Genomic DNA, 72,089 nt, shown 5'->3' on the forward strand with positions numbered 1-72,089 from the left:
AAATAATAACAATAGAAATAATCTTCTAAAGTTTACATATAAAAAAGGATTTAATGTCTAAAGCATCATCATCATTCGGTTCAAGATCTGATATAATAAAAGGCACCTTTTACTATCTTGATTTTTGGATATAATTTTTTTTAACGAGGATATTATCTAAATTCGGTCTTTCAAATAACGAAAATCGTTATAATTTATAAGGACGTAATTTCGAAAGGCAGATAAACATTTAAAACTGATACGCGAACATTTCATTATATGAAGTTTTTTTTTTGTTGATAAAGTTAGTAATGTTCTATTTTAGAAGCACGTATTTTTCATTTAGTGAAGACACGATTGAGTAACTATTGCGAAAAATATTGATAACAAAAATTGTGGGAACTAAATTCTTATTGTTTGTGTAGTTTTTTTTTGCTGATATATGTTCTTATTTCGAGTTTTTAAAAATACTTGCCAGATATCCATTTTTTATATGTTACGATGTAACAGGTACTCTTGCTTTTTTTATGTTCCTAATTTAATTTTTAAAAATAATTACCAGTCCTTTTTTTATATATGATATTTACATTTCAAATACATGGTAGTTTCATATTTATAACGTTTTTAAACGAAAAACATTCATTTAGTATTGACTGATTTTAATTCAGTTGTTTATTTTAATCTATCGCATTTACTATATAACTCACATGATGGAATGCTATGCGTGTGTGTGCGTGTATGGAGGTGGATCAGTATAGTACATAATAGTAGTAGCTTACGTAACAAAAATAGGGATACTGATAGGACTGATGATAGGGTTACTGTTTGTATGGAAATTTGTTGTTTGTGGCTTTAGAAGTATTAAAATTGATATGTACTATTAATAGCAATTAAAACTAATAATTCCATATTTAAAATATTTGATTCTTTATTAGACTTCTTTTTGAAAATTTTAGGGCTAAATAAGCTATTATAAATTGATTAATATAAATCGATTAATATAAATCGATATATGACTTAATTTATGACGACAAAACTATCACAACTATTTACTGCCAAGCTGCCGCATGTAAAACCGCAGTAAAAGGCTAGTAAATCTATAAAGGGACTACACGTCACATGTAAAAATTGTGGTAAGGAAAAGAGGCAGTTATTTTAGTCCGTGAGTTTTGCAACACACAGTTAATATATCTTCCACTTCTCTGAAAAATACGATCGAAAATAAAGCAATATGTTAAATGTTTATATGTTTATAATATAAGTTTGCATTGTACATTAAATTAATATATATAATAATATTTAACTTAAAAAAACGACTGCGCTTTATACCACACGACTGAAGTAAAACCTGTTTAGCTCTATCTAACTTATATCTCCCTCGCAACTTCCGTTCGCCTCGCCCAATCACACTTTTCGTAACGCTCTCGTCACGCATTCACCAGCTTACTCCCCAAGTCAAGCGTGCGTAAAGAAGTTTTACTACAAAACTTGTTCTAGTAATAAAAGTAACAGTCTTTAGTTGATAAAATGTATAAGGCTCATAAGGAAAAATAATATACGTGTTGTTCGAGACAGGATGGGAATATACCTATGGAATATACAAACACAACACCCAGATCAGAAACAAATATTTCTTTGTATACATACACAAATACATATTACATATGAGCTGGAAATGAACTTACAAACGAAAAAAAAAACTATCTTACCATAACACCAAAAAGGACATTAAAACAAAATTATAAATAATTGTGTTTGCTCGCAAACGAAAAAAAAACCGACTTCAATTACATCGACAAGTAATACAACGTAGATCGACGAAAAAATAGTCAAGCAACTACGCGTTATCAAAGATTACTCAAAAAGTAGTTATCAGATCTCGATAAAATTTATATGTGACCACATGATAAACATCAGCTTTCGATTAAATTAAAAATTATCAAAATTGGTACACCCACTAAAAAGTTATTACTGATTTTCGAGAGTTTCCCTCGATTTCTCTGGGATCCCATCATCAGATCCTGGTTTCCTTATCACGGTACCAAACTAGGGATATCTCCTTTCCAACAAAAAAAGAATTATCGAAATCGGTACATCCAGTAGAAAGTTATGCGGTATAATACAACGTAGGTCGACGAAAAAAGCGTCAAGTAAAAACGCATTATTAGATATAACTCGAAAAGCAGTTGTTAGATCTCAAATAAATTTAAATGGGACCAATTGGCACACACCACCTTTCGATTAAAACAAAATTTGTCGAAATCGGTCTACCCAGTCAAAATTTCTGATGTAACATACATAAAAAAAAAAAAAAAAAAAAAAAAATACAGTCGAATTGAGAACCTCCTCCTTTTTTGGAAGTCGGTTAAAAATATTGAATTAATGAATGCTATTTAAGTCCAAGGTCAACCTTGTTCATATTATGCCTAATTATAACATATGAATGCCATGAATATACCTATTTATCTAAAAGTTTCGACGCTCCAAAAACAAGTTGATATAAATTATTATTAAGGATAAAATCTCGAAAACCTTATGAAACTAGATTTGACTTGCAATTTTGCTCGTTTTTAATTTTTTATTTCCATAATTGTGTTTTACGTTTATCATTATTAATCATATATTCGGCTGTCTGAGGGACCTGAGGGGGCTTACTTCAACTGGTTAATTTGAACACGACGTTTTAATATACCACCTACGATTTGATTGGTTATAAAGCGTGAGACTCGCGCTACTTTCTCAACGCGAATAAACTATGATAGGCTAGTTGCCTAAATTGTTTTGTAAATAAATGTATGTTTTACATAAAATCTCAAATAGGCCATCAAATTAGTTTATTGATATCAATGAAAGGATTTAAAGTTATTTTGTCACCACAAAAAATTCCAATCCCACTATTCAGCAAATACCTCTACCTTCTCTATTTTTCATAATTTAAGTAGTACTAACGTTTAATAATATTGACTAAAGAAAATGTGTTTTTTTTTTGCACTGTTGATGGCGAAATACCTACGTGTAACCATCGTGTAACATGAAAAACATGATTGAATGACACTGACTTCTGAATATATTTTAAAACGTATTTCAAATGAGTACCCAAGTACCTACAGACTATACTTATTTTTGAAATAACGAAAATGTAAGTAACAGTCGCAATCCAAGCACAGTTATAATAAAACTGCGTTGACATTAATAAAATAATGTAAATGCCTGTTCAATATACATACGACCAACGTTTTTGGTTATATATACATATAATTATCACTGGCTACCACTAGGCTACCAATGTCAAGGTATTTCAAGGTTATAATGATGATATGTGTTACCGGTTCATATCACTGATTTTCAATAACAAATAGACAATATGATAAATGCTTTCACATTCACGCAAAATGAAAGCAAAATAAGATATAAAATATAATTTCTAAAACAAAGCAATAGTGCGTGTGCAGTGTACAAAATAAATCAATGAACACACTGGCTTACGTCATTCTCTCAGTTGGCAAGAATCTCAATTTATAAGCCAACAGAATTCAGAAGGTCTTGATGTATCGTACAGTCATGTTGTGGTAACTGCATTTTCTTATTGGATTCATAATAAGTTGTCAATTTTCGTGTGTTAAACTGTGAATTGAGGTACGTTTGTGCTACGAAAATATTTAGTTGATTTTATTTCAAAAAATAATACATTGAAGTATGATAACGTGTTAATATTGATGGCAATATCTCCTATGTGCTGTGTTTTGTTGTATAAATGCAAAGTGAATTATAGAGTATCGAATATTTTTATTTCTTCGCTTATTGTGTGTATTTTTGTAACTTGACCTCACTTATTTTGTGATATAGTTAAGATTCGAACAAAACCTGTAATAGATTTATAACGTAACATTTTGACATAATATGAAATGTAGACTACTTTTCTAAACTGTGTGACCTACATTCTAGATACTGCTAATAATTTTTACATTTCTGACTCCACCCATGCATGATTTAGATCACCTACATACAATAAAATACTTTTATTATAAAGTATCACTTATGTAAAAAAAAAATCTATTATTATTAAAATATTTTGCAAATTAGTTAAAATATTAACTTTACCTACTTTTATTTTATTAGTGGATTTTAAGTGTAAAGAACGTTGCTTTATTTTATCTAAAATTTGAAAGATAATAATATTTTCACACTGATAACAAAGTAGCGATTGTTGTCAATGCACCTTCATACTTTACTTCTAATTAATTACTTGAATTATAACTTTTAATTATTTTTAATATTACTATCTGCTTACTTTTACACCTTACACACGTATTTAAAAAAAATGTTCGTTTTTTAAATTCTAAATTTTTTTTAAACACAATTTGGTGATACAAAACTAAAATTCAAGGAGGTTATTTGTTTTTTATCTTGCTAAGATACATGTTATTAAATTAGCATCTAATTTAGGACCATATAGAGATACGAAAGCATATCATGGTCAAATAAGTAAAAAAAAAGAAGCAGTAGTAAGTACTGCTCATTATTGCATATCTTTAAAATCGACAAATTTGAGAAAATAAAAACAGAGAAGACATGGCAAATTGGCTATAAATAATTGACTTACTGTAAAACTCATTCGAGTTGAGTCATTGACACAATGCAAACATACACACAAGGGTATATTATGTGTTTAATAACTAATTTCATTATATTTATAAAAAAATATTAGGGCAAATAAGTTGTATATTTAGGTTATAATATTGATTCTGATATCACCGTTAAATGGGAGGATACAAAATACTTAATCAACATCACATATTATTTACACATACTTAAGTTTTAATCAATACATAGCTAATAAAATTGCTTATTTTTTATTTGAATATGAAGAATAAATGAAGAAAAAATTAAAAAAAAAAAAAAATGTTTTCTTAGTTTTATAATCTAACATTATAAAATCTAAACATTAAATCTTTTAAGTAATTAAATTACAAATTAAATTTCTTAGAACTGCATATAATGTTTTATGTGCAAAACACTATTATACATTCTTCATCTTCAATTTAATTAATTTTTTTTATTAAAACATTCCAACAACAAATAAAACGACTATTATATACACTTACAATGATTATGAAGTTAAATGAATAAGGATATTATTGAACACGATTATTTTTTTTTACTTTAATACTCATTCAATAAAAAAAAAAATTATGAAAAACATAAATCAATTAAGTTTCCTCTTAAAATAAAAACAAAGTAAAAACTGTTAGTAAAGCAGTTATATCTGTAGTAATATTATAAAAATGAATAAATTGTTAGTTTTTTTTTGTTAATTTGGTTGAATGTGCTAATGTTAAGAACTAATGGTTCGAATTGAAAAATTGTTTTTGTGTTGGATAGTCCACTTACTGAGTATCTCATATTACTAAATATCTTAGTATATTTTTTTTACCTCAAATTAAGGAGGGTAAAACCACGGAGCGTAGATAATTTTGTAAATCTACTTTTTTTTATAGAACCTTTTTGCTAAAAAAATAATGCAATCAAATTGAGTATCCCATCCTTTTTTGGAAGTTGGTTAAAAAGTATCATAAAATTTACTTAAGACCAAGAAAGACATTGAATTTTTTATTTAATAAACTATTTTCCTATATTTATAAAACATATATTTTATCTTTTATTTTTATAAAATTATTTACTGTATAGAATCTTGCTAAATATTATTAAACAAAGCAAATGTCTACAAAATGTTGTCCATCAATTAGCATTTGCCAGTCTTATGATGTCACTACAATCAAAGACTACAATAGTGAAGAATTTATCTGCTTCCCACAAGAGTCAGTAATAATTATGTGTTCTGTGGTGTGACTGTGTTTTTGTTACATATGTTTTATGATTAATTGGAAGATTTTTTTTATTTTTTATTTTAGGTAGGTAAATAAATAATGTTGTGGATAAATATATCATTTGATTTTTTTTATTAATTATAGTTTTTTAAATAGGTAGTTATGTGTATTAATACAACGAATAAATGTTTTTTTTTTTTAATTATTTATACGTCTTTTTAAGATTAGGTATCTTATTACATATATAATAAGCTGTGTAATTGCTAAGAAGGATAATATCACTATTAAATATGGTTTTTAGCCTCCATAATTATGAAAAAATTTGCCACAGTGTTACAGTATTAACACAACTAAACAATATATTTATATTGCAAAGTATATCAAATTCACATATTATAACATATATACGTTAAACTATGCAATTAGTTATGTATAAAATTCCTAGGCTAAGTACTGAGATATGTAGACTATATTTACCTTATTTGTTTATTTATGTATTCATTTTAATAAAAACAGTACGTACACATACATTGGAAGACTGTACTTGTATAATTTAATTTAATTATATAAACACAGCATTAAAGTGATATTGCCATTATTAAATTAATATTCTTGTCGACAGTCAATTTCACAAAATGTCATAGCAAAAAGTGAAAAGTGTAGTGTGCTAGCGTACTAGGAGTACGATATGGGGCAAAATGGGGGCGCCGATTTTGGTGCGCTCTTACACGGAGCCGGGCGTCAGTTACTAAATCAAGGGGGGCAGGCTTTGTTAAATTACGGTGCTCAGGCTATAGGTAATATTATAAATGAAGTATTTCAAAAGAAGGAAGTCGAACATAAGAGAGTGCTGCCGAGTATCAAGAACTATAAAGTGGTGAGTAATAAATTTTTTATTTATTCGCGTTAAAAAAATCGTCATTGCTATCACTTATCTTAGCCACGCCCCTTAAATAATTAAGTGTATAAATTAGGAAGCTTGTCAAAATTACAAGCTCTGCTTACTTCAATTGGTCAATTTGAACACGTCTTGCCATTTTCTTATAGCGAATTATACCCGTATTTTTTAAAAGAGAGTAATGTAAGTATATAAAGTTAATATACGCAAAAAATAAATGAGTGTTTCTGACTCAAGTATGACCTCAGTTAATTATATTCGATGAGCAAAATATCAAATAAGTACGCCTACGTGGTTTATTGACTTCCTTTATAATGAGAATAATATTCAATAAGTTATTTGAACAGGAACATAGGATTACCTAATTAATATAATTATAATAGTCGTCGTAATAAAGAGATAAAACGTACAGGTTAATTTTTAAATGGTACCTATATCTAAGGAAACTTTTTAACCCCCTACCTGCCCTCGGAAATATGTGGTGAGGTTTTAGAATATTGATTTTCTGTCAAAGTAAATTGAAATTTCTGGATATTATCTTTAAATACATATATAATCTGAATAAATTTTGGATAGTTAAGCATCTGGATACAAATTAATAGATAAGCATCGGGGTTGCAAAGTGCTAATTAGTTGCTTTTTTTTTAGTTAACAAATCCCCCGTTCCAAGAAAATTAAATGCGCGCTCATCAAAAATTAATGGTCGAACCCTGAGATTATAGTGTTGTTTGTGATAAATACAAATATCCTTCATTATACAAAATTTATGGTATATAAAAATTATTATCATTAAAAAAAAAGTAAAAACTCATAACAAAAATAAATATAAAAAGGTGGTCTTATCGCTGAAGAACCTCTTCATAGACATATTGTGTATGTGTGTGTACCTTTTAGGATGCTTTTATATTACCGTTGATTTCACTAAACATGCACAAAGATGGATACATAAAATTTTCCAGGTTAACTCTAATTAACACTAACACTGACTGCCAGACAAACTCGTGTCAAAATCAGTGTTATTCTAGTTCCTCGTGTATGATTAACTACGTTATATATATATATATATATATATATATATATATATATATATATAGACGTGGACACTGACCAAGGGACTGGTCCACAAGTTTAAAGTCGCACAACGTGCAATGGAACGGGCTATGCTTGGGGTCTCTCTCAAAGACAGGATTAGAAATGAGACTATCCGCGAGAGAACGAAAGTAACCGACATAGCCCACAGAATTAGCAAGTTGAAGTGGCAGTGGGCTGGTCATCTGTGTCGCAGGACCGATGGCCGTTGGAGTAGACGGGTCCTAGAGTGGCGACCGCGTCTTGGCAAACGCAGTGTGGGACGTCCTCCGGCCCGTTGGACCGACGATCTACGTAAAATTGCCGGTGTAGGCTGGATGAGGATTGCGGAAGACCGGGATGTGTGGCGCGAACTTGGGGAGGCCTATGTCCAGCAGTGGACTGCGATAGGCTGAAGTGATATATATATATATACAGGGTTACAGGAAAAGTCGACCTAGATCCGTTAAGGGCGTGTAGTACACATCATTTCTGAATGATTTCACTATGGAACCCCCCATCCTAAACTTAACCGTTTTCAAGAAATTCGAGTTTTAATTTTTTTTATGAAAATGCCCAATTTTTCGGCTATTGAACTGAATATTTTGAATTTTTTTGACTCTTATGATTATTTTTTTGGTTTTTTACATGAAGAATGAGATGCTTAATGACCTTAATGGCTAAAATTGCACGTAAGTTAACTAAATAGGTCGTTGTAAACGATCGAAACTTAGGAAAATAAGTACAAATTATAAAAAAATATTTTTCTTTTCTGGATATCTCAAAAAATTATTATGGCACTTGCTCTGCAGATGTGCTTAAAAACATCTAAATTTTATCAGCTATCCAACGAGGTATAACACTCTAGGGTATTTATTAACCTCAAAGGTGAAACTTAGTTTCTAAGGCTACAATGGCAGTCAGAATAAATAGCGCTTATTTAATTAATTTGACTTATGTTCAGCATCATCATCATTACAAGATCGTCGGTGATTGTAGTAAGCTAAATGAAACAATAAATCAGTTCAAAATAACATTTATTCACCTAATGTTTTTGAAGTTCATGTTCCACGTGTCCACCTCTATTTCGCACACATTTTCTCATTTTTTCACGTAGTCCACTTTTCACTACACCAATGGTTAATGTTCTTCTTATGTCGTCTTATGAGAACTTCCACTGACGATATGGGGTTGGGCTCACTGTAAACGAGGCTCTTCATGTGCCCCCATACATAAAAATCTATGGGGGTCAGGTCGGGACATCTGGCTGGCCAGGGTAAAGGCACACCTCGTCCAATCCACTTGTTAGGATAGTTAGATGTCCAACCATTCCCTAACGCTTCTTCTGAAATGCCAGGGCAGCCATCATGTTGAAACCACATGTCCCGCAGTAATTTTAATGGGAGATCATCTAGAAGGTCACCTAAGTCACCTCTTAAGAAATTTTCATAAGTATCACCATTCAGATCTTGTTTTTGCACATTATTTTTCTCACTCTCACCTGCATAAATCTTAAGTTGTCTCGCTCACACGCACCGGATTAACTTGAAGGACAATAGCCGACCCGTTAGACCTACTACCTGAACCTTTTCAACTATGTTTTTTTCTATGAGTTTAAATACAACCCTTGGTTGTTATACCTCATTGGATAGCTGATAAAATGTAGATGTTCCTAAGCACATCTGCAGAGCAAGTGCCATAATAATTTTTTGAGATATCCAGAAAAGAAAAATATTTTTTTATAATTTGTACTTATTTTCTTAAGTTTCGATCGTCTACAACGACCTATTTAGTTAACTTACGTGCAATTTTAGTCATTAAGGTCATTAAGCATCTCATTCTTCATGTAAAAAACCAAAAAAATAATCATTAGAGTCAAAAAAATTTTAAATATTCAATTCAATAGCCGAAAAATTGGGCATTTTCATAAAAAAAATTAAAACTCGAATATCTCGAATACGGTTAAGTTTAGGATGGGGGGTTCCATAGTGAAATCATTCAGAAATGGTGTGTACTATACGCCCTTAACGGCTGTAGGTCGACTTTTCCTGTAACCCTGTATATATATATATATATATCTTTTTCTTTTTTGAAATTCAATTTAGCCTCCGAGTTTAAAAATTGACTACTACGCGTCATAACAACAAATATTTAGTTATATTTAAATAAATATTAAATAAGGCTAATGAGTTTGTTTTGAAGTGTTCATCTCAAAGATTCGTAGTTTTTCGTTAATAGTTTTGTTAGAATATGACTTACCGAGCGGTAACAACACGTAAACGCGGACATAACCGTGAGGTCATCAGTTAGTAGTTATTTTTTTTACCACAAGTATGACAAGGTCCCTTCGACGGTAAGCAATTACTAGAGCCTATAGACGCCTGCTACAGAGCATTAACACTTATCAGAAGCATAACAAGCACGTTTTCTTGTTCTCGTAGTGAGTAAGGCACTTTGTTAGAAGTTTGGCTACCTTACACGTCACAAGAACTCATCACAACTTGCGAGCTACACCTAGTTGTCTTCGTAGGTAATATACTCTAGAAGCAATATTAAAAATCAGAAATGATTTGCTATAAGTGTCGTACAGCTTAAATTTAGAGAACGCTTCGATAAATTTGCCATTTTTGTTTTATTTTCTGGTATTGTAGTTTCACATAAAAGAAAAATTAAGAAACTTTTGAATTTGATTCGCAACAAAACATTTCGCAAGAAAGAATTAAGTATATGGAGTCAGCTTATATAAAATAATTATTTCCATTATATGGAAATGGGTTACGCAGGATAATTTTATCAGCTTCGGTAACAGAGGAAATCATAGGAATGACGCATCGTCCTTCATGTTCATGTTACCACTACATAACATGTTAAGGAAATGTACCAAGATCAAAGCGACCGTATGTCTATGTACCAATATAGGTCATGACGTCATGGATCGTTTATTAATCGTAAGTTGTAATGTTTTAAAAATAACTAATTTCATAAAAAGTGTATTGTGTGTTTGACGTACTAGTCTTGAGGATTTGAAAGCGATTTGATAAATTCTTTGACGATGAGGCTATCAGTAAGATATCTATATAAAGTCTGTAAAATGTCAAAGTATGACTCAGCGGAACTTGGCTGTGATAAAAAGTATTTTTTTTTTGAGGTAGGGCATAGCAAGGAAAATAATAATAATAATAATAATAAACATTTATTCATACTCACACACATACATCGATATACAGACAAGACAAAAAATAAAAACGGCACATTACAATTCTATTAAAATATAACTAAACTGGTCATCAAAAAAATCGGCCCACCTGCGTTTTTACCGATAATCACGTTTTTTTTAAACAAATCACAACAAAACTTTTTAGTACTGAATAATGTTTTATTGAACTTGTTTATTTACAACAATTTAATCACAATTAAAACATCAAAATGTTTTTTTTTTTTTAAGATTTTGATTTAAAAATCAGAATCTTTAATTTTACACGATTTTTTGATTAATTTTTAATACGCTCTAGTTTTTTAGTCTTAAATGGTATGCATACAATTGTTGCAATTTAATATTGCGTATTCCCTCCTCTTGCTCGAATGGCGGCCTGCATCCGCCGTTTTAATGACCTTATCAAGATTTTAATGGTCTCTTGTCCTTGTGGGTCTCCCCACCGTGCCTCGGAGAGCACGTTAAGCCGTCGGTCCCGGTTGTTATCATGTACACCTGATAGCGATCGTTACTCATAGTAGGGAATATATCCGCCAACCCGCATTGGAGCAGCGTGGTGGATTAAGCTCTGATCCTTCTCCTACACGGGGAAAGAGGCCTATGCCCAACAGTGGGATTTTACAGGCTGAAGCGAATGGTCTCTTGAGGGATTCGGTTCCATTCTTCCCTAATGGCGGTTTCCAGGTCTCCTAATGTTGTAGGGACTGGATTACGGGCTCTAACCTTTTGTTTTAGGGTGTCCCACATATGCTCTATAGGATTGAGATCGGGGCTTCTTGCTGGCCAGGACATTACCCGAATGCCAACCTCTTGAAGGTAATCGGTGATGATGCGCGCTACGTGTGGTCGTGCATTATCATGCATTAATTCAAAGTTTTCTCCAATATAGCCGGCATAAGGCATCACATGGTCTTCTAAGATCTCTGTGATATAGCGTGCAGCAGTTAAAGCACCTCTTCGTATGAAAACCAGCTCCGTCCGTCCAGTCAAAGATATTCCACCCCAAAACATTACAGAGCCCCCACCATAACTGACAGTTTCCCTTATGCAACACTGGGTATAACGTTCACCTGGCCGTCGCATGACATTACGGCGTCCATCAGAACCGTGTAAAGTCATTCGACTCTCATCACTAAAAAGAACTGACTCCCATTGGCCTATGGTCCAGTTGATATGATTACGTGCGAATTGAAGTCTGGCTTGTCGATGAGCTGTGGTCAATTGTGGTCCTGTTGCTGGCTTATGTGGTCTTAAATTCTGCTCACGAAGTCTCCTTCTTACAGTACTGTCACTTATAGCCACCCCCCGATCTTCGCGTAAGCGTCGCTGGAGATCAACACCAGATAGGTGTCGATTCCGTAGAGCTGATAACACTATAAAGCGGTCATCTCTTTGAGTTGTCACTCTATGTCTTCCAGATCCAGACCTTCTTCGATACTGCCCAGTCTCCAGAAACCTTTGGTAAACTCGCCGAACTGCAGAACGGCTCAGATTTAACCTCCTGGCCACGATACGTTGACTTATGCCTTGTTGCAGCAAAGCCACAACTTGGGCCGCCTCAGCTTCTGTAGTGTTCATTATTTTTAGTCAAAATGAATCAAAATACAGCCACAGTAAATAAACTTAACGTTATTAACAAGTAATCCCTACAAAGGGCTCTTCCGGACTCAAAGAACGATTCGAATTTGTTACGATGTAAAACCATCAAATCAGTACTCAACAGTGTTTCTGTATAAGAAATGGTTAAGTACCTTCAAGTTCAATAAGATTTACGACAAATAAGATGCCAAACATCGTAACCGACCCTCAAAATAAAAAACAAACGTGTGAAACAGCTTATCTGTGAAACAATCGATAAATATTAAACAAAAAGTGGGTGGGTCGATTTTTTTGATGACCTGTGTATATAGATATTATAACAAATAATTAAATTGGAAACAATGAACATAAAAGTATAACAACCGAAATAAAACACAATAATATTAAAAATAATAATAATAGTTAACTACCCACATAAAATCAACAATAATAATTAAAAGACAAAAAAAAATGAAATAAGCAAAATGTATATAAAAAAAATCTTGCACAAATTTAAAGCCGCTCGACTAGGGAAGTATCTCGACCTTTATACCGAAGACCACAGCTAAATAGTACTGTTTTCAAGTGTTTTAGTGTTGTGTTCCTGTGAATAAGGTAGCCAGAGCTCCTTGGTCGGGGATAGGGTCGCCAATGCGCTTGCAAAACTCCTGGTGATGTAGGCGATCATAGACTACGGTATCTGGTTAGCATCAGATGGACTATACACTTCTTTATTATCTTTATAGTATTAAAAAAAATTACCGTCTAGTGTGACGAATAAAATGAGGTTACACTGTACTATAGCATCAATTTCGCTAAAGACTATTAAGATGAGATAATCTGTAACACGGCCTTGGTTGCACAATGCTAGTAATTGGTCAAATGGGAGCTCTGAAAATGGCCATGTAATTTATACAGCAGTTATCTTCGTCTTCAGTGTCTCTGAACGAGTTTTAAAGAATTACTTATTTTAGTTATATTATTTTAGTGTTTTATGTTTATTATATATAAAAGTTGTATTTATGTTGTTTTATTAGTTTCGTTGTACTGTGTGGCTACGGTACTAAAGAATTTAGCCACCCCCTCTCTTCCCGTGGGTGTCGTAAGAGGCGACTAAGGGATAACACAGTTCCACTACCACATTGGAACTTAAAAAGCCGACCGGTGGCGGGATAACCATCCAACTGCTAGCTTTGAAATACACAGGCCGAAGACGGGCAGCAGCGTCTTCGGTGCGACAAAGCCAGCACTGCGTTCACCAATCCGCCTGCCCAGCGTGGTGGCTATGGGCAAAACACATGAGTTCACGTTATTTTACACGTAAACTTGTGGAGGCCTATGTTCAGCAGTGGACTGTATAGGCTGTAATGATAGTAAAAGAAGTCGTTGTTTATCAATAAATAAATAAACTGTGATCAATTTGTAAATATTTTGACTGCTTAGTGCAGTAGTAGCGTGGTGCAGTAAATGGTAGCGGTTTTGACTTCCGCTCATGACAAATATTTGTATAAGACATGCAGATGTTTCTCGTGGTCTGAGCGTTAGTGTTGGTATTGTTTTTGTATCCTCGACAAAAATTCTCATCAAACAGTGGCAGTTGATATAAGCAGAAATACTAAAGAAATTACTAATACAGAACATTTGGTACCTAGTTAATCAAATTGTCTTTTATCTTTGTTACTCTAATACCGTGCAAATATCGTTTGACATAACGCCAGATTTTACAATAATATTGGTTTTCAGCACTTGAAACTACGTATTAATACTCATTTCTTGTGTTATTTTTAGTCTTTTAATACGACGCGTTGGTACAGTAGCCACAGTAACTGGCTAATACATGCCTGTTATCGAGTTTCTTGCTGATTCTTCTCTGTAGAATCCACACGAATCGGTGGTAGCTTCACATTAGCTATAATTAGTTTATTAGATACTTTTTTAAACTATTCTGCTATTTTGCTTATCATCAAGTACTAAAAATAATGACTGGGCTATTTCCCTCCAAAGATTGGCGATCATTATTTCGTTTATAATAGTAACCAGGAGTGACTGCTGGTACGGCTTTCCGAGACACGATAGGGTGCTCTACAAGGACAAGCACCCAAACTAGAAACAAAGACTGGTACACATACAAATTTTCGTTCTTGACGTCAGCGCAACTTCTATCGTTAGACCTAAACGTCATAGGTATACGGTAATCCCGTTGTAATACTATAATAATGTGCCTTGGAGAGCATTTAAAGCCAGTCTCGGTTGTTATCAAAATCGTAGACACCTGATAGTGATTGTTATTCATTTGGAAAATTATCGGCCAACACCAACTGTTACTTTTAACATCACAGATGTGATAAACAAACTTGCATTGCTCCTGGAGTTGCAGGCGTCCATAGCTGTACGCTTTTTTTCCAACTTCGTAAAATGAAAAAGCTTGTTGCTGATCTATCCCCGACCATCCCCCGGAGCTCTTGCTGCCTAACTCGCCACAGGAACACAACACTACTTGGAAGCAGTGTATTATATATAACTGTGATCTTTTGTAAGGTCTAAACCTTAGTACCTAAGTACTTCCCTTGTCAGGCAGTTCCGAATTTTGAGCAACATATTTCCTGCTGTGTCCTACCTCAGTAAATAAACACCAACCAATCACTCTTATTTGCAAAAGAGGCCTTTGTCCAGCTGTGGTTACGTTTACAAACGAATTCATTTCGCATTAACTGCATTAATATTATTTCGTTAGCAAAAGTAACATGACTAAATATACAAATACAAAAAACGATGGGTTGATGTACTCATCGTAATGTTTACGCTGTCGTTGCTAAATATATCTTAAATAACGTCTGCCAAGCGATATATACCTCTGTTCTGACCATATGTTTGAGTTAACAAACCACTGTCGGTAACCCTGACTCGATTCCATTATAAAGGTACATGAGTTTATAATTTTAAAGTTAATATTTTATAAATTTATAAGCTTTCGCGGTCGCTTAGGTTGCGAGACTTATCGCAGTCAAAGTCAAATATCGAAATGTCAAACTGACAGATAATTCCCACATAATGAAGAGTTTTATTAACTCAACTTATTCGACGAATGATATTTTTCTTGAAAAATGATAATACTAGCGACCGCTGTACGTCCATATTTTTTTACTCGATAAGTAATCAAATAACATAACTATCATATGCTATATGCATATCATCATGCTGCATTTATGGTATAAGTATTATTCCGATCGGTTCAGTTCAGTAGTTTTCGCAGTATAACCGAACGAAAAACCGGCTCTCCATGTATTAGTATATAGATGTTGTGGAGAGTTTGCTTGTTTGAAATAATATTTGGAGTTCAAATTGATTGTTTATTTTTTTGTGAGAAAACGTTTAACTATGCTCTTTCTTGGAGATGTATAATGTTTAGATATGTATCTTACTGCAATATTATATATGCAAAAGTTTGTATACACGGATATTTGTTACTCCAATAGTAAGAACGACTGAACGAAGTCTAGTCAACTGGTAATAGATGTTGAGAAACTTCGAGACACAGAAACGAAACTATAGCCAAGTGTTGACAAATTTCGTAATCCTCTTCAAATAGGTAACAAATGAAAATTTTAAATTAATTCTTTAACTGTCTGTGATCATAAGAAACAAAAGCTATCCGAATAAATCGTTACTTTCAAACGTTTTGTTCTAAGACTAGATAAGAGTACCAAGAAAATTTGAGATACAATTTTCATATAATACTAGCGGCCGCCAGCGACTTCGTACACGTGGAGTTAGTTATTTGCGCATCATTTTTAATTATATTAGAAAATATATAGTTTCTATAGTTTCAGAGGAGTATAGTAAATAATATTGTGACACGAGATCACGATCTATATAAATATAAAAGAATGTTGCTAAGCGCATAACTCGAGAACGGCTCAACCAATTCGGCTAATTTATTTTTTGTATGTTCCTTATGGCCCACGGAAGGTTTTAATACTAAAAAAAAATTTAAATTAAAATAATTTTTATTATTAACTTTTGACAGAACGGAGTCTGTCCGGACAGCTAGAATATATATATTCGTAGATATTATTTATTTCACCCCAATGAAGTCATCAAAACACTCAAGTAATGAATCTATACAAAATAAAACACAGGAGGTTGTTAACTGTCTAGACAACAGACCCCTCTGTTAAAACTACGACTAGACTCGAATAAGTCTAGAGGGGAAGTGATGTTTATATTACAAATCGATAAACAGCTCAAAAGACATGAACGATGAGCTTATCTTTGTCTAAGAAACCTGTCAATTGATAGACTTAGTTAATATATTGTTTAAATACGCCTTCATTCACAGTACTCACAGTATTCACAGTACATTGAGAGGAAAAATATACATACACGTTGTTGGAGCGCCTATCGGTTTTTAGAAGCAAACTCAATCTTGTAATTTGTATGCGCTTGATAATTTTTATTTCACCGTCATTTTTTATTTTATATTTTATATTACTATGTTCGAGACGGTTCATTATTAAAAAAGACTTCATCCATACCGGCAGCAATTATTTTAACTCTCTCTTCTACTAATCCTTCATGTGGTCGAACTTCGAACCGGATATTATTTCAAGAAGAATCAGTTATTATATTAGAGGATTTATATTTTAAAAGAAGAAAGATTTGCAATCGTGTAATGTGGATGAAGAGGATTTATTTAATGGTGTTAATATTGAACTTGATTTAAATTTACTAGTCATAATATCTCAACCCAACACTCAGGTAACATAATTAGCTTAATTTTATAAGGTGAGTTATTATAATTATTATCTGAGAATATTATAGTGTTAATTGTATTATTTATTGTAAACCTGTAGCATTTTAAGATTTGTTAGCAATAAAGTTAAAACGTACCTATTATTTTTATATATTTATTAGGTACAGTAAGAATTAACGCTTACATTATTTTAACTATTATTATATTGTTTAACAAGTTATTCTATTCAAGTTAACGTGCCTAGTTTTAAGGTACAGTAAGTTTAGTGCTTACATTATTTTAGGTTAGCTTGATTTATAGAACAATATTTATTATTATTAAATAATTAAATAGTAATGCACAGGTATTTGTAACAATAATATAATAATTATATACTTTACGTTGGGTACTGCTAGTAAAATTATTTGGTTACCCACATTTATATTTTACGCTGCGTTAAGTTGTTGAATTGATTGATTGGTATTGTTAAAATTGTATTCCCTTTATAACAAGATACTTGTTTCTTATTGTTACTAAATTCTCAAAATAATTACAAATAAAGGTTGATTATTTTTGTTACTTTCGTATTAAATTGTAGATTAGTGAAAGTGGGTATTTATTAGTTTTTTTTTTCGTTGAATATAAATTTGTTATCAGTTTACTTGAGTAATTTTGATTGTTTTAGCGTAGATTTTGTACCGAATTAATTATAATTTATACTAGTCACAGTTACTTTAGATTCTGCAATTTTAATTTTCTATTAATCATCTTGCATTAAATTTCTGTTAATCATCATTATTGTTTTGAAATTTGTTTAACCTGATTATTGTACAAATTCCAGGTTGACTGCACTCGACTCCCAGAATGTCAGAGGAACGAGAACTAATAAAAAAGCGAGGGAGCTTTAAAGGCCGATTAACTGCTTTCATTAATTATTTCGAAGCTCTCAATATTAAAACATTGAACGAGTTTGATGCTACTGAGATAAAATTACGACTGGGTAAGATCGAATCTTTGTACGAACAATATGATGAGGTACAGACGCGTTTAGAATGCATCGTCGAAGATGCTCGCGCACAGTTCTCTGAGCGATCCGAGTTTGAGTCACAATATTATAAATATTTAGCAATGGCTCAGAATCTGTTAGCTAAGTTTAATAACGACAATAATTCGATTAGTAGTAATAGAAGTACTCGTGCTAGTAATCATAAATTTGTTAAACTACCCACTATACAATTGCCCAAATTTAACGGTTCTTATGAAACTTGGTTGGAGTTTCACGACACCTTCACTAGCCTCATTCATTCTAACGATGAAATTGATGACGTTAATAAATTTCATTATTTACGCGCTTCCCTGGAGGGATCTGCTGCTGTGGTAATTCAATCCATCGAATTCTCAGCGAGTAACTACTCGGTGGCTTGGCAGTTATTGTGCGATAGGTTTGACAATAAACGGTTGTTAATTCAAAATCACATCTCCGCTTTGTTTAATGTTGAACCGATTGTAAAGGAATCATCGTTAACTTTGAAACGTCTCATTGATCAATTAAATAAAAACTTGCGAGCGTTAGAATCGCTTGGTGAACCGGTGAAACACTGGGACACACTTTTAATTTACATTGTTACACGCAAGTTAGATCAAAAAACATTTCGTGAATGGGAGGAATTTAAGGGACGTGAAGATAAAGACTATTCTATAAAATTTAAGGATTTCATTAGGTTCATGCGTAACCGCGCTGATTTAATTGAAACAATAGAACTGTCGCGAAACAATGTATCTAATTCATTTGTAAAGGGTCCTAAGTTGAAGTCTATGGTGGCTCAAAGTCCAATCAATTCCGGCACAGATTTTGTTAGGAGAACTTGCCCTAAATGTAAAGGTGACCATAATCTAAATACTTGCCCACAGTTTCTTTCGTTGAGTAACAATGATCGTTTTAAATTATTGCCAGATTATAAGGTGTGTTATAACTGTTTTCATAAGGGTCATTTTGCTAACCGCTGTAAAAAATCGGGTTGTAAGTTATGCAAACGTAAGCATAATACGCTCATTCATGTTTCGAACTTTAAGAATATTTTGAATAATCGCAACGACAATAATTTTAGTAGCGTGACCGATAGACCGTCATCATCAACATCACCATGTACTATGAGCGACACAAATAATGTAGCCTTGTCAGCTCACATCACATCCTGCGGTGACCTTAAGCAGTGCGAAGTTCTGTTATCAACCGCTTTAGTAAATCTGTATGATCGTAATAATCGTGTGCATACCGTTCGCGCCGTTCTTGACAGTGGCAGTACTTCGAGTTTTATGACTGATAGGTTGCGTAAAAGATTAAATTTACCAACTACTCAGATAAATAGGTCAATCTTAGGCATAAATAACGTGAGCTCTCACGTAGGTAAAACATGTCGTGCCACCATGAAATCATTAGATAATAGTTTTTCTACTGATGTTTATTGTTTTGTTTTACCATCAATTACTACTCAAGTGCTAAGTTCTCAGTTAAACTTAACTAACTTAAACATTTCCTCTGAGATATGTTTAGCTGACCCTACGTTTTACAAGCCCTCTGATGTAGACATCCTAATAGGCGCTGACCTGTTCTGGGACTTGTTAGGGTCACACAAAATAAAATTAGGTGATGGAAAACCTGTGCTGTGTGAAACCAAGTTAGGTTGGATAGTCTCTGGTGCTATCAGTAACAAGCATGTTACATTATTTTCTAAAAATACATGTTGCAACTTAGCCCACATTAGTCCTTCATCTGTTGGTATTATGGATCAAATTAGAGCCGGTTCAGCACGTTCATTGATGCGGACATCACGGCGTTGCATGAAGTCACCAAAGCACTCTTGTCAGCATGTATGCCATTGAGAAAATGGATGTCAAATGAACCAAGCCTAGTATCAGATTCTGCTGAATCATCATGTAACTTAAATATTGGATCTAATGAGCCCAACAAGTTACTGGGCCTAAGCTGGTATGCCACTTCTGATGAGTTTTCATTTTCTATAGACTCATCAATGACTTCTCATGGTAATACGAAACGCGATTTACTTTCAATCATAGCTCGCATCTTTGATCCTTTAGGGCTGTTGTCCCCATGTGTCATTAGCATGAAAATGTTATTGCAACAAATGTGGTTAGACAAGTTATCATGGGATGACACATTACCGCCTAAAATTAGTATGCATTGGCAAAACATTGTCAAAGATTTGCATCTTTTAAATAATTTTCGCATTCCTCGTATTGTAGTCTGTGATTCATACAAAGAATTAGAGCTTCATATTTTTACAGATGCATCTGAGCGGGCATATGGGGCCTGCGTCTATGTTCGCTCCTTAAATGATAAAGGCAACTGCATGGTTCGTTTGTTAACGGCTAAAAGTCGAGTAGCACCGATAAAACCTATGACAATACCACGATTGGAATTGTGTGGAGCTTTGGTAGGAGCCCGTTTATATGACAAGGTCGTAGGCTCGCTTCGGGCAAAGATAAGTCGTGTCTTTTGCTGGACTGATTCGACCATAGTGCTGGGTTGGTTACAGATGTTGCCTTGTAAGCTTCAGCCATTTGTACGCAACCGCGTTGCTGATATTTTAGAAAAAACAGACACTTGTATCTGGAGACACGTTCCAACCTGCATGAATCCAGCTGATTTGATATCTCGTGGTATCGATATTAGTACTTTGCACCAACATGACTTGTGGTGGTCTGGTCCCGAATTTTTGATGGAGGGTTCGTCTCGTTGGCCTTCTCAAGTCAAACATTCTGAGCTTCTACCGGAAACTCGACCTGATGTGTCGTTAAGCGCTGTCGTTGACAACTGTACATTACATAATGAATTAATTCAGTTTAATCGTTTTTCTAACTATTCACGTCTTGTTCGTTCCGTAGCCTACGTAATGCGGTTTGTTAGGTGTTGCAAAAAACAATTACCAATTAATAAGTTTTTATCTGACGATGAATTGAAGGATGCATTAAATTTAATTATTTTGAAATGTCAAAAAGAATCTTTTCCAGAATATAGTTTATTGATTAAAGAACAAAGTTTACCTAAAAGTAGTCCTCTTTTAAAGTTTAATGTTTATTTAGACGAAAATAATTTAATGCGTGTTGGGGGACGTCTTGAGAATTCTAATTTTCTTTATAATAAAAAACACCATTGTTATTACAGTCCACTCATCATTTTACGAAAATATTATTTGATTATGAGCATAAAAGATTGATGCACGCTGGCCCTCAGTTATTGTTAGCTTCAATTAGGGAAAACTATTGGCCTATAGGAGGTCGCAATTTAGCGAAGGCTTGTTATCATAAATGTGTGCGCTGTCATCGAATGAAAGGTAGGGTTGTTACTCCTTTAATGGGTAACTTGCCACGGGAGCGCGTCCTTCCAGGTGGTCATCCCTTTGAGACAACCGGCGTAGATTACGCCGGCCCGATGACGTGCGCTAGTCGCCAAGGTCGCGGATGTAGGTTGGTGAAGGTGTATATAGCAATTTTTATTTGCTTCACCACCAAGGCTATACATTTAGAGCTTGTGGGTGATTTAACATGTAAAAGCTTCTTACTAGCCTTATATAGATTTATTTCGCGAAGAGGAAAACCGACTGATATTTTTTCTGATAACGGTACCTCATTTGTTGGTGCGTACAATGAGCTTTCGAAATTTTTAAAAACTAATAGCGATTACTTGGGTGAAAGCATGGCCAATGATGGAATAAAGTTCCATTTCATTCCCGCGTATACTCCTCATTTTGGTGGTCTCTGGGAGGCGGGTTTTAAGTCAACAAAGTATCATCTACAGCGAGTGTTGGGAAACTGTATTTTGACGTACGAGCAATTTAACACCATTTTAATTCAAATTGAAGCCATATTAAACTCTCGTCCACTGACATCGCTGTCTTCAGATCCTGCTGACTACATGCCGCTGACTCCAGGCCATTTTCTCATCGGTCGCCCTCTTACTTCCATATCCCAGCCAAAATATCAAGATCACTCCATAAATCATTTAACTCGTTTTCAAAGAATCGAGCAACTCCGCCAACATTTCTGGGCGAGATGGAGTAAAGAGTACGTTTCTGAATTGCAACAACGCACTAAATGGCATTTATGTAAGGACGATTTACAACTAAATTCCTTAGTGGTGATAAAGGAAGAAACTCTACCTCCACTGAAATGGAAATTGGGACGAATTGTTGCCGTCTATCCGGGGACCGATGGAGTCGTTCGTGTTGCTGACATACAAACATCAACGGGAATGGTGAGAAGAGCTTTTAACAGAATCTGCCCGTTACCAGTTATAAGTTCGAGTTGAAAGTTCCTTTCAACGCCCGGGGGCATGTTGGAGCGCCTATCGGTTTTTAGAAGCAAACTCAATCTTGTAATTTGTATGCGCTTGATAATTTTTATTTCACCGTCATTTTTTATTTTATATTTTATATTACTATGTTCGAGACGGTTCATTATTAAAAAAGACTTCATCCATACCGGCAGCAATTATTTTAACTCTCTCTTCTACTAATCCTTCACACGTTTTTGTTCGAAAATATGCTTTTTTTTATTTGGTTCTTCATAATACACTCACCGGCACGGAAACTTGGCCAAGTATAAAATTTGTGATAACTGTAATTTTTTTCAATTTACACTGCAAATTTTAGCCAATTTTGATCGTTGTTCATCCAATTAACGTCTTTAATCATTTTTAAACATAAATAATGTTTTTTTTTAAGTTTATAATGAAGTTTAAACGCAAAATCACATTTACACAAAATTAAACACTGCAGTTTTGAGCACTAGTAATTAAAAACTGTTTGAACTGTTTGATCTTTGGTGAGCTTTTTAATATCGAGTGTTTCCTCCTCTAGCCCTTATGACCGCCTGCATTCGGTCTGGCATGCTTTGGATGACATTTTTGATGTCCGCTTGCGACAAGTCGCGCCAGGCAATCAATGCAGCATCTTGAAGCTGGCTAAGAGTTTGTGGTGGGTTCAATGCTGTTTTAATTGTTCTTTTTAGCTTATCCCAAATATGCTCTATTGGGTTTAAGTCGGGACTGCGAGCTGGCCACTGCAATTTTTGAATACCAACCTCTTGAAGGTACTCATTTACGATATGAGCGACGTGGGGACGTGCATTATCATGCATTAAAATGAATTGGTCATATCCAATAAACCCTCCAAAGGGTAAAACATGTTCTTGGAGGATATCCTCGACGTATCGTGTTGCAGTTAGAGCGTTACTGACGATGACCAATTCTGTACGTGCATCAGAACTAACGCCACCCCATACCATTATAGAGCCTCCACCAAAACTCACTGTTGGAGTGGTAGTAATCGCCAGATATCGTTCACCTTTCCTTCTCCACACACGTTGTCGACCATCAGGTGCATTTAAAGCGATCCTGCACTCGTCCGTAAACAAAACCCTTGCCCATTGTTCATGAGACCAGTTAGCATGTTCGCGGGCAAATTGAATTCGAGCTGCTCTATGCTGTGGGAGAAGCTGTGGGCCACGGGCTGGTCTTCTTGCCCTTAAATTAACTTCCTCCATACGTCTTCTCACCGTACGCTCACTGACATTTACATTCCTGGAGATTTGAAGCCGCTGTTGGATCTCGACAGCAGTAAGGAAGCGATTTCTTAAAATCTCTAACACGATAAAGCGATCGTCATGAGCTGACGTGCAACGTACACCACCACTACCTGGTCTGCGTGTGCAGAGGCCAGTCTCTTGGTACCGTTTTAGTGCATATTGCATCGAAGAACGCGGTACGTTAAGGATAGTAGCCACTTCACGATGGGTCATCCCTTGTTCGACTAATGCCACTGCTTGTGCTATCTGACTTGGTGACAAAGGCATTTTTATGGATTTTTAGGCGCCTTTAGATGTTTATTTATCACAATAAAACCAAAGAACTTCGACAACTTAACACTTGCAAATTCCAGAACACAATTCAAAACGTAGAGTTCGTCGGATAAATGACACGATTCAACTAAACTTCGGAACCCAAACCAATATGCACTTCAATTCAGTTAATTACCCTCTTAGAAATAACGTAAACATTATTTCTACCCACTTATATAATAAGAACAAAGTTAGACACACTTAAAAATTTGTTATCGCATGTTATAAGTTTGGCCAAGATTCCGTGCCGCTGAGTGTATATACAATATAATTATTTAATTATTATAGGACGCTAAACGTATACTACAAACGTGCATCATACACTAACATTTTACTAAAATGAGGATGATAATGACTAAATTATTTTATGCATTCGCATTTATATAACTATATTCATATTTAATCTATGGCTGATCGCTGACTCTTAAGACTCTCGGTAAGGAGGAATGTCTTGTGGAACTATGCTTCAGGAGAGATGTCACCAATTAGGTGAAATTCCCAGGTCGTGCATTCCCCTTGTTGTAACAGGGTCACGCTGCCAATTATTTGTTACGGTAAACCTAAAAATGTTAACGTTTAGTTAAAAAGAAAAATATATACTGCCAATAAAGCGCAAATTTAATTTAAAAGAAAAGAGCGATTTAATAATTTTAACTTCATACTGTGCTAATGCAATGCATGCTATTAAAATAATAATTAAATTTTACCACATAAATATACGTAGCTTATGATGCCATAAAGAAATACAGTATCGCCCCTTGTCTTATCAGCGATATTCGACCATTCGACATTATTATATGAAAACAATAGTTAATCATATTTTAATCTTATCTTTTGAGGCTAAAATACACAATCGACTGGATGACGTGTCACATACGGAAATTTATCCTTTTACTGCAACTGCCCTGAATGCTTGATGCGAAAATTTATCCTGGGAACTGCAAGATCCCATTTAAATTTCGAATATAAATCGAGATATATTTAGGTTTACTGTGATCACTACTCGGCTAGACATGTTATTATGAAGCGTATATTCTTCCAAATCTAAAATTAAATTAAGAAATGCACTAACTAAAATATTTTTAAATTAGGAATTACACTCAATATAAATACCCAAACAACGACACAATTCAGTAAAGCCTGTACAAATGTTTATCATGAGCTTTCGAATACGCAACATAGGGCAGTATTTTGTCGCAGTCACAATTAATTCACTTTTAATATTCTGGCTAACTCAGAATAGAACTCTACATTAAACTTTTAGATTTTAAGATAAGCACATTTAACATTTCAAGTTTATACATGTCCTATAAATATAAATAAATCACAATCACAATGGATTTTTTTTTTGTGTTCGCTTTTGTTAGGCTAAGATTTGTATACGAAAAAAAACCTATTTATTTTTTCCAAAATATAGTGGTACGAATTTAGCCAGGTCAGCTACTATTAGTATACTATAATATTTAGACTCTTAGTACTTATAAATTCTTGTCTGTACGTCTCTGCTCTCTAAACGTACGTCACTAGTCTTTCGAAGCCATATTACTTGCATCCGGCTATTTTAGTCTACTCTTATACACCAGCATCTACTCTTTGAATGCACCAAAGTAACACTCATTTTACATATTTGCAGTTATTTTCATATTACATTTTTAAACGTAAATTTACAATGTCAATTTCTTTGTAATAGGTGATATATTTCTTCAAAAACAGATTTTTTAATCATACGATGGTAAAATGTAGTCGTATGTCTTAGATGAATCCTTGATAGAATATTGCAATTGGTTATAAATATCAAATAATGGTCATAAACTTCAAACAATCTTCAACAACATAAAGGAAATTAACGCGGATGAAATGACGATGTGTGTCCATTTGTTGTATAAATAACTTGTCTTTTGCAATTTACAGCATTCTTATTATATTAACCGTCCAGTTTTTAAATATTAGTTGCATTGAGGTAGAAAACAGCGGGTATGTCTTGCTCAAAACTTTGAGCGGCCCGAATGGGAAGTAACACAATCCTCGATCGAGAGGATTGGAGATAAGAGTCAGTAACGTCTCTGTACTTCTGGTGTCGCGGACGATCTTAGGCTACGATAAGAAATTACTATTAGGTAGGCCGTTCTCTTTGCCACCTAGCGATATTTAAAAAATTGTCTTATAATGCCTGACCACAGGAAATATTGTTGACCCTTAAACTTTATAGGCTGAACTAACTAAACTTATAAAAAAAAAACTTTTTAAAACTAATAAATAAGAAGTGGCACTTCTAAGAAGTGTCTAAACTTTACCTAACACTAAAGGTAAGACAAAAAGTGTAATTCCGGTCGTCTATATACATGTCTGTCAGGTCTATAAAGAATTACTTTCATAACCTATGTAGTTATAATACGAAGGATAACTAAGCTACCATTGAACTGAACAAAGGTAAGACGAATTACGAACTGGATTTATCCATCTCATATCCAACATGTCTGACTTGTTACGGGAACTAGTTGAATACATAATACGTAGAAGACTGAAGAATACAAATAATCACTTGAAATTTAAGAATTATTTTAAAATTTGTAATACCTTTTCGTATTATTATCATACGTATAACTAGATAATGAAACTTAATAAAAACTTAGAATTTGTAATACTTACATAAATTTTACAATTATTGGTCCAACAAATTAATTGAATTTAACACTTGACACACGGAAGTACATGTCACGTGCAAACAAAATTTTCGCATCTTCAACACACATTTTATACCACATAAACGGGTTAACTGGAAATCTAATTACTTTCGTAACGACACCGTTGGTGGTAATTAGATTTTTATCGCCCATCATTGGACTTGTACGGTAAAGTAATAGAATACCACGCCTAGTTAAATTGGACCCGGGTTTACCCCAGGGACATACCTTAGACACATTTTTATTATAAGTACATAACAAACAATATAATTACAAAAATAATAACTTACTTTTGTATGTTATTTTATTACTGTTTAATTTTTATTGATCTGATAGAATCTTAAACTAGCTCTAATTTCGATGGTATACATCCCAATGTAAGACACAAGTACTCAGTATAAAAATATGAAGTTTTAACTTTTGTTAAGAAAATGTGCGTTTGTGTCGCTTTAAGATATTTTCATTTATATATTTATTAATATATATTATTACTAGCTGTGCCCGCGGCTTCGCCCGCGTAGAAATCAGTGCGTCACAAAGTTTTCCCGGCAAACTTCCAGTGAAACTATTATCGAAATCGGCTTAGCCGTTCCGTAAACCTTTCTCTCTCCAAGCTCTCTCTCCATTGGTGAAATCGCATGAAAATCCGTTCTGTAGATTTTGAAGGAATCCATCACATATACTTTTGGGGACTTTGTTTTATAATACGCTAACTGTCGCCTGCGACTACGTCCGCGTGGTTATGAAGATATGCATTACTATTAAGATGTTTAACGCAAATATTTTTTTTATTTTAGTCACTTGAAATGCTTATCAAACTGAGTAACTTTTTAAAAGGCACAATTTAGTATAATTTAATAGTTATTTTTATAAAACCTCTCTATACACCACATTTTTAGTTTTATTTTCAGGCTGTATATGTTTCATACAAACTATCAACCTTAATTAAACCCTCTTAGCGGTGGAATATCGCATAATCCGTTCTTAGCGGACGTCAACTAACTATAATCTACCTCCCTGCCTCATCTTTGTCCATCCTGGATGGATGGACCATCCAGCGGTTATTAAGTTCTCGTGATGAGTGAGTCAGTGACCTTTCTCCTTTATATATATAGATTACGGTGCATTATTTGGACACCTTCTCGCTATCTATAGAGCATACATTTTAAATTTCAAGTCTTTTACTTCTAAAACATAGGACTTTCATACAAACTTCCAACCCCCCGTTTTACCCCCTTAGGGGTCGAGTTTCGCAAAATCCGTTCTTAGCGGATCTCTACGCTCTATAAGGAGCCTTCCTGCCAAATTTCAAGTTTATAGCTGTTATAGTTTCGGAGATTTCGTGATCAGTGAGTCAACCTACCTACCCCCGTTTTAACCCCAAAAAGGGGTTGATTTCTAAAGATACATTATTTGGACGCCTTTTCATCATCTATAGAGCATGCATTTTAAATTTCAGGTCTCTTACTTCAAAAACATAGGACTTTCATACAAACTTCCAACCCCCGTTTTACCCCCTTAGGGGTCGAGTTTCGTAAAATCCGTTCTTAGCGGATGTTTACGCCCTATAATGAGCTTTCCTGCCAAATTTCAAGTTTGTAGGTGTTATAGTTTCGGAGATTTCGTGATCAGTGAGTCAACCTACCATCCCCCGTTTTAACCCCAAAAAGGGGTTGATTTCTAAAGATACATTATTTGGACGCCTTCTCATCATCTACAGAGCATACATTTTAAATTTCAAGTCTTTTACTTCTAAAACATCGGACTTTCATACAAACTTCCAACCCCCCGTTTTACCCCCTTAGGGGTCGATTTTCGCAAAATTCGTTCTTAGCGGATCTCTACGCCCTATAAGGAGCCTTCCTGCCAAATTTCAAATTTTTATAGCTGTTATAGTTTCGGAGATTTCGTGATCAGTGAGTCAACCTACCATCCCCCGTTTTAACCCCAAAAAGGGGTTGATTCTAAAGATACATTATTTGGACGCCTTTTCATCATCTATAGAGCATGCATTTTAAATTTCAGGTATCTTACTTCAAAAACATAGGACTTTCATACAAACTTGCAACCCCCGTTTTACCCCCTTAGGGGTCGAGTTTCATAAAATCCGTTCTTAGCGGACGTCTACGCTCTATAAGGAGCCTACCTGCCAAATTTCAAGTTTGTAGGTGTTATAGTTTCGGAGATTTCGTGATGAGTGAGTGACCTTTCGCTTTTATATATATTATTATAGATATTCATTATTTTATAATATTGTCCTATGATAAATAATACTCGTTCAATCAATTTCTAATAATTCAACTGAATTATTCGTTAGGTATACAATTATAGGATATCAATTTTCATTATTAAAATAATAAAGTAAGTATTTTGCAGCTTAATTTATAGTTTAATAAAAAATAGTATCTCCTCTCTTTATTACAAAATTTAATATGCTATTCGAAATATTATGTTATATAGTCGTAAGTATTTAGTTTTTTATTTAGCGCGAACTTGGGGAGGCCTATGGCCAGCTGTGGACTGCAATAGGCTGAACTGACTGACTAACTGAAAGTATTTAGTTTTTCTTTCTCTTATTTTAACGTGAACTTTAAAAGCCCGAAATTCTGGTCAAATTTATTAAAATTTAATTTGAATAAGATATTTTATTAGCATGGTGTTATTTTATATTAAATATTTAATTATTAAGACAACCACGTTTAGCATTTTAGTTACTTTTATATTCGATTATACTTTGAAAACTTCTAGAAACTACTGGAGAAAATGGAACTCGTCAAATTGCTGTGAATTAACTCAATGGTAGCAAATGCTGTGAGTCCTAATTTCAAACACTAAACAAACAAAACATACTCAAATCAATTAAGCTAATGATAGATACTTACTTTTGGGGTCCTAAGTACAAACACAATTAAAATAATCTATAGAAATTAAATTAATTGCAATAGTCTTATCAAAAGATAAGAGCTATGCAAAGCTGTATTGATCTAATTTTGCCATCAAGTTTACTTTTTGAAGAAGGATTTAAGTTATGAGGCATTAGATTGAGATCTATGGGAACAAAAAATTAACCATATGTACGTCAGACGAGTGAAAACGGGCGGACATTCTATTGTAATATAATATTGTATAGTTACTTTGAATTAATAACAAGCTTTTTAAATATACTCTCTGCGGACCTACGACAAACTTACCTACATACATAAATGCGATATTTCATTTAAAATGGGGTGTTATCATTTATTACTTAGTCAGTCAATTGTTTCAGTGTGTTACGAGTGGTCGGCCTATATCCGTTTTTCCTGTAATCGCATTTTCGTTTTGATAAATATGTATATTTAAAAATTTATAAATGTTTAAAAATATAAAATTTATTGTGTTACTAAAACAACGTGATTGCTAAACTTTTGCTAAAAAATAAACAATTTTTAACTTTAACTAACTAATATAATAAAGTTTTGGTGTTTTTTTAATTTTTTTATGTCGTAATAATCAAAATAAGTATTCAGTTTTTGTATCATACATAATAATAGATATGTCACAGTAGAAATCAATATTTAGTAGTAGCGAAGGTCATACAAAATAAGGACAATCACTATCATATAATGGATATTAACTGACCGTCTTCCAAATTGCTGTAACTATTAGCAGATTTTATTTACTTAAAACAGCCCTTGAGCTAGTTTCTCCCAATATAATTAAATATAAAGAATCAGTTTGTACGTAAATCGCAAAGCGTTCAGCCGTTAAAATGCTTGAAGTGACTGAAGATGAAATAGTCAAATTGAAAATAGAGGATGTAAAATATTTTCCAACAACTTACGCTAGCCCAACAGCGGTTGTAAACGCAACGGTGAAATGGAAAAGAAAATCTTTTCCGGTTACAAAATTATCAGAAGCTGAAAACAATGATGATGCTATAAGTAATGATGAAAAAGGATCTTTTAAAATACTCTTGTCCAACTTTAGTAAAGCTAAAGTGAGACCCTCTGAACAATTTGAAAAGTGTGAAGTGAAAACAGTGAAATTCGTTGAAAATTCAGTTTCGTATAATAAAGAACTTGAAAAACATAAACCATCATTTCATGAAGATGTTAAACTATCGTCAGCGGACAGTTCACCAATAATAGTGCTGAATAAAATTTATAGACTGAAAACGCCTAAGTTTTACAAAGGGAGCCAATTGTACATGCCTAATGGGGAGCACCTTTATTGGGTTCGTTATTTTAATAACAAGTACTTATGTCTTTAATTACATTCACTTCAGCCATTCGCAATCCACCGCTGGCAATAGACCTTCCCAACTAGGTAATACGCGTTCGCGTTCAGCCTGTAACATTCCATAGGCATAGACCTTTTTCTCCATGTAGGAGAAGCTGTTCCACTGCGAGTTGGCAGATATGTTATCTACTGTGAGTAAGGATAGCTATCAAATATCTGTGATAACAACCGTGACCGTCGGATTAACGTGCTCTCCGAGGCACGGTGGGGAGACCCACAAGGACAGATCCAAACCGGAAAGAAATATTTGTACAAATACAAGTATCCATCCCGAGTGGGTATCGAACCCACAAACCGTCGGTGTTATGGGCGACTACTCCAGAGCGGTTTTTGCGCGGAGTAGGATACTTGTATTGATAATTTATAATAACTTAATTAATAATTTAATTTAAAGCTAAAATAACTCTTCGAATAAAATCAAAAACTTCCTTATTTGAGTAGAATTCAAAAGCACTTTAATATCAGCATTTTACAAATTATAATTTCTCGTAGTCAAAAAATTTTTGAAAGAAGTAGATTTTGCTGAGAAGAATCGCAATAACCCGCCTGCCCAGCGTGGTGACTATGGGCAACACACATGAAAAATGGTGTGAACATGAGTTCATTTTTGTGCGAACTTGTGGAGGCCTATGTCCAGCAGAGGACTGCAATAGGCTGAAATGATGAATCGGCAACAACTCAGGTTTATTGTTTGTTTAGAAACTCCAAAAACTGCATATTTAAAATAAAAATAAATTTACGAAATCATAGGAACCCATTTTAAATTTCCTTTATGTGAAAATAACCATCAATAGAGCAGGCATTTAATACTAAATGACCTTTATTACAAAACAATTTCTTTAATTTAGACATTCTAAATAAATAAATGAATAGGTAGGTAGGCTCCCCCAGTAGGATTTTCTCCTGTGTTGGGGGTCCGGAAACACACAATACACTAGCTCAACGCCCATACCACGACAAGCATCTATATGGCCGATACAAATGTTTGTCGTGAGAGGGAATCTAATCCGCGACCACCAGCGCAACAGCCAGTGCTATGACCGCTGCGTCAACGCGTCGTCTAGACGTAAACAAAAAATAAACGTTACTGGTTAATAAATTAGAAGAAAAAACCTTTTAAATTTCAACTAAACTATTATTATCTTCAACAGTACTCTACCAGAATGATATTGTTTTTATTAGAATAAAATAAAATTACTTAATTTAAAAAAAATGCTATAATTATCGAGTATTAATACAAATTATCCCGTTTATAAATTTAAAATCCAATTTAATAGTTATTTTAAACGTTATCGGCGAAATAAACCACCATGCGGTATAATAATAACGTTAATGATTCCGTGTGTTAATTATTTATTTATAAAATCGACCATATAATTTTAATATATAGGTATAAATAACGCGTCGCGTTGTTTGTCCACGATGGACTACTTAACCGATTTTAATCAAGTTTGCACACCGTGTGCATTTTGATCCAATTTGAAATATAGTTTATATTTTATTTTTCATATATTTATATTTAAGAAAAAAAAAATAAGGCGATACGAAGTTCGCCAGGTCAGCTATTTAATGTTATATAATGCGATTTATTTTAGATATCAAACACATATACATTACAGAAACAGGTATGGACAAAAATCTATTAGTAAACAACTGAACTTAGAGTCGTTGTCCTATCTCGCGGAACTGTCAAATACATGCGATTTACATAATCTATAACGTTTTTTTCTTTTTCTTTTTTTATTATCTGCGCGCGTTTTTAAATTTTCATTCGGTAGGACTCTATTCCAATGTATTAAATACATGTAAAAAGAATAGCTGAATTGATTCAGTCGTTCACGGGATGTCTATCTAGTATTAGATTTAGCGATTCCTTTTTGTTTATCTATATGTGATAATTTTATACAGTATTTTTTTTTTTTATATATTATTCAACAACGAATATCAAATTACTTTTTAATTTATTTTTATTCCTTAACTGCGTAAGTCTTACTGTAAAATGTCGTCAGCGTCGGACCACGTCGTAACTTTTGGGCAGTCAATGGACAGTCAATCTGTAGTCTTTAGTAAAACATCACCTTTAGGATAAGCAGAATTATAATGCATAATGTTCAACAAAAGGCATTTTAGAGCCTGTGGATATTCATTTTATAACAAACAAAAAAAAAATAATTACGTAGGTTAAGGTCCCGTTCTGCATACGTGTAAACTTTGAAATACCATCGGCACTGTCAGTCGTCATTCTTGTCGGTTGGTCAATTTTGTACACATGTTGATACATCGATCTATTTTTATACTAATTAAACTTTTTCCTTATTTTTAGCTCGGTGAAACACGACCATCGTCATTTGGTCCAGCATCGTATCAAGACTTCAAAGAGATAAGGTCCCGTTGTTTGGCTGAAGGGAGACTATTTGAAGATCCAGAGTTTCCACCAATTGACCGCAGCTTGTACTTCAAGGAACGTTTGGATAGACCGATAACATGGCTTCGTCCTGGGGTGAGACATCAATTTTATAATTATTTAAACTAAGCATCTAATTTATTTCGATATGAATGTTCTAAATATATTCAAGCTTGGGACAAATTGCTTTTCTATACAAATAAATAAAATTAGAGTGTATGTTTGTAATATTAAAATAACGGCTTTTTTCTACATGCATTTAGTAAAAAGCGGTAAAATGTATTTTGGTATATTATACCAAAATACGTTTTTTACCATTTTTGTCTGTCTTGTCTGTCTAACGGCTTGACCAGTTTTGAAGAAACTTCCACTGGCAGATAGCTGATGTAATAAAGAGTAACTTTACTACTTTTATTTCAGAAATCTATTGATTTTATAACTCTGCGAACTGAACAATAACTTTTTTGCTAAATTCCACGCGCACGAAGTCGCGGGAACAGCTAATCTATAATCTATCGAAAGGTCACTCACTCATCACGAAATCTCCGAAACTATAACACCTACAAACTTGAAATTTGGCAAGTAGGTTCCTTATAAGACGTAGGCATCCGCTAAGAACGGATTTTACGAAACTCGACCCCTAAGGGGGTAAAACGGGGGTTGGAAGTTTGTATGAAAGTCCTATGTTTTTGAAGTAAGAGACTTGAAATTTAAAATGTAAGCTCTATAGATGGTGAAAAGGTGTCCAAATAATATATCTTTAGAAATTAACTCCCTTTTGGGGTTAAAACGGGGGATGGTAGGCTGACTCACTTATCGCGAAATCTCCGCAACTATAATAGCTACAAACTTGAAATTTGGCAGGTAGGCTCTTTATAGGACATAACCATCCGGTAAGAACGGATTTTACGAAACTCGGCCCCTAAGGGGGTAAAACGGGGGTTGGAAGTTTATATGAAAGTCCTATATTTTTGAAGTAAGAGACTTGAAATTTAAAATGTATGCTCTATAGATGGTGAGAAGGTGTCCAAATAATGTATCCTTAGAAATCAACTCCCTTTTGGGGTTAAAACGGGGGATGGTACGCTGACTCACTCATCGCGAAATCTCCGAAACTATAATAGCTACAAATTTGAAATTTGGCAGGAAGACTCCTTATAGAGCGTAGACATCCGCTAAGAATGGATTTTACAAAATTCAACCCCTAAGGGGGTAAAATTGGGGTTGGAAGTTTGTATAAAAGTCCTATGTTTTTGATGTAAGAGACATGAAATTTAAAATGTATGCTCTATATATAGTGGGAAGGTGTCCAAATAATGTATCTTTAGAAATCAACTCCTTTTTGGGGTTAAAACGGGGGATGGTAGGTTGACTCACTCATCACGAAATCTCCGAAACTATAATAGCCAAAACTTGAAATTTGGCAGACAGACTCCTTATAAGACGTAAACATCCGTTAAGAACGGATTTTACGAAACTCGACCCCTAAAGGGGTAAAACGGGGGTTGGAAGTTTATATGAAAGTCCTATGTTTTTAAAGTAAGAGACTTGAAATTTAAAATGTGTCCTCTATAGATAGTGAAGAGGTGTCCAAATAACGTATCTTTAGAAATCAACTCCCTTTTGGGGTTAAAACGGGGGATGGTAGGTTGACTCACTCATCACGAAATCTCCGAAACTATAATAGCCACAAACTTGAAGTTTGGCAGGTAGGTTCCTTATAGAGTGTAAACATCTGTTAAGATCGGCTTTTACGAAACTTGACCCTTAAGGGGATAAAACGGGGGTTGGAAGTTTATATGAAAGTCCGATGTTTTTGAGTAAGAGACTTGAAATTTAAAATGTATGCTCAATAGATGGTGAGGAGGTGTCAAAATAATGTATCGTAATCTATATATAAAAGAGAAAGGTCACTGACTCACTCATCACGAGAACTCAAAAACCGCTGGGACCATCCAGCGGTTTTTAATCCATCCAGGATGGACAAAGATGAAATTTGGCAGGGAGGTAGATTATAGTAAGTAGACGTCCGCTAAGAACGGATTTTGCGATATTCCACCGCTAAGGGGGTTTAATTGGGGTTGATAGTTTGTACGAAACATAAACAGCAGCTATAAGTTCGCCTGATAGGTTATTTATACTGCAGCCTGAAAATAAAGCTAAAAATGTGGTGTATAGAGAGGTTTTATAAAAATAACTATTAAATTATACTAAATTGTGCCTTTTAAAAAGTTACTCAGTGTGATAAGCATTTCAAGTGCAACATCTTAATAGTAATGCATATCTTCATAACCACGCGAACGTAGTCGCGGGCAACAGTTAGTATAGTATAAAACAAAGTCCCCAAAAGTGTATGTGATCGATTCCCTTAAAATCTACTGAACCGATTTTCATGCGGTTTCACCAATGGAGAGAGGGCTTCAAGAGGAAGGTTTACGGAACGGTTAAGCAGATTTTGATGAGAGTTTTTCAGAAACACTGAATTCAACGCGGGCGAAGCCGCGGGCACCGCTAATTTATATATATATATATATAAAGAGTTGTTTCTTTGTAATGTAATTAATAATTATTCTAGTATGGTTCATATGTATAATCAGAAAACGATTCGTTTTGATATCAGGCCGTTAAATTTCGAGCAAACGAAACGAAACATTTATATAACTGTGCTTAAGATAATTTGAAATATCTTTGTTGGATTATACTCATTTCGTCTAGACCAATTTTCAAGTCCGAATTCTTTGTAGTGTTTTTCACATAAAGGAGTACAGGAAATAATCCAACTAATCTAGAAGAGGACTCGTTTCCTTTATATGACATACGTGCCAATTTTTGAGGTCAATATTCGGTCGTTTTAACGCCAAAAGCATACAAAAATCTATGTATGAATTATAAAAAAAAAATTGAAAATTTTTGCTTCAGTGTTCTTTAAATAAATTCGACCCGTAAAACGTTGTTTATTACCCGACTGCCAAGGAAGGGTTATGTTTTTCGCGCGTATCTTGTATGTATGTATGTATGTAATATTCTTTACTACCTCATATTTCCAGAACCACTGAACGGATTTACATAATTGAGGTATCGTTAGGTTCGTCTTAGCTGCCCAAGTGTTCTTAGATAGGTGACATTAAAAAAAATCAAACATGGCGGCTGCGCGAAGCCATTGTATTTAATGAAAAAAAAAATTTTTTTCTCGAATACTACAATATGGGTATCGAATTGAAGGACACAATACAAGGATTTTAAAAAGGTATATCATGATTATTATTACCGTAATACTAATACAGAAATACAATATTAAAGTTTAAAAAATGTGGACTTTGCTCTTTCCCACGCCTATGCCATGTCAAATTCGTCTCCTAGGCGACGATCAACTTCGGGGTGTATGTAGGCTTTCTAATAAAATACAATGGTTAAAAAAAACATACAATTAAAATTACAAATAAAAATTAATAAATGTCACACCAATTTACAATTACATTAATAAAATCAATAACAAATACATACTACCAAATACAAACAAATAATTTTAATAATAATTTCATTATATTAAAACTAATAGTTGTTGACTTAAGCAGTCACCTATTTGCTAAAGGTCAGGCTTACGTTGCTTTGAGCAGAGTGAGATCTTTCTCCGGGCTTGCTATCAGTTCTCTTGACCCTAAAAAATTACTTAATCAACCACATGATGTAAACTGTTTTAATGAATTGAACCGATTACGTAATTTGTCTGACTAAAAAGACATAAATAAAATAATAATTAAAAATAAACAAAAAACCCGCCTGCGTGAAGAATAACTAATAGAAAATCAACTGAAAAAGCTGGAACAAGATAAAAATGCAATATGCACACAAAGTCAGCGAAATATATAGAAACAATATCAAACATTTTGTGCTGTACATTTAAAATATATTAATACGGTAGTCCTTCGAAACTTTATGCATCGTCGTACATAACATGCAGTCGGAGACATGCACACAGAGAGAATGATTTGACTTATCCTTCAATTTCATGCCTCCGACTGCATATTATCTACGACGTTGCATAATGTTTCGAAGGACTACCGTATTAATATATTTTAAATGTACAGCACAAAATGTTTGATATTGTTTCTATATATTTCGCTGACTTTGTGTGCATATTGCATTTTTATCTTGTTCCAGCTTTTTCAGTTGATTTTCTATTAGTTATTCTTCACGCAGGCGGGTTTTTTGTTTATTTTTAATTATTATTCATAATAGCTTTCTCGATGTGAACTGTCAAACGCATGAAGTTGAAATGTTAATACTTTTTTCTGAATATTTTCAGTTTTACTTTCCATTAGATCTTTCTACAAAAGTATCTATTGAAAAACCTAAAAAACAAACAAGTAGATATCACTGCTCCAGTCAGAATCATTTTTATTTAAATAGATTTAGAATTTTAAGTTGATAAGTAAATAATTTCATTCTACCCTCAATTTTGTCTTCGTCAGGAAATGGTAGAGAATCCCACGCTGTTTTACGAAGGTTACAGCCGTTTCGACGTCCAACAAGGAGAGTTGGGAGATTGTTGGCTACTCGCTGCAGTTGCCAACCTTACTCTACACAGAAAGTACGTAAAATGAACTTTTTTATTTATTTAATTAGACTTCTCCAAGGTTTCACTAGCCTTTAATTTTATCGCTACTTTTGCGCAATGTAACGTCTTGAATTTTTTCTTGAAATATTTTCTTATTTATTTTACATAGAAATTTAAGGTACGATTTAACAAAATATGTTTACATTAAGTATAATATATGCAATTCTGTACCATTGTTCGATAACTTGCCGCCATCTCGTACGTAGTGAGAGTACGTAGTGGGCTATATGGTGGATATATGCATTTAGACTTCCCAGTCAAACTCGCTCAATTTTTGTTGAGTGGCTCAAGACGTATGTGGCCGTGCGTTGTCGTGACGAAGGACGACACTTTCTTGCTTAAGTCTCAACAACCGTTGACAGTTTAAATCTAAATCGATGGTTTTGTCTGGCAGTAAAAGCTCATAATGAATGAGGCGCCCTTCGAATCCCATCATACACTCAACATCGTCTTATTGCATGTCAACCCGGGTTTCGCGATAGTCGATAGTGTGCAGCTTCGCCGACCTGGGACTACAATTTCTTTCGTACATTCTTATCGCAGCTAAGAATTTTTTCATAGTTTTCATCACCAGTGATCAATTTCTTCAAAAATGGTTCGATATCATTATGTCTTAAGAAAGAATCGCAAATGATACACGGTCCATTAGGTTTCTTCCAGTGAGTTCATGTGGCACCTATATACGAGCTTTTTTTGTGTAGCCAGCAGACCATAAAACCCAATTTATTTTAATTTAACCATAATAAACATGTTTTAACGATTCAAATGCTACCTACCATAAAGTCCAAATGGAATTAAATAAACAGATTTTAATGATCTTGAAACACTCGCACCAATAAAATTGTAAATAAACAATTTAAATGTAGCTTGTTCTATTTATAATCATGGGAGCTGTATCTCCTTTGATTCCAATTAAATTTAAATAAAAATTACCACCGCTAAAGAAAAAAATACACTTGTCCTAAATCTGTTTATAATAAGTTATTATTGTCTTATTATGTTGTTATTAATTTGATCAGGGTATCTAGCGCTATGGGGTTGAAATACATAGTACAAAGGTATAAAAAAAATCATATAAACATGGGCAAACGCAGACCAAATTCTCATACGGAGTTATGAGATGCAATGAGATCTATGACAGTTTGGTCTACATATGTCCATGCTATGAGGTTTATGCGTTTTTTATCCATAGGGTAGAATAACATAAATAGAAACATTTAAATTGTAGTTCTTAAGCTTGTAATACAAACAATTCCAGCAGGCCTAGCATGCGCGCCACGACAAAATTTTGTCTACCCCTTTTCTCGTATTATCTCTCTACGTCTACAGTAGCTAACATGCGTGCACGCGATACTCTTCTCGTTACGTCAATAGAAGAGATAATCATTAAATTTTAGTGATCTGTGATATTTATCTCTACGGAAGCTAACATGACATCGTAATTTTGTCGAATTTTGTCGTTTTAGGAAGAGAAACTTCTCGTTTTCAATATTATCGACGAGAAAGACGATAAATAAAAAATAAATAAAACCGGGTGCCTATTTTTTGTATACCATGGCGTTTCCCTATTATAATTATATAATTTCGGTATACGAAGAGCGGGAAATGCGAAAAGTCGAGTGAAGTGTGCCATATAATGACACAAAAAACGTATTTGCGCCCTGTTGCTTCTTATTCTAAATAATAATAATAATAATACTTTATTTCAGACCAAAGTATAAGTCCATATTGGGTTAGTACAACAAGACAAGACAACATTCAGAATAAAAAACAAAACAAAATTATATTAAAAAAATCAATAAGTAAAAATAAAATTAAATAGAATAAAAGTAAAATCAATAATAAAAAAAAAATTCTAAAATTCAAAAAATTTTAAAAATTAAAAAAAAAAAAAAACAATGCGTGATAGAATTACAATTATCTAATGTGCGACAAGATATAAAGCACAACACGAGCACATTGTTTTGCATATATAATTAAATTCATTTACTTACGCCGTTTTATTTTCCATATTAGATTTTTTAAATTAGATATACACTTTTTATCTTAGCCAAAAGACCGAGAACATTGTTAAATAAAACATGTGTCACTCGTTTGAAATTATACAAACGTTGGCTCATCCCGGTTTGGCACGATTGGTCAATAACCTTGTAAATTCAACTTTACGACATAAGAAATAAGAATGATATTCAGTTGTGATTATGGTTGATAATGTTTCTCTACTCGACAAGGCGAAGTCTTCGGAAGAGAATTTTGTCTCTCGTAGTGCGCATGTTAGGGTAATCGAGAAAATACTCGATGTAGACATTATCTCTCTCTCTCGTCAAGAGATATCTCGTTGTATGCATGCTAGGCCGGCAGTTGTACAATATTTAGTGAAAAAGGTTAGGTTATCTAGGTCATCAGATTGCAGTTGTGAACTACATATAACTGATAACACAGTTATAACATTGACTGATAAGAAAACATTGCAAGAGATTACAAGAAAACCTTTCCGTCACACCCATATACCATTGACTATGTCATACTGGTGTGAAAAGACTATTAATGTTATGAATTTACAGAAAAAATAATAAAAATAATTATTTCCCTACCTATCCAACAGTATATTAATGATTAAAATAAATATATATTGTTTTTTGTAAACCCCATCAATCGACTCAATACAAGCTATACTAATATTATAGAGATGCAGAGTTTTGTCAGAAACTACTGCTCCGATTTGAAAAAATTTTTTTTGCGTTGGATAAACCATTTACCGAGGAAAACTATAAGATATATGTATAATATTTTAGTATATACTTTTTTCCTTAAATCGAAGCAGGTGAAACCGCAGGGCAATGTTAGTATTAAATATACAATTAATTAAAGAGGATAATAATAAGGCAAACACTGTCTTATGTGACTGCTTTAAGATTATCTTTGTTTCTTTCAGTTTTTTGAATAAGTAGTGGATTAAAAACCCTTGGCATTTACCGAAGCAATGAAAGTTTAATGTTTCTCTTACTATAAAATTGTACATATATATTTCTAGACATGGAATTGATTTTATCATGAAATTATCGCCTCTACATCGATTCTAACACTACTTGTTTTAATGCCCCAAATCTCAGGATCTACTTCACCAAATTTAATTTTTATTTTGATTCTGTGTTTGTTATTGAAGCAGATTTATACGGGTAGGTTAAATTAACGTGTATATTCTTATTTACGTTTATATTTATTTATTTTATAGGCAATCCGACAGCGTTATGTTACAATATAATGTACAAATATGGCCAAAATAGGATCACACTGATATATAAAAATATTAATCTTTAAAAAATACATAACTAGACACTATATTTAAAAAAATAACAGAAAGTAATGAAAAGTAAACGGCTATGTTCCATCCCCTCCACTGCAGTTAGAGGTGAGTGTAAGATATGAAAAGGTGAATGCGTGTTCGTGTAGGTGTGTGCATGTAAGACGAAGGTGTATTAGTGTGGGTTTGTGTGTAAATCTGTAGGTGCTAGTTTTGAATATTTTTGATGATACTACGAAAAATGCATCATTTTGATTTCTTTTTTAAGTGACGTCTTCGTTCTTAGGTGAAACAGGTCTAAGTTTGGATACTGCGTGTTGTACGTATTGACAATACGGCAGAGGACCGAGTTACGTGCGTAATTAGTTCTTACTCGAGGTGTATGGAACAATGGTTTAATATGTCTAGAGCGTCTTGATGGTATTCGGAATTCAATCTGGGATAAAAGCTCACTGCAGTCTATTTTCCCACTCACGATATCATGTAATAAGATAATATCGTACTGCTTACGACGTTGGGATAGGGACGTTGGGATATATTATGTATTAAAATCTTTTTCAGACTATTCTTCCAAGTGGTACCGGATGATCAGAGTTTTGATGAGGATTATGCTGGTATCTTCCATTTCCGGTAAGATTTTTATATTATTGCTTTATCTAGGAAACAATTATTACAACAATAATCAAATAACGAGAACGCAAATTAACTGGGTTTCTATTAAAATTTTAACGTTGTTTTTTTTTTCTTAAATTTTTCCAATGTAAGAATGTAAAAGTGTAAGCTGTGTGGCTACGGCAATAACGAATATAGCCACCCCCTCTCTTCCCGTGGGTGTCGTATGAGGCGACTAAGGGATAACACAGTTCCGCTACCACCTTGAACTTAAAAAGCCGACCGATGCGATGGCGGGATAACCATCCAACTGCTGGCTTTGAAATACACAGGCCGAAGACGGCCAGCAGCGTCTTCGGTGCGACAAAGCCAGCCCTGCGGTCACCAACCCGCCTGCCCAGCGTGGTGACTATGGGCAACACATGAGTTCGCGCCATTTTTTGGCGCGAACTTGTAGAGGCCTATGTCCAACAGTGGATTGCGATGGGCTGAAGTGAAAAGAATGTCAAAATTTTATAAACCATTATTTATAAATAAATATTATTAATAATTAACAAACATAGGCAGTAATTTTTTTGTTCTTATAGTATTTTTTGTACAAAAAAAACTATCATAGTTTAACAAAACATATATTCAGTAGAAATCAGAGCTTGGTTGTCTAAGTCAATTATATTATTTCTAAATGTTTACTTAAACTTAAAGGTTTTTCTTATATTTTCAGAAATTCTAAATGTTTAATTAAACCTAAGGTTTTTTTATATATTTTCAGTTTTTTTTTTTTTTTCATATTTTCAGTCAAAATCAGAGCATACTTGCTGAAGTTAGGCATACTCGTATTATTTCTAAATATTTGTGTAATTTTTCCTCATTTCCAGTTTCTGGCAGTACGGCCGTTGGGTGGATGTCGTCATCGATGATCGCCTTCCAACTTATAGAGGGAAATTGGTTTTCTTACATTCGTCTGAGAGAAGCGAGTTTTGGAGCGCTTTATTGGAGAAGGCTTATGCTAAGTGAGTAATTTTAAACGTTTTTTTAGATGTTTGAAAAGAACAAACGCCCAGATTACGACAAACATCTGTCTGTATAGCCAATAAAAATATCTGTCTTGAGCGGGGATCGAATCCGCAACAGTCAGTGCTGTGAATGTGTTTTTGAATTATTATTTTGCTTTGCTTGTTCTTATATTATCGTTGCTCAAATTACATGGAATTTGCTGCATTTATTGTCAATTCAACTACATTTAATTTAAAAAAAAAAGTTTGTTTTTCAAATTATCAACAATCTCCTTTACAAGATTTCCATTAAAAAAAATACACAAAACTAAATTTTTACCTTTAATTTTGACTCTGTTGCAGTTAGGATTTGCTTGGGCATCATTATTGCAATAATGACCTTCATTAACATAATTAATTTTTATTTTTGTGATTTTTTTCCTTATTATAATTGGGTTGTATCAATAATAAAAATTATACTAAATAGTTTGACTTAATATCTTTTTCTTACAAAAATTTCCAATTCCAATAACAAACTGTACAGTAGTCACAACATTATAATTGTTATATTCTCTCTTTGTTTCATTTCTTCCAAATATATTTTTATCTTTAGTATAATTAAATTATAATTTTCTCAGACTGCACGGCTCGTATGAGGCTCTTAAAGGCGGTTCAACATGTGAGGCAATGGAGGACTTTACCGGAGGCGTTACAGAAATGTATGAAATGGCAGAGCTGCCTCCAAATTTTTACACTATACTTCTAAAGGCCTACGAGAGAAACTCGCTAATGGGGTGCAGTATTGAGGTAATTTAATTAAATTCTATCTAAAATTTCAATATTAATCATTAATTGATCGGACTGCAAATCCCGAGATTAGTCAAAATTGTAACCCAAAACTTTTGCTACTAAAAAAATCCCGGGATTCGGGATCACATTTCACGGATTCCGGGATCTTTTGTACTCAATCCCGGAATCCCGGAGTTTACAAAAAAGAAATCGTCTATTCTATCTATTTACAGCCGGATCCTGCAGTTCTAGAGGCTGAGACGCCTCAAGGCTTAATTCGTGGTCACGCGTACTCAGTGACTCGAGTGAAGTATGTGGATATTGAGACACCTGGTCGCGCTGGAAAGATACCGCTACTGAGATTGAGGAATCCCTGGGGAAATGAGGCTGAGTGGAACGGACCATGGAGTGACAAGTCAGTGACACTTTACTAGGCCATTTTTAGGCTATACTGTATACACCTATCGAACTAACGACAAACTGCTATTAGTGAACTTATTTTCGTACCTAACGGTGTCTCCACTTGTCTTAAAAAAAATTAGCCACCTAAACCGTTCATTTCTACTATGCTGAAATTAATCCTTATATCCCTTGGTCACGAGAACTTGAGAACAACTTTACCGATATCTTTTATTTTTTTTTTCTGATTATTCTGATACTTTACAGAAAGTTATTTATTATATTTTACACTTTCTAATCATCGCTACCATCACATGTCCTGTGCCCAAAAATGTTATCTGAAAGAAATCGCTCTTTAGCGATGAGATCACCTTTGTATATCTTTGTTGGAGTGAAACTACTTTAGAAACGTTGTGATTTGAAAATCGATGAAACGACAATGTACCATGATAGTAAATAAACACATAGTATAGTAGAGAATGATATAGAATACATTATTATTCAAAACGAAAAACGAGTAGGTAAGCGACGCTTTTTGCATGGCGCTTATGACCTTTTTCACGAGACCGTAATCATCGTCGATAGGATAAATCGCAACTGCCTTCCAACGACTTATCAGAAGTTTTACTTCTGTCATGTGTGAATTGCACAAACATTTTTTTTTTAATTGGCTACTATATTTATTTGTATTTTGATGTACAAGAAAGAATATATAAATAAAAATAAGGTTAGTTGCAAATTAAAAACATTGTGAGTTAATGCGTTTTGAGTGCTCACAAAATAGGATAACATTTGCCGGGTTAGGCAGTATTTATATAAAAACCAATATCTCTTTGGTCTGGTTTTATTCATGCGTTTAACACTAATAGCAATTTCACCATCTCAGGTCTCCGGAATGGAGGTTCATACCGGAGTCAGAAAAAGAGGAATTGGGTTTGACATTCGATGATGACGGAGAGTTTTGGATGTCTTTCAAGGATTTCACTACCCACTTTGACCGGTAATTTTTTTTTTTTTTTAACTAAATAGACTAATGAAAATAGTAAAAAGTCAAATGTTCAAGCTTGTTACCAGTTTACAATTTTCAATCGATTATAAATTACTAAAATTCACAATAATAGTGATGTTCTAAAAGTAATATTTTAATTATTAGAATAATTTTGCTTAAAATACATAATTTATGCCAGTTTTGTTCTCTTACAAATTGCAATATTATAATGAAGGTTTTTGTTAAGATCTGATCCAATCTAATACATGTTAAAGTTTTTTTTTTTTATTAAGTATAATATAAATATTTATTTGTATATTTATATATGTATTGTTTATAAGTATGCTTATCGAAAAAAAATATGTAGCTATATACCAGTCGGCTGTTACCTATAACACAAGCATTAAGTTGCTTACTTTAGGAACAGGCGACCGTGTGTGTATTGTGTAGATATTTATTTATTTATTTATTAATATAATGACGACCGCTCTAATGTGATGGTGAATGTGCCATATCGGCGGCGCCTAAACACCGGCGGTCGTGGGTTCGATTCCCCGCTCGGAACGGATACCTCGTGCCTCGTATAACATGCTAAACAGTTGGCCCCGGTCGTCATCATAACATTTGATAGCGATCTTTACTCATAGTAGGAAATATATCCGCCAACCCGAAGTGGTGCAGCTTGGTAGATTACTCCTTCTCATACAAGAAGGAACAGGTCAATACCTAGCAGTGGGATGTTACGGGCTGAATTGTATTATAAAAGTAAATATTTTTTCCAGAGTTGAAATATGTAACTTAAACCCCGACTCCTTGGATCCCGAGGAGTGTCCAGAAGGATGTACCAAGAAATGGGAAATGTCCGTCTTTGAAGGAGAGTGGGTTACCGGTGGGTTTTTTGCCATAATTTATTGTCATATGTACTTCCAGTCTGTAGGAACACATATCCAAATTTTTTATATTAAGTTGACAATTCAATCAAAAAATAATAATTTTTATTATACCTGATCAGAACTCTTAAAGTTAATTTCCTCATTAATTGAATATGTATCGGAAACTCCATTGTTATTTATAAATGGTCATTAGTTTTACTATCATCTTCCTTTAATTTTTTTTTTACTTTCTTACTTTGTTTTCTAATTCACTCCTTTCAATGAAACAACTATTTAGGATTTTATTGCGATGTATTAGGTTTTTGTCAGTCCTCCCGATATCATGGTTGCTGTAAAGTATTCTTACTTTATTTTAAAACTTAGACTTATTAGTTTTAACCATGATTGCTGTAAAGTATTCTTATTTAATTTTAAAACTTAGACTTATTAGTTTTATTCGCTGGTTTTATACTACTAATAATAGTGTTTGTGACAAATTAATTAACAATAAAAATTTGAAAAAAAATTATTATTATTAAAATTATAATTTAATTATTAATTTCTAGGCGTAACTGCTGGTGGTTGCAGAAACTTTCTGGAAACATTCTGGAAAAATCCACAGTACACCGTTACATTAAAGGACCCTGATGAGGGTGATTCGGAGAACAAGTGTACTGTGAGTAATTGTCTCTAAATTTATAAGATATATTATGTACTGCTTAGCTGTCAAAGACTATTTGTATCGTCATCCGTCAATTAGCGTTACTGGTGAAACAGGCCCTAAGTGTCTACGATAATTTAATCAAGGGTTTACATATGTCACCTTTATATGACCCCAATATATATTTCCACGGAAAACCAAAAACTTATTTTTTATGAAAGTTTTTTCTTTTTTTTAAACAATGTTATGTCGCTGTGATCTTCTGTAAGACTTCCTAGGAAATACTAACATATTTCACCTATTTTCAGATAATTGTAGCGCTGATGCAAAAGAACCGTCGGTCTAAGCGTCACCAGGGTCTGGAGTGTCTCACCATAGGTTTTGCTGTTTACCGTCTACCGGACTACGGTCATGTACCCAAACCATTGGATATTAACTTCTTCAAGTATAATGCTTCTGTGGGTCGGTCTCAGGCCTTCATTAATTTGAGGGAAGTTAGCGCTCGGTGAGTTGGTTTCATTTGTTCATTATATTGTTAACCACTTTCAAAACAAAGAGATCATCATGATGATGATGATGATGATGATTCAAAACAAAGAGAAGGTTCTCATCTCAAATTTATAGTATTTTTTTGTGTTACCTCGTAACTTTATACTAGGTAGACCAATTTTTATGAGATTGATTGTTTGATGTATATAATTATATACTAACTACGTCGTAAAATTTGTAGATGTAAGTGAATTCGGTTTTCCCCGTTTGTGAGCAAACACAAATACACTAGCTGCGCCCAGCGGTATCATTTCTGATTACATAGGGATGTCGGAACAAAAATTAGCTTACGTGTTATCCTGGACCTCCAGCTATGTCAATTATCATCACAATCAGTTTAGTAATTTTTATGTAAAAAAGTAACAACTAGCCCATACAAGCTTGCGTTTATATTATCGTGTTTTACAAAGATAGTTAAAAAGTAGCAGTAGATGTAGCGAGATATCTATTTAGGGCCTGTGAAACCCCAGGAATAAATTTAATGATTTTCTTTATATGACCAAAAAAAAATTGAGTAGGAAACCTGTTAATTCGAAATTTACTTGTTCCAGCTTCAAGTTTGAGCCCGGAACCTACGTAATAGTGCCTTCAACCTTCGAACCCGATGAGGAAGGCGAGTTTCTCCTACGTGTCTTCTCTGAGAAGAGTAATAACATGGCGTATGTGGATTTTATATATTTATTTTTGTAGTAAAACTTCTTTACGCACGTTTGACTTGGGGAGTGAGCTGGTGAATGCGTGACGAGAGCGTTGCGAAAAGTGTGATCGGGCGAGGCGAACGGAAGTCGAGAGGGAGATATAAGTTAGATAGAGCTAAAGAAGTCTTACTTCAGTCGTGTGGTCTAACAGTACACACGTTTTTTTTAAGCGATTAGGTCGGTAAAAAGGGTACGGCTCATCTGATGGTAAGCGAGTACCATAGCTTATAGACGCCAGAAACATCAGAATCATCGCTGTGTTGCTGACCCTACCCCCCGACCTTCCCCAGGAGCTCCACCTTTTAGCCATAGCCCTTTATTGGGCCGACCTAGTCGCATAAAACAATAGTGTTACCACCTTTTGTCGTAGTATTGGTTTATTAATATTAAAATTTTAAAATATTAAGTATATACAATAAAATCCTCAACTCTTGACAATATTTTTAATAAAATCAAAACAATACGTTATTAATTATTTAATATATATTTTACAGCGAAAATGATGAAGAAGTTGGTATGAGCGACGTTGATGATAGGGTGAGTTGAAATAAATGTTAATAGCATATATTTAGTTTGAAGTAAATTGTAAATTTTCCATAGTTCATTAATTTTCATGACGTCATTTTGATTTAAAGTATTTAACACTGGTTCTACTTTCGTATGTCATATTATAAAATAATTTTAAATAATAAATATTTAAAAAAAGTATCAAAAATGAACTCCTACTTAGGTCAAGAGAGATATTTTTAAATTTAATTAACGAATTATTATTTCAAAAAAAAAAAACATTTTAACATAAAGTGTCATCCAATACAACCTGCAAAAATGTATTTGTAACTGAGTCGATAAATAAACATTTTATTTACTATTTATATATATAATTACGTTTTAGTTTGTAAACTAATAGCATTAAATAAAACCAGGTAAAAGAAATAACACCGAACCCAGAACCAGAAGACCCAGTACGTAACTTCTTCAACCGTTTGGCCGGTGATGATGGAGAAGTAGACTGGCAAGAATTGAAAGAGATACTCGACTACGCCATGAGAGAGGGTAAGTGAACATACGTACATACACATACACGCACAAACATACACACACACACACACACACACACACACACACACACACACACACACACACACACACACACACACACACACACACACACACACACATTACTGTAGCTTGTAGACTCCTGCAACACCAAACAACACTATTTGAGGGAAGTGTTATTTAGCTGTGATCTTCTGTATGGTCGAGGTACTGTACTCCTGTGGTGAGTAAGGTGACCAGAGCTCCTGGGGAAGTTCGAGGTCTTAGGGATCCATACTATCAAAATAATAGTTTAGGCACTGTGGATAACGATGAAGTCAATCAAAGACCTAACCTAATAATAGTATTTAATAATATTTATTCATCATATTCTATTAATATGATATAGCAACGCCTACAAAAGAACTCAAAAAACTAACTGTGTATACTTAAAGACAGCACACTCATTACAATTAATTTACAATAAATGTGATTTTTTTATATATTTTATTACATAAAATGCTTTATTTCTTAAAAATACAATTATTTTCTATAAACCAAACATTAATCAAGAAAAAAGTTTTTTCTCGATTATGTATGGCTATTATATTTTTTTATTTAAAAATAAAATGCCCATTTTGAGCTTTCAATGTGATAACGCTTCTGTGACACTGTTAATGCTTTTTTAATTATTTCGATCGCAAACCTTTCGTCCGAAGTTAATACAATATGTAAGTAAATAATTTAAATTAACGTAGTTTTATATAATCTATATTATTTTAATTCTTATTTCAGCTAGAATCTATTGTATGTATTTTTTATGTGCAAATTTTATTTTTATTTTTTTAGTAGAGGGTAGTTCAACATTTTATGACAGGCCTCTAGTGAATTTTTTTAATAGGCTGTGGAAAAAAAATAAACAAACAGGCCAAATTAATTTATTTTAATTTGCGAATTTTTTATTGTTACGGTGATTTATTTTGTCCTTATTTTAATTTTGACGTTTTAATTTATGAGTTGATATTATCGCATTGCAAGTCAAAAATATGGAATGATTTAAATTAATTTTATTATTTAAATTTTTTTATGCAATTTTCTTAAAACTAAGCTTAGTAATTTCGGCAATGCTTACTTATTAAATAATAATATTATTTTAAATAGTTTTGAACAGTCAAAATCCTTTTTTGAAATTTCTAAGAAAATTGTTATTAATTCGTATGATTTATTACCCACACTTTGCTTTGTGGTTACGGCACTAAAGAATTCAGCCACCCCCTCTCTTCCCGTGGGTGTCGTAAGAGGCGACTAAGGGATAACACAGTTCCACTACTACCTTGGAGCTTAAAAAGCCGACCGATGGCGGGATAACCATCGAACTGCTGGCTTTGAAATACACAGGCCGAAGACGGGCAGCAGCGTCTTCGGTGCGACAAAGCCAGTACTGCGGTCACCAACCCGCCTGCCCAGCGTGGTGACTATGGGCAAAACACATGAGTTCACGTTATTTTTGGCGTAAACTCGTGGAGGCCTATGTCCAGCAGTGGACTGTATAGGCTGTAATGATTACCCACACATTAGGAAATTCTAAACAATTTTTAATATCATATTAAAAATTGTTTAAAATTATTATTATTAAAAAATTGACAATTTTTATTAAAACATAGGTTGAAAAAAAAATTGTCAAATCGATCTATTGACTGATTTTGACAGTAAAATATATTTTAAGCATAAAAGTTGGTACCTACTGATAGTATTTTGTAATAATAATCCTCATTAAGTATATTTATGTTTTCATAATAATTGTTTCAATAACAATAAATATTACTCTAACTATAATTAATATAATTATATTTTTTTTTTTTATAACTTCAATTAAATAACGCATAAATATACGTCAGAAGATTATTATGGTCCGCCGGTATTCGTTACTATATAACATAATATATTGCGTGTATAAGAAATTTTTATATTTTCAACAAATTGTATACATAGGGTTAGACGTAAAGCATTATTAACCTTGCAGGATTAAAACTAACTTCATATATTGCGTCATAATTCACTATTTAATAGATTTAAAAGTTTATACCTTTTACGGACTACAATGAGCAAATAAATTAAAATTATAGCAAAAATTGAGATTGACTAACGATCAGAGAATATCTTGAATTTAGCTTTTTTTATTCATAGGAGACTGGCCATAAATTGTTCAGTTAATTGTTTCGAGTATTCTTTGCTAGCCAACGTTTTTCAAACAATTGACATATGGAGTCAAATAAGTGGTTCGAATGCTTGCTAGTGTGACGACAATGTGTAGGAATCTCGAAAGTACTAGATCTAATTTTTGGTATTTTTCTGCTTCACTTATCACGAAAAAATTTGTTATGTGACTAAATGTGTCCTGCAAGGCTATGTCAGATGTTGTTTGTATGAAAAGCATCCTGCGTGGTTATTAATGTTTTACAAATAAAACTAGGTACCTTACATTATATGTTTCGGATGATATTAATACGATCCGAAACGTTGCGCACTTTCCCCATAACGTAACTCGGTCGTTCGTAAAATACGTCACGTTAACTGTCATTACTTTGGGATGTCACGCTGCGTCACAATATTTGCACTCTGTAAATATTCCGTCAGAAAAACTCGCTACCTTCCGCGAAGCTACGATGACCCTTTCGTCTTCCTTTGTCACACTATACTAAATAATCCACATTAGGGAAGAACCTCATATGCGATCGATCGTATCTTACGAGCGGCCTCAAAGGTCAATCTTATACCAAAATTTGACTCCTATCAAAATCGGAATATCAGTCGATCGGTCGTGATGTACTAAGATGCGAGTACGTACAGAGGTAGGCACGCGGGGCGCGGGAGGGGGGCAGGGCGCCTACGACGGGGGGGGGCCGCCCCCCCAGGATCAGAGCTGCCTGGAGCAGCTCCTGTGTGCTCTGTGCGCGCCCATCTGCAAGGAGCTCGGCGTCGACCTGCAGCAGGTGCAGCAGCAGCAGCACCAGGAGCAAGTTCACCTCAACCAGCCACAGCCGACAGGTAACTCGGTCGGTTGCGACACTCGGACTGTTCGTAGGGCTCATTTTTTTTTATGTCACTAGGTCTGCAAACAAGCGTACGGCTCACCTGATGGTAAGCGATTACCGTAGCTTATAGACGCCTGCAACGCCAGAAGCATCGCAAGCGCGTTGCCGACCCAATCCCCAATCCCCCCAGGAGCTCTGGTCACCTTACTCACCAACAGGAACACAACACTGCTTGACAACAGTATTATTTAGCTGTGATCTTCTGTACGAGGTACTACCCCAGTCGGGCTGCTCCGTATTTTGAGCAGGAAATTCTTGCTGTGCCCTACCTCAGTGTATTTTACACTAACAAGATAGACACAGACAATAAACAGTTATAATCATATACAAAAGATCTTAAAAGCTACGCGTTATCTTAGTTATAGGTGTTCACTCATTCTATTAAATTAAGCACGTATAAAAACAAACAATAATTATTTAAATATATTTAAAAGCAATTCCAAAATAGTTTAAAAATGTATCGATAATACGGTTTTTCCGTCGTTGTATAGCGCTAAGATAAATAAAAGTGAGCATTTTTTGATGATTTTGTTTCGATCTGAAAATACAATTATGGTAGAAATAGAAATAGAAAACATTTTTGCTTTATATAAGCCGATGTTTATACCGCTATGACATATGATGGTTTTATACCACTATTTTATACACCCTATAACTTTAGATTGATTTGTACGAGGGTAGCAGTGAAGACATAGCTTTTTAAAGTCAACTTTGTATGTATCTAACACCCATTGACCAACCCATTAGCGCAATTTGTAGTGACACTGCTTTCTGCTCCAAGGGTTGTGGGTTCGATTCCTACTCCGAATCTGGGTGTAATATATATTTATTTATATATGAATTATAAATATGTAATTATACCAGTCGGCTGTTATCTATAACACAAGCATTAAGTTGCCTATCATATGAACAAATGACCATCTGTGTACGAAAAAAAATAGCTTTTTGTGTACACTGTATGTCATTCCACAGGACAGTAATCTTAATAAAGAAAATATTATACCACGTGAAGTTAAATTCTAACAATCAGATTATATTTGCTTGATTGATAGATTTGCAAACTTAATGGAAGCACTTCTGTGCACCTCGAAAGGGTTTAGATGTTTATTACAGTCTTGGAAATTACTGAAATTAATACAATATTTACCAATTAAAATATACAATTATTATTTTTTTAATAATATATTATGATATTAATGTTCATTTTAATTTGTTTGTTTATAAATGTTACAGGGAACCAGACGGCGTTGCATGCACACATAATTTTTTTTTATCGAAATGGAGGCAGTATTAAAATGTCTATTTTTGTTTAAATATATGTATATTTTTCTTGTTATGTTTTTATTTCAGGGCAGTACCATATGTGTATAAAATAATGCTGTGCATATATGTATTATGTTTAGCATTATTTTATAATTTAATTTTGCTATTTGGAAACAGTATACTAGTCATATTTGTTTCCAAACGGCTTTTATGTTAATCTCGCTTCGCTACTAACACTAAAATATAAATATTGTCAATTCATATTGATTATATTTATATTTATAATGCTTAATGGCGTGTACATTTGGCACTCAAAAATGGGCATTTTAAAAATTGTTCTGTAAAATTTTGTATCAAACGTTAATATAAGTCACCTCCATTTCCATAAAATTTTATTTTTTATTATTGATATTTGAATAAAACTTTTGTTTTTATTGGTTATTGGTAATAAATAAAGAAATATACACACGCGGTCATTTTTATGTGTTACATCAGTAAACATTTACGATAAAAAGCGTTAGTGTTATTCTAAATAAAAATGAATTATTATTATTTTTAAGTAACACTCAATACAAAGTTTAAAAAAGGTTCCATATTTGCAATGACCCGAATATAAAATTATTATTATTATATCATCTTAAATAATATAGAGAAGTTTTAGCATCATGGCACAATCCATTAAATTACCTATTAGTTATATTTCTTAAATTATATATACATTTAAACGATACATTTATTTACAAAATTTAATAATAAAAAAAATCGTAGTTATAATAAGATAAATTACATAAAACTAAAAAACCTTAAAAAACCTTACAAAACCTTACATAAATATAACAACTAAAAAATATTATTAAAAGGAGTCCCTTTAGGCAATGTTCCGAAGATACTGGCAGCGTTCCCCCTTTGAATAGCTAGACTAATTCTTTGTCCGAAACATGGCTTCAAATATATTTTTGATTAAAAAAAGGTCCGAGAGGTCAGTATCCACATCACTTCCTAGGGTTCCGTCGTCCAAATACCAGACGTTGAATTTAGAATTTAGAGTTTTAATTATCGGATTTATAGCCAAACTAAAAATTGCAGGCCCAAGGGGATTACCCTGTTGACAACCTACTTTCGAGGACAGTTCATTGAAACTATATAATAATTTTTTTGGGTCAGCGTAACCGAGAAGAAGATAATTGTATACTTCCAGTATATGCTGTTTTATTTCTGTCAGCAGGGTATCCATATTTACCGAATTGAAAGCATTTTTGACGTTTGAGCAACACGTCAGGCTGGCCGTAAGTTAGGAAAGAGCGTAGGGCATGGACGGCTGCCTCACAGCCTCCTTTTACACCGAAACCTAACTGTACGGGTTCAAATTCCGAATTTAATTTTGGTAAAATATGTCGAACTGCAATTTTGGAGGCCAGACGTCCAAGTGTTGATCCAACAGCAATTGGTCTCACCCCTCCATCCTTTTTGGTGAGGGCGATGAGGTCCGCGCCGTAAAAAATGGGAACAATTTCTGGATTGACATTACCGGAATACATAAAATTGATTAATTTAGTGATCGAATTTACAAGTTGCTCGTCGTGTGCTGCGTTGTGTTTAAATTAAATGAAAAATAAATAACATTGCCATATTCAAAAAAAAATAACTAAAAGATACCAAATAATAAGATGTAAAATTTGTAGCTATACATTCCAATTCAACGAAACAAAAATCTTTAAACTAATTTATAAATAAAAATAACTAAAAAAAAAACAAAAGTTTTATTCTACTTCATCTCTTAATACTTTTTGTGCATAAATATTAATTTTATACCTCATAATTGTTTCATATTTCAGAACTAAAAGGTCAAGGATTCTCAAAAGACGTATGCAGAAGTATGGTAGCCATGCTTGACAAAGATAACTCGGGTGGACTCGGTTTTGAAGAATTCAAGTCTTTGTGGATTGATCTGAGACAGTGGAGGGTAAGAATATATATTTTTTAGTTTAAACAAAACAAAACGATTGGGGCCTTTGTATATTTGACGCCCATATTTGGACCCCAGAGCCTAGTGGGGTCCGAGTTAAAGAGATATTTCGTGTATAGTTGGGGTTTAGCTGTCACTTATACAATTTAAACGTATTGCCGTATTGATTATTTGAGACCCCTGAGCTAAAAAGGGCCTCGAGAAATAAAGACATTTATGTATAACTAATAGGAGGGTATCACTATCACTGTATACGTTGTACTGATTATACCGAGGCCTAGGCTAAATGAATATTTTTAACTGTCACTATGTTGATTATACGAGGCCTGAAAGACTCGACCCAAAGACGTTGTGCGTAATTAGTTGAAATATAGAAAATACTATATGCACCATATTGATTATACAGAGGCCCCCTTGCTGTAGGAGGCCTCGAGTTAAAGTGATGTATATGAGTAATGTGAAGCACGTATCACTAGCTATCGCATAGCTATGAGTATAGGCAAGTAAGCTCAGTCGCGTGTTATGTCTGACACCCCCCTGCCACCCCCAGGCGGTGTTCCGGCTGTACGACACGGAGCGCCGCGGCGCCATCCCCCCGCAACACCTGCGGGACGCGCTGCACTCCGCCGGCTACACCGTCAACGCGCACGTGCTCAACGTTCTGGCGCACCGGTACACACACACACACACACACACACACACACATACACATACACACACACACATACACACACACACACACACACACACACATACACACACACACATACACACACACACACACACACACACATATACATACACACGCACACAGGCACACACACACACACAAACGCACATACATACACACACCGCACGCATTTATTCGCATATATGCATACACACTGACACAGACACTCGCACATATTCGCGCCCCAGTTTACTCTCAAGTATAAACAACGCGCTCACAGTTTAAAATCTTATCATTCTCTCTTTCACTCACACGTTCGTCTATTAATTTAATTATACCTTCCACCCCACGTACGAGAGAACATCATTACTTCATTATAAAGTCTAACCAACAATAAATATTGCATATATTTTGCAATTCAATAATTTATTTCATGTTATTTAGATACGGCTCAACCGATGGTTACATACAGTTCGACGATTTCATAATGTGTGCTGTGCGACTTAAGACCATGATCGGTGAGTTAATATATTTTTAATTTTACTTTATAATAAAAAAAATAAGTGTCATATCATCATGATGAAGTAATTATATTTTATAATTTTGGTCTATTATAAGCGTAGTTGAAAATTACTAAAATTTTTGTAATTATTGTATTTAGTAGTCGTTGAATTTAAATCGTTATTTTAGTATAAATATATTTATATAGTAAATATTTGTCTGTATGTGTATGAAAATTTGGGAATTGAAGCTATTCATCCTTTTTTGCGTAGTTTAAATTTGTATAACAGTATCAATATAATAAAGTATATAACTAATTTAACATTTAGTGATCACGCGAGTACAAACTGTTTGAGGGTAGTTGAAAATTAATTAAAAATATCTTGTGCAATTATTAAATTACATAAGTACTATGTTTAGTGTTAAATTTAAATCGTGTTTTTAAACTGAATGTATGTATGTTTGTAAAATGTTGTTAATCGAACTATGTTATATTTATTTTTTACAGTTGCATATAGATTTTTTATTTTCTTTTTTTTTATGTTAGTGGCCCTAGTTAGAATGCATGATAAATACATTTAGTTGAATAGTATTAGTTTTAAATGTGTGTTATAATAAAACAGCAAACAACGAACCGCTTGAAAATCTCGAGCGCGAACTGCAGAACCCGTGAACGAACAAATGGACGCACGGACATAAGTATTACACATATATATGTGAAAACATCAATATTATTTGCTTTGTGGACAAAACTTTCTAAAACCTTACCAATTTTTTTTATCATTCAATTTTTTCTTTTTTTTTCGATTTTTCTGCTTTATTTTATGTAAGCTTATATTCGGACTATTTTGCAAAAAAAGGAAACATTTTTATAAAAATGTATGAACGTAAGACTTACGCCAATGTATAACATTTAATTATTATTACGAAAAATTTAGGTTATAATTATGTTGTAAGTGTTTGTTCACAATAACAAACAATATTGAAAGACTACACTCCATAGCAGTGATACGTGAAACGCACACACACAAAAGTTTGAAGGAGCACAGACAATGTATATTTAACACTTTGATGAAAAATATATGTAGTTTAAATTAAAAAGTTTGTATATTGGCATTTTATAGTGATACCTTCAAACGTAAGTTATTTATATTGTTTGCGGCTGTTAAGAAAGTTTCTAATATCTTATTATTGCAATTTTTTTTTAAAGCAAACATCGTATAAATGTTTTTATTTTATTTAATCTGTCCGCAGACAATAAGCACAAACAAAATTGAAGAGTTATTTGTGGGTATTTTAAAAATTACTTATATAATTTTTTTATTTAGATATTTTTTGTCTAAAATACCTCACAGACAGCTCAAACCGCACTAACAGCTTACTAATTGTGAAAATCCGTACGAACTAATACATGAATACTAATATATTTTTATATATTTCAGATACCTTTAAAGGGAGGTCGTCAGGAGGCGAATATGCGACATTTTCCCTCGATGAATGGCTAAATCGCACAGTATACGCCTAAACAAGATGCCTTATTATAATAAATTAAGAGTTAAGGCCTTCACACTTAATTGCCAAATGTTATCGTCACAAGTTGTATTTATTTTAGTGTCATTTAAAAATCTCTATTTACGGGTACTTTGACATTTTTTTTTTTTATAACAATAAAACGTCCTCATAAAATATTAATATGTGTAAATAAAATAGCAGTATTTTCGTATCCACCGATTTTTCATTCCAGTAAATGAACGGTTTTAGACAGAAAATAGTTTTCAAGTTAGTCAGTCAATAGTTGCTGTGCGATAAGCCTGAGAAGCTTACATTGTGTATACAGTTTATGAAAATAAATAATATTTATTAAAAATCAAGTAAATTTTGTTAAATATTGTGCACCGAGTTGCCACAATAATGCATTTTTGTTGCAAGTTATTTATATGACAATTTTTTTATGACTATTTGTATTTTTTATTTTATCTGAGATCTGAATAAATATATTATATTTCATTTTATTTTATTTTATTTCATTTCAATATAAATTAAAAAACATATCTAAAAGCAATACAAATACTTTCCGATCGTAATTTTACAAGTCATACTAAATTTTGTTGCTTCTTTTTTCTCTTAAACTTACTACTTCTTTTTTCTTTTAAAAAAGGAGAGGAGGAAAAGGATTTTCATCAAATATTCAGTGGTATATCCTATGACCACACACCACATAATATTAGCCGTCTTTTCGCCATTTACCTACACAACAAATACACAAAACTCAAAGCTATCCACAGAATACATACAAATACACAATACACACAAATACACAGAATACATCTCGGTCTTATACACAGGTCGGGAAACTACAGTGGTGGGGGTACACGGTCTACAGCCGACAGAGGCAAGACGATCGCTTGGTGTGCTATGCAACGAAGACAGAATATCATTCTGTCTCCTTATTCTACACGTCAAGCATTTCTGTTTTAAAATATAACCAATTACAATGAAACAACACTAAATATAACCAATTACAATGAAACAACACCTAATATTACCAATTACAATGACAAACTTCACTCGATATAACCAATTAAAATGAAGCGTCACCATCGCATCACGTGACCGTACACAGCCATAGCAGTGACTGACAGCGACGTTGACGCGAATAAAAAGTTATGACATAGGCCGCGTGTTATTAACCGTCCGCAACGCACTTAAACTAGGTACCCATTCTATCGTTCCACCTAAGGCCCGCGGTCGTCGCGAGCGGATGCTCGACGTCATAGATGACGTCACTGTTCGCAACCGCATCGCGCCCACTTCGCCTCTTGACTTCAGTGAGGTATCTGGGGGTCCACATCGACCGGAGGCTGCGCATGGTCCCGACCGTCAACATGGCGGTCAACCATGCAGCGGCGGCCCGGTCGAAGCTCCACTCGGTGTTCACCTCCAGACTACCGACAAGAACCAAGCTGAAGGTTTACGGAGCCTACGTCCGCTCGCGATTGACGTATGTGGCCCCGGCTTGGTACGTCCTCTGCTCGGCGAGCCAGGCCAGAAGGCTTCAGGTCCAGCAGAACCGGTGCCTACGCTTGATAGTAGGAGCTCCGAGGTACGTCAGGAACGACGTCATCCATCGCGACACCCAGACGCCTACCGTAGAGGAGTATGTGCGTTGCCTCGCATGCGCCATGTTCGCCCGCGCGGACAGGTGCGCGTGCACACACCTCCACGGTATCGCACAGCTACACGCGAGACCGCCAGACGGACGTCCCCTGCCTCGCGAGCTCCTGCTGTCACCGCCGGTTCCCAACACCGACGTCGGTGGCGACGATAGTGATGACCATGACGACGGCTAGGACACCCGGGTTTTAACCGCGATGTCCCCTCGAACTCCTAATACACAAGATTTTCTGAAAATACATTTCTGTTAGGCCATAGTCTACTTTAGGTAGGTATGGCCACGACCCATCGGGTCTAAACATAAGATCCCGAGGGCGAAGTCTCTCGGTGATGACAGCCCGGGTGGAGAGGCTATGCCTATAAGCCCGTACTCGGGACAGACCCTCAGGCCTGTCAAGAAGAGCCACATACACACCCACCTCGCCCACAAAATATAGGTGGGTCAAACTTAGCTTTCATCAAAACGTAGCGGGAATTTTAAAAAACCAACTGTCAATAACAAATTGCGAATGTTACCTCTCATTCGATCCAGCAAAAACACAACGATCAAGTCCCGGGAATCCATGTTGAATTAAATATTACTCCCATCCATGCGAAATATTCAGTCATAACCCCACAGTTTCATGTTTTCACCATGCCGCCATTGATTGATTGATTGGTTTAATGGCTTTCAGTTGTACCATGCCGCCATATTGCGAGCTTACAGCTGATACCTGACAGCGCCCAATTCGCCCAAATAAGCGGTCCACTTATACAATTCGCTCACAACGCCCGCGGCGTTTTTCGCGTTAGTGGAACGGCAATTTCAGCGGTCGTGGGTGTTGGAGTTGTGGGTCTTAGGTGGAACGCGCCCATATTGTACTAATCTTTCACCATTGAAATTGGGCTTTGTTTCATGACATGTATATAAGACAGTGGAATACACACATTAGTACACAGAAAACTCAATAAAACACACAGAATACAATTACTACATGCTCAAATACAACACACCAAACGTCACAAACCGCTTAGCTGTGTGGCTACGGCAGTAAAGAATATAGCCACCCCCTTTCTTCCCGTGGCTGTCGTAAGAGACGACTAAGCGATAACACAGTTCCACTACCACCTCGGAACTTAAAAAGCCGACCGATGGCGGGATAACCATCCATGCTGGCTTTGAAATACACAGGTTAAAGATGGGCAGCAGCGTCTTCGGTGCAACAAAGCCAGCTGAGCGGTCACCAACCCGACTGCCCAGCGTGGTGACTATGGGCAAGACACATAAGTTCACGCCATTTTTGGCACGAACTTCTGGAGGCATGTGTCCAGCAGTTGACTGCGATAGGCTGAAGTGAAACGTCACAAACTAACTTGCCAGCTTTCCCTGACACGTTAGGCAAGTTTACTTACGCTTACACTACGGGTAAGGGTAGGAGAGAACCAAGAATAGAGTCCCAACAAACCACCCAATTCTTGATGTATGGTAAAATATATTGATACAGAAAAGAAAAAATAGAATTTACTTTCTAAAAAAATTGTTAAGCGATTTTTCAAAATTAATAATTAAGAATTTAATTGTTTTCACGATCGAATAATTACTAATAGTGGACGAACAAACGATAATTAATCAAAACTAATTAATTTGAGCTACAAAAATAAAGATATCTAGTAAGAGCGGCCAATTATAAGGGTGAACATTTGTATAATTAATTAATTTAATTATAAATAAATAAAATACGACCAAACAATTTTTATAATCGAACAATAACGAACCAACGACGAACATACAATAAAAAAATCAACAATCGAAAAAAAGCGGGGCCAAATTCAGTGAGCCTAGCGAATACCGCGAATACGATGGAAATTCAAATATTATGTATTGTTATCGTTTATCTCTGGTTTATCTCTATAGTTATATTCATGTTATATTTTAGTCTATTCCCCTGCATAGTTTTCCGTTTTTCCTAGTGTGTGAACGAATCATAAAAGTTTCATTGAAAAATTCAGTGAAAAAATCATAAACCTTTAAAATATATACTCTTTAGTCTTTGGCAATAGCTACTAATCTGTGGCAATCGTGTATTATGCACGGCAGGGCTGCCAGATGTACGATTTTAATCGTACGCATACGATTTTTTTGCATTTTTACTCTTGTACGATCGCTAGACCAAGATCGTACACAAAATGTACGATTTTTATATTCCTATTACCTGGAAGCATTTCGTAATAAAAAAAAGTCATCCACTAGCAAGCATGAATTTAGTAGAACTACCCCAACTAGCTAACGCGTGCCTAGATCTTTAACTTGAATGAAGTCTCTTTGAATAATCATATAAGAGCTGTATTTGTTTGCTTTCTAACAAAACTAATATATATAATATAGATATTTACTCTTTCGGTAATAATTGTGACATGAAAAAAAATTCATTTTGAAATAAAAAACAATTAGAAAATTATAAAACACTGGCTCATTTTGCTTTAAATTTGTTATGTTTTCCCCATTACAGTGCAGATTGTGAACGAGCATTCAACGAAGTTTATTTAATCAAAACAAAACTTAGAAACAGTTTATCCAATGATACACGTAAGGGCAAATTATTAGCTAAGCAATTAATTAAGAAGAAACGAAAATTTTACGAAGTTTAACCCAACAAATTCTTTTATTAAAACATATGACCACACAAAATTTTGTACGAGTGTAACAAATAGTTTTATTACATTTATTTTCTAAAACTAAACGAATTTTGATAATTTATAATAAGAATTAGTACTTAGTCTTAAAGGGCTATACGATCTTTTTATTTCAAAATTTCCTTGGCATACGATTTTTTTTGTACTTGGCGTACGATCACACTTTTTGTGCACCTGGCAGCCCTGATGCACGGTATACTTTCTTTACTCTGTGATTATGCATATAATGATAAAACTCACAAATGTTGTCTAGGTTGTTCGGAATATTATATGTTGTTGATCGATCTTGTGAATAGTATTTTAGTGTCTTATAGTATCGTACTTTCATACGATTTACGTAGTTATATTATTTTAATGTATTGATTGTAAAATTCTTTGTAATTATAATTGAAACGTGGTATTAATCGAAAACATATCTTCTGTGTTATGTCAGGCTAGCGGTGTAGTTATAAAGATTACCTTTTTTAAATTAATGAATTTATTTTAAGATTTTCCGCACTAGCTTTCTGCATTTTGTGTACACTTTAGTTATTTTATTGTAATAAAAAATGGTGAACATAGTTATTGCCGGATTGCCGAAAAATGTAAGTAATTTATTTGTTACAAACTTTTTACCGCTGTCGGAGAAATTAAATAAAACTCAAGCACGATAGTTTACACAATAGTTTTCAATACTTTTAACGCATTACTATTAATTTACATTTACTAAATTACACGTTCATTTTGGATCCCACTTGTTAATACAATTCACATGTTTCAAGGGTATAGATAACTATTAATTATAATCATTCCTAAAAACTATCTACTATTAATTACGCTTGCTATAGTTAGAATTTTGACACGACTTGTAGAGTTTCTATAAAATATTGTACAAATAAACTACTTTAGGTCTAGGCTGAGGATATTCGGACGCTAACGTGACTCCAGTGGTAATCTAGCGTGACTGAAAAAAAAATCCCATAGACCTAACCTCAAAATTAGACCATTCATCGGCATAATTTCGTTCCGTGACGTCTCCGGCGCTTCGGAAGGTGCAGCCCTGCGCCCTTTGCGCAGCAAAATCCACGTCTGCGTTTTGTAACAGCAGGCGTGGGCTGCCCTCCCTCTGCGCCTCTGGCTTCTAAAGAACACTCAGGGGTATTCAGCGTAACCACAATAGATTTGAAACTGTACTTAGTGCTACTATCCGAATATCCTTATCGCTAGGTCTATCACCTAAAACTCAGAAACTCGAAATTCAAAAGTCATACTAATGTCAAAAATTCAGAAACAAATCTTTAATAAGCAAATTGAGGAATACATATGTTACTGAAACTGGCTGTTTAGCGTTTAAGAATTACAAAAAAACATATTTTTTTGTTATTTATCTTACAAAATATTATTTCCAGGTCAAAATACCAAAGTTCGTAAGTTATTTAGAGAGGACAGTGTTTCACGAAATACTCAATGCAAGACATGTGCATACAATGCATGTCGATAATAATATTAAGAATATAACATTAGGTTTGCGATCAAACGATGCACGAAAAGCTCGTAGATATCTACACGGTTTTCTATATCAATATGCGGGAAAGGAATATCCTCTTCAGTGTTGGCAAGGTGACTATGATAACAATCCACAACCAAAAGACAGAAATGAGATGGATTACACCAATACACCTGCCAATGAAAACTTTCAAAATGATTCGGAGCCATCACAAAATCCTTCGACGCTTAAAAGAGAACTGCAAGAGATTGATGTAATGTTTATATTTTAACTTATTTCAATATTTTATTTATTTACCTATATACAATTTATCCTAGAAGTATACATAATGTGTTGAGCAAAAGGCGGACACAAACCCCATATAGTCATAACCATAGCTTTATCTAACAAAAATTTAATAAAAAAGAGTTTATAGTTTTTTCTTTTAATATATGATCAGTAATAACACACACATGTTTTATTATACGTTAATTTAAGAACAAGTATATATTTATGATTATGTTTTCTCTTAGCTAAAAATTGAAATAGTTAAGAGACAGCGCATTCTATTGGAAGAGGAGAACAAACTGCTTCTGGCTCAGAAGAAATCGGAACTGTTGAACGTAAGATAACATTTTTATAATCTATACAAAAATAATTAAGAGTAACCGGTTTTTCAAAAGAAATTTTACTAAGGGTTAAATTATGAATGATATTAGCAACTGAAACTTTAAACTTTAAATATTTAATGTGTTATTTGAATATGAAAATTATGTATAAACGAAGGTTGTCTACCATTCATCAAATTTTCTTTGTTATATCTACTTGTAAAATGTATTTGGAAGGAATTTTACTAAGGGGTCTTAAATTAATCACGTAAGTCTCAAAAGGATTTGGGGGAAATATCACAAGGAAGGGGAGGCAGCCTTTAATTAGATCAAGTGTATGTATTTTTTGATTTGGTGAACATGCTATTTCTGAACCAACAAACACTATCTCAATGTCTTTATAGAAATTTGTATCAATATACTTAATTTTTAAAAATGGAATCAGCGAATGTATTTAAAGATTATATTCTGAGAATTTCAATTTACTTTCCACAAAAAAAATACACGTGATTTTTGGATATGGAAAAGGGGGCTGCCTAAAACCTTACAACATCACTAAGGGGTAAAAAAAGTTGCTAGGAACATCACGTGATTAAAGAACGACCCCTAACTCTGCGGATACTAAAAAAATTCTAAATGAACTTACCAAATGAGTGCTTTTTTTCTCTAATAATTATAGATCTTCATTTTCATTATTAACTGTATACCTATAGTTGCCCTTACACAGCAATGTAGCGACTTAAATAAGAGAAAAGCTATGACATTAATACCTGAAAAAATATGTAAAGGAAATCAATAAGTTCCTTACAATTGAGAGGTGCAAGTATATCACCTTTTCATTGTTCTAGTTCCCGATCACATTTATGTTAAGAACTACTTTTACACTACCGCTCTCGTATAGTGGTGCAAGTAGTCGCCTAAAACACCGGCGGTTTGCGGGTTCGAATCCCGCTCGGGATGGATATTTATATTCGTATAAATGTTCCTTTCTAGTTCGGATGTCCGTCCTTGTGGGTCACTCCACTGTGCCTTGCAGAGCACCTTAAGCCGTCGGTTCTGGTTGTTATCGAAATTACTTGATAGCCATCGTTACTCATAGTGAGGAACATATCCGCCAATCCGCAATGCAGCGGCGTGGTGGATCCAAATCTCTTCTATGTCTCCAATCCTTCTTCTACATGGAGAAAGAGGCCTATGCCCAGAAGTGGGATGATACAGGCTGAATGCATGCATGTAGGCATGCTTGCACTTTTATGTAGTTATTGGAACACATGATTGTGATTATTATTATTATTATTTATATGTATAATTATAAATAGAAAAATATGTAGCTGTATCAGTCAGCTGTTAACTATAACAAAGGCATTAAGTTGCCTTTCTTAGGAACAGATGACCCGTGTATGTTACAAATATTTATTTATTTATCATAATCAAAGAATCTGTTTTTACACAGTACTTAAAGTACTGAAGAAAAAATTTCTTTATATGATGTTAAACCTGCATATACAAAGGTTTATTGTAAGCTATTCAGCTGTCTACTGCAATATACACATACATAATTACAACTATTACAAATTCTATACAAAACCCTGTAGGTATTCAATTTTTCTTTGCAGAAAATCGGACCAAATGACTATGAAAATTTAGTTAAATTGGAAAAAGTCTGTGGTCTTAAAGATTTGAATGAGATAGAAAAAATACAGCCTACTCCGGCAACAAATACAACTACAAATGCAAAGAAAAAGAGTAACATCAAGTTACCGAACTTTAAAACGCCTTGCAGGATAATCATAAAGGAAATGAAAGATGTCCTTGATGATTATGTGAAACCAGATAACCGCGACATGGTAATGTCGCTAATTTATTCCGCTATAAGGAAGAGATTGATACTTGTGCTGCAAGGCAAGAGCTTCATGCCGGCCCCAGACATTATACACTTGTATAGAGTCAAATATCCTCATTCGACCGATAAGAACCTACTAGAAGAGCTAATGGAAACAATTAGCCAAAGTTTCTGGCCGAAAACACCAAGTGTTAATACAAATGATAATGATAATAGTCAAATTAAGACTAAAGACGAAGATACAGGTACAAATAAATGTCTAACTCTCTTATAGTCCAGAATATTATCAGAATCAGTCTCATATAAAGATATTTATATTAGAGACGTGATTATCTTAGTGCAGTAGCCCAGTGGCTATTGTATGAAGCTTAGTAAGATTTTATTGCACAGTTTTTGACTCAAAACTAATAAAACTCAAGAAATTATTAACATAATCTTAATATATATAAATTAAGCCTCACGTTGTTTGTCCGCGATGGACTCCCTAAACTACTTAGCCGATTTTAATCAAATTTGCACACCGTTTGCAGTTTGATCCAATTTAAAAGATAGGCTATATTTTATTTTGATATATCTCATTATTATATTTAAGAAAAAAATTAAGGTGGTACGCATTTCGCCAGGTCAGCTAGTATTATAATATAATATTTAAGATACGATGTAACAGGTTTAGTTAACTAAAAAGAATCAAATTTAACTACTTTTGAAACATAAAAGTTACGATATGTTATATTACTGTATGCGTTTACTAAGTTTCTCGTATATAGTTTCAGATTTGTCTAAAAATATTAAAGAGGATGAAAATGATACAGGCGACACTGATGATGTTCAGGTTATCAATGATAACAATGATGGTCAAGTGATCGATGTGAATTCATTGAACAATGTTGAAAAAATTGAAACTCAACAAGAATCAGAAAACCATAAAAGTGATGCAGAGACAAATCGAGATGAGAAAACAATTGAGTCATTGGATAATGTCGATGCGGCTGTCGATATGGATAATGATTTTGATGAATGGGAGGATAATGAGATCGAGGGTGATTCCACGGTTGAGGTAAGTACAGTTACAGCTTTTTCTTAGACTGTTTTTAAAGGGAACAATCTCTTAATAATTTTTTAAGAATTGATTAGAATTTGCGAACTTGTGGAGGCCTATGTCCAGCAGTGGACTGCAATAGGCTTAAGTGATGATTAGAATTCGATTTGTATAAGGAATCTGATTGGTTCCTCAGTTTCAGTCATAGATAATTTTTAAAAGTTATAATCAAAATTAAAATTTTCTAGATATTCGAAGCGCACATTCAAAATTATTAATTGAGGTTCTAGGTACAACATTCAAATTCACTTGTAATAAATAAAACTTTTATGACCAATATCAGATAATTTTGTCCAAGTATCTTTATACCTCTTGGTAAAGCTTAAGTGCTTTAACCTCAGTTTTAAACTTTAAACCTTGAAGAAGGGGGTAATATGTTTTATGGATCTATATTTTTGTTTATTTTCATACAACTGTTTGTTAGGAGAAAAAAAGAGCATTAAAATAGGGTAACTAGATGTGTTTCATTTTTTTTTTCAATGTGGAACTTTCGAATTTTATATTCGAAAATATGTCAAATTCAGCGAATATACCTTTATACACAGTTAAACTTTTGACGAATTTTCATTATATCTTTATAATTTAAATGTTTTATTTATTTTCTTTTTATTGCAGAAGGAAGCTGCAGATGCAGAACTTTAATTGTAAAATTTAAATTTTCTTTCAAGACCTTATACAGATTGTATTTAAATTTTTTCACACTCCTTAGTAGACTAAGTATTATGTCACAGATCACCTCCAATAGATACCGCCCGCATGAAAGGTTCGCGACGCGGATATCGCATTAATATTAGAAATTTTATTAATAATAATAGAACTTTATCGTCCAGATAATATAGCTGTAGTCATACATTCATTTTTAATTAAAGCAATTACACAAAAAGTTTTTAAGCAAATACATTATGAATTTAAACATTCTTAATGTCCCTTTGTTGTGAAAATGATATAATTATTTTAGTTTAAAAAAATGGCATAATATGCAATCAGTAAAGTAAATATATAATTCTAGTATAGTTCCAGTTAGAATGGTTGATTCTTGATGCATATTTGAAAAATATTTCACTTAATGGTTGACCAATACACGTTGTACAAAATTTCTACAAAAGGCTTTTTTATAATGTTTCCTTTATCACCGAACATTGAGGTCAAATTTCAAAATTGAATCTAGCACTCAAAAAATCTTTTCTATAAATCAATAGTCATTTATGTTTCTTTCTATTAGTGATTTCTTCTGTCGTCATCTATATTTATTAAATAAAATATGAAAATCGATCTAAAATATAATATTTTTTTTTATTTATTATAATAAAAAAATATATAGATATTCCAAATTATGGATGTATATTACATCCATAACGACCTAGAAAAGTAGAAAGTCATTAGTGTGTGTAAAATTATGACAATCCAAAATTATATTTTAAATTAAAGCACTAAACATAAATAAATAAATAAAACTATACATGGATTGTGAAGACATAAATAAATAAATGTAGTTCAGATAGTAATTTAAAGTTATCGAAAAAGTAGATATTTAGTTCAACAATATTTCAACAAATATTGGCGAAATTGAACTAAAATCGATATGCGGTATCTATTGGACATAATCTGTGGTCTCTATGTATGTTTAAGGTGATAGTTTTAAAATAAATATAAATTACAAATATAAACCTTTTTTTATTTCCCACTTTAATCGACAATTCACAAGTTGAAATGTGGTCTATCCATTTGATATTTATATCTATAATAAAACAGATACTGGTAAGAAAGAAGCGTACGGCTCACCTTATGGTAAGCGGTTACCATAGCCTTATAGACGCCTACAACGCCAGAAACATCGCTGTGTTGCCAATCCTGCCCAGGAACTCTTTACTCACACAGGAAAACAACACTACTTGAAAGCATTAGCTGTGATCTGTAAAGTTGAGGTATTTCCCCAGACAGGCTGCTTCAGTGTTCTCTTGTATTTGTGCACTTGCTTTACCTCAATGTACGTAGGAATTATTTAACAAAACATATATGAAAACTTCATAGGGCCAATGGAACCCAAAAATATAATTTTTAGATTGTTTATCTATCAGTATGTTTATATAATGTGCAGATTCACGTCAAAGTTCCTGGAGGTGTAATTTAAAAACTGGTTGTTTCATCTTAATACGCCGCTTAGTAATTAAAATATTTACAATATAACAAAGTCGTAGGCACTGCTAATCTCAAATAAAAAAACTTAGATTCATTGTATTAATTAAAGCGTCGGTTTTTAAGTTTTTCGATGTACATACATCGTTCGCGGTTCATCCTGACACGTACCAAGTTTGGGGTACTGCTAAAAATGTGAGAACGTAGTAAGAGCTATGTAAAAATAAGGAATTAAGTACCTGCCTAAAACGCAGTAGCTAATTTGAGCAGACTGTCATATATATAACTAGGTCGGTAAACAAGCGTACAGCTCACCCAAAAATAAGCGATTACCGTAACTTATAGACGCCTGCGTTACCTAAAGCAACGCAAACGCGTTGCCGACCCAATTCCCCAACCCAAGAACTCTGGTCTCCTTACTCATCACAGGAACACAGCACTGCTTGAAAACAGTATTAGCTGTGAGGTCAGGATTAGCGGTGTGGCTCTGAGATGATCTGTAAGGTCGTCTTCAATTACATCCACCAGTAATAACCAGTAAGTACAACGTAAGTAGACGAAAAAGTAGTCAAATAAATACGCATAATTAGTTTGGCACTGTTGGAAGCTATTAATCTAAATGAATGAATGAATAGATAACTCAAAATTTGCTTGTGATATCTCGATTAAATTTAAATTGGACCTTATAACAAGCATCACCTTTCGATTAAAAAAAGAATAATCGAAATCGGCCCACCCAATAAAAAGTTCTGAGGTAATAAACATAAAAAAGTCAAGTCCTTTTTGGAATTCGATTAAAAAATAGTAGAATGTGTCTGAAAACAGGTAATGGTTTACCTCCTATCCACCCTTTGCCTAAGGATCCCTGGAAAATCGTTTGTTTTTTTTTATTTAAAAAACCCACATTCAAGTATGTAGGGGCAAGACAATGTCAATGACAATGTAAATTCTAGAATTTTTACTATCTATTTATTACTTCCATTATAATTAAATCATCCTTGAAGGTCTCACCACCATGCCTCGGAAAGCACGTTAAGCTGCCGGTCGCGGTTGTTATCATAGAAATCTGATTGCCACCGTTACTCATAATTTAATATATATCTGACAACCCGCAGTGTAGCAGCCTAAAATAAATAAATTCTTTATTGGACCAAATACTTCACAATTTCTTAACCCGCCAAACTGCATGACAGTGTTTCTGCGGTTGAAGTTAGTGAAGTAGTTCTCGTGTATGGAGAAAGAGATCTATGCCCAGCGGTGGGATGTTACCAGGCGGAATCAATCAATCAAAATTATAATTAGTATTAATGTTTTGAATGTCATATTTTCTTTATCTAATTTTTGTTTTTGGTTGGTCATGATTTAATTAAGGTTAAACCAGTCAATTATGACCGACAATGAGGTATATCGCATTCGAGATTTAATTTCTTTGTTACTAAATAAAATAGTGGTATCATCTTATAACATTTTCAATCAATGTTCTATTATCCAAGGCAGGTCATTAATTAACATTTTAAAGAGAAGTAAGGCTCCAAAAAACTCCCTTGGGAAACACCTGATTGGTTTATTTTCTGGTTTTCTATTCATATTTATATATCTATTTTTAGGGAAACCATGTTTAATAAATAAATAAAAATAAAAAAGCCTTTTATTTCTTCCAGAAAATGCTAGTTTACAAGTTAAATTGGTTTGTTAGTATCGATATTTTTTATTTTTTATTTTTTTATTTTTTTTTTAATATTTAATGGTTGATATGTTATTATCATAGATATAGTACCTATATGTTTAATAAAATTATTCTGTAAGAACCCCTCTGCAGGTAAAGGTCTCCTCCAAATTTAGTCAGTTTTCTTTGGATTGTGCTGTTTGTGTCCAGTTTGGACCCGCTATGCGTTTAATTTCGTCCTCCCATCTGGTGTAAGGTCTCCCTTTCTTTCTTTTACCCTCTGGCCCCCTCCATTCTGTTACTCTTTTTGTCCACCTTTGATTTTTCAGGCATGCTATATGTCCGGCCCACCTCTATTTTAATGCAAGAGCTTGTGCTAAACCGTCTGTTGCTTTTGTGACGTTGCGTATTTTTGTATGCCTTATTTTATTTATTCTTTTTATGTTCAGCATACTCCGCTCCATTCCTAGTTGGCACGTTATAATTTTATTTTTAATATTTTTGTTTTTCCATGTCTGACAAGCATAGGTCAGGCATGGTATACGGCAAAAATGAATATCCTTTGTCTTCAATTTGATTGGCATGTTGCTCTTAAATATTTTTTAAGGCTCCAGTACTTATTCCATGTTAGCTGGGCTCTCCGCTCAATCTCTTGGTAGTGTCTGTCGAAGCTTATTTTCTTGCCTAGGTAAATGTATTTATCAGTGTACTGGAGCGGCTCGTTATCGACGTATATTTGTACCTTATTGTTGTTGGTCATTACCATAGTTTTAGAGAGGTTCATCTCTAGGCCGGCGAGCTTGCTAGTTTTGTTTAGTGATTCTACCATGTA

At 33.8% G+C, this 72,089-nt stretch overlaps 2 protein-coding genes across 2 annotated transcripts; both read left to right on the top strand.

Annotated features, from left to right (window-relative positions):
- The first annotated feature begins 3,557 nt into the window (after window positions 1–3,557).
- LOC123667647 (calpain-B) lies at window positions 3,558–58,600 on the top strand. Its single transcript, XM_045601507.1, has 19 exons — window positions 3,558–3,861; window positions 6,430–6,684; window positions 33,501–33,677; window positions 38,054–38,172; window positions 42,065–42,133; window positions 42,991–43,125; window positions 43,746–43,914; window positions 44,130–44,311; window positions 45,182–45,295; window positions 46,066–46,172; window positions 46,722–46,831; window positions 47,125–47,321; window positions 47,917–48,024; window positions 48,558–48,600; window positions 48,987–49,116; window positions 55,292–55,419; window positions 55,973–56,094; window positions 56,537–56,610; window positions 58,036–58,600. Exons 2-19 carry the CDS (start codon window positions 6,496–6,498, stop codon window positions 58,116–58,118), a joined length of 2,256 nt encoding a protein of 751 aa, XP_045457463.1. The 5' UTR covers window positions 3,558–3,861; window positions 6,430–6,495; the 3' UTR covers window positions 58,119–58,600.
- Window positions 58,601–62,643: 4,043 nt separating this feature from the next.
- On the top strand, window positions 62,644–68,097 carry LOC123667461. The gene is made up of 6 exons (XM_045601355.1): window positions 62,644–63,024; window positions 63,829–64,179; window positions 64,439–64,528; window positions 66,130–66,601; window positions 67,124–67,413; window positions 68,071–68,097. Exons 1-6 carry the CDS (start codon window positions 62,989–62,991, stop codon window positions 68,095–68,097), a joined length of 1,266 nt encoding a protein of 421 aa, XP_045457311.1. The 5' UTR covers window positions 62,644–62,988.
- Window positions 68,098–72,089: the final 3,992 nt, after the last annotated feature.

Source organism: Melitaea cinxia, chromosome 28, assembly GCF_905220565.1.
Source record: "Melitaea cinxia chromosome 28, ilMelCinx1.1, whole genome shotgun sequence".
Classification (NCBI taxonomy): Eukaryota; Metazoa; Arthropoda; class Insecta; order Lepidoptera; family Nymphalidae; genus Melitaea; species Melitaea cinxia.

Bases quoted from the DNA above. Each gene is read 5' to 3' on its own strand.
- LOC123667647 (XM_045601507.1), top strand. From the start codon at position 6,496: ATGGGGCAAAATGGGGGCGCCGATTTTGGTGCGCTCTTACACGGAGCC. The intron at 33,678-38,053 runs GTGAGACATCAA...TGTCTTCGTCAG, and splicing joins TAACATGGCTTCGTCCTGGG to GAAATGGTAGAGAATCCCAC. The intron at 46,832-47,124 runs GTGAGTAATTGT...ACCTATTTTCAG, and splicing joins ATTCGGAGAACAAGTGTACT to ATAATTGTAGCGCTGATGCA.
- LOC123667461 (XM_045601355.1), top strand. From the start codon at position 62,989: ATGGTGAACATAGTTATTGCCGGATTGCCGAAAAAT. The intron at 64,180-64,438 runs GTAATGTTTATA...GTTTTCTCTTAG, and splicing joins GAGAACTGCAAGAGATTGAT to CTAAAAATTGAAATAGTTAA. The intron at 66,602-67,123 runs GTACAAATAAAT...TCTCGTATATAG, and splicing joins GACTAAAGACGAAGATACAG to TTTCAGATTTGTCTAAAAAT.